General features: G+C 39.6%; 1 protein-coding gene and 1 long non-coding RNA gene across 3 annotated transcripts; one reads left to right on the top strand and one right to left on the bottom strand.

The window, feature by feature from the left end:
• Window positions 1-41,849: 41,849 nt before the first annotated feature.
• LOC122487913 lies at window positions 41,850-49,517 on the bottom strand. Its single transcript, XR_006298502.1, has 3 exons — window positions 49,379-49,517; window positions 48,812-48,904; window positions 41,850-41,960 (listed from the first exon to the last, which is right to left on the bottom strand). It is a non-coding gene; the product is annotated as an uncharacterized LOC122487913 (long non-coding RNA).
• Window positions 42,800-65,943, top strand: ASNS (asparagine synthetase (glutamine-hydrolyzing)). Of its 2 annotated transcripts, XM_043588943.1 has the most exons (15): window positions 42,800-42,999; window positions 44,155-44,261; window positions 47,680-47,755; window positions 49,316-49,413; window positions 52,368-52,639; window positions 56,488-56,725; window positions 57,638-57,823; window positions 58,086-58,187; window positions 58,844-58,971; window positions 60,028-60,154; window positions 62,612-62,718; window positions 63,171-63,271; window positions 64,555-64,636; window positions 64,724-64,879; window positions 65,598-65,943. In XM_043588943.1, the coding sequence occupies exons 5-15, from the start codon at window positions 52,391-52,393 to the stop codon at window positions 65,805-65,807; spliced, it is 1,686 nt and encodes a 561-aa protein (XP_043444878.1). In that variant the 5' UTR covers window positions 42,800-42,999; window positions 44,155-44,261; window positions 47,680-47,755; window positions 49,316-49,413; window positions 52,368-52,390; the 3' UTR covers window positions 65,808-65,943. The 2 variants fall into 2 exon arrangements, with proteins under 2 accessions (XP_043444878.1, XP_043444877.1); XM_043588942.1 differs by lacking the exon at window positions 42,800-42,999 and having other exon boundaries at window positions 43,568-44,261.
• The last annotated feature ends 6,146 nt before the right edge of the window (window positions 65,944-72,089 follow it).

The raw sequence follows: 72,089 nt of genomic DNA, 5'->3' as shown, positions 1-72,089 counted from the left end.
TTAATGCCCCTTACCCTTTTAGCCCATTCCCCTCTCCCATGCCCCCTCCAGTAACCCTCTGTTTGTTCTCCATATTTATGAGTCTCTTGAGCTTTGTCCCCCTCCTTGTTTTCATATTATTTTTGTTTCCCTTCCCTTATGTTCATCTGTTTTGTCTCTTAAAGTCCTCATATGACTGAAGTCATATGATCTTTGTCTTTCTCTGACTAATTTCACTTAGCATAATACCCTCGAGTTCCTTCCACATATTTGCAAATGGCAAGATTTCATTCTTTTTTATTTCTGAGTAATAATACTCCATTGTATGTATATACCACATCCATTCATCCATCGATGGACATTGAGGCTCTTTCCATACTTTGGCTATTGTTGATAGCGCTGCTATAAACATTGGGGTGCATGTGTCCTTTTGAAACAGCACACCTGTATCCCTTGGATAAATACCTAGTAGTGCAATTGCTGGGTCGGTTTTCAGTTTTTTGATTTGTATGAATAATGATGCTATGAACATTCACGTACCAGTTATTTTGTAGACACGTATTGTGTTTTTGAGCCTCTTGGATATTTATCTAGAAGTGAAATTGTTGGGGAATGATAATTTTATATATAACTTTGTGAGGAACTGCCAGATCAACAGAAGGTTTTAAATCCACTATGTCATGACTGCCATCTGGCTGACAGTGTCTGTAAAACAGTTAATTGTAAGAAGCATTCTGATTTTGGAGAGGTTAAATTTGGGGGGAAAGTGTCTTTTAGGATTGATGTAAAAGGATATAAAAATTTGACTTCTGCTGTCAATTGAGTGGAAAAAAGCAATAGTAAATCTTGTGGGCACAAGCATTCTGGTTCACAAAGCAGGTATGATTTCTTACTGTAAATTATGATACTGGAATTCCAGTTTACTTACCAGAGTTATTTTGACTACCACAAGCCTTCTTATGGATCATATCAACTCTGTTCTGGAAAAATGTGATTTTTGGATGCATAAGCAAAGATCCAAATTTCAGATTGTGATATCTTTAAGAAATAACACATTCCCTGAGGCCATGTTTGGGTGGCTGTCCAGTCAGCCTTGCCTAGACCTCACCTCTCTACTTAGCTGTACCCTTTGAACTAAGTACCACTTTCAGCAGTAAAAAAGGAATGATGAAGCAGAGACCTGTATAGATTGCTTTTTCTAAAATTTTAGAGGTGAAGGCAAGTAGAGACGTGAGAGGTTTTGTCTCTAAACTGGCTGAATGACAACAGGTCTAGGAGTAATGGGGACCTGAAGGATTCACAGAGGATGAATCGGGTAGTCACCAGCATTGGTGGAAGCAGGGAGGTCTACATTGGACACAGCAATGTTTTTCTCTGGAGAGTCCATGGAACCTGAGTAGATGAACCAGTGATATTTGATTTTGGAGGTATACCAGTAGAGAATCTGTCTGGACTATTATGTGATTTGATAAGAGCATATTTGAACTGCCCTCCAAAACTGGAATAGACATTGAGGTTGAACAGTGAAGATTGGGTGGTTGGTTAGAACTTAAGGATAGAAAATATCTTTCATGTACATGTTGTGGTAATGAGTTCTGAAATAGACAAAGTAGGAGAAATGCTGGAGTGAGTGTGGCTGGGTGATAGCTGCAATAAGGATCAGTGGGTCCCAAAGGCGATCAGGAGTCAAGATAAGAGTGGCAGAACTTTGGATGCCTGGGAATATCTTTGTAATGTAGGTGCCTCAGGCATTTAGACTCTAGAAAAAAAGTTTCTTAGATACAGTGCAGCAGGGTCTGTTCAGAGGCACAAGTATTGCTGTAATTAGCATGGCTGCATAACAAATCATCCTGAAATTTACTAGTTTAATATCTGTTTTGCTCATAAATATGCAATGTGTGCAGTGCGCATGCTTGCTCTATGTGATGTTGTCTGGGGCAGCTTGAAGGCTGAGGCTGAAATCCTCTGAAGGTTCATTTACTCACATATCTGGCAGTTGATGCTAGGAAGACTCAAATAGGTAGGGCAACCATATCTGGGGTTTCTTGGGCAGTTCTATCTTGATGTGTCCTCTACATGAAATCTGTCTAGCATTGATCGTTTCAGAGTAGCCAGACTTCTGTGTCAACTCCTAAGGCAAGCACCCCAAGAGAAAAAAACTTCTTTTGGTTTCAGAGCTTAGAGAACTTCCTCAGCTACCATTATTCCATGGCAGCAAATCCTGAGGCCAAAGACAGATCATTTTGCATAATAATTTGGATTTGTGTGTGAGTATGTGGAGGCATTAGGTGGGGAAGGAGGTAATGCCAGGTCAAGTGCCCTTCATTAGTAGGAACTGAGTTCATTCTCAATAGCAAAATTTAAAGAATTTTAAAATGTCTCTAGCACCTATAACTTCCAGTAAGTGAATGGAGCAGGACTCAGGAAAAAAATATTTAGTGATAATATTTTAGTGATAATTTAATACTGTTAATACCTGACAATTTGTTCTTCTATTATGTCCTGTAGTAAAAAAGGAATGACGAAACCAGTTTTTATCCTAGTGAAACCATCTATGTAAGTCAGTCTCACACTACATAGATGATACGTTGGGCTTGGAATCAAATAGATTTGGGTTCAAATGTTGGATAAACAGTGAGCAACCCTGTGATTTTGGATAGGTTGTATCTTTGAACCTCAAGTCCCTCACTAAAAATAATTTTTAAAAGGAATAAAATACTTAAAATGAGACAATATGGGGTTTCTATAAATTTGGTCTTTTTAAGATTAACAAGTAGTATTTTTCCACTTAAGAATGCCATATTTTACTAGCTCACACCTATTCAATGCTTAGAATTCTTGGGCTAGAAGGAATCTTAACAGTGTATTAATTAGGACTCAAAGTTTGGCAAATATGGAAATCTCAGGAGGGAATGCAAGTTTCTTATGGTCACATCCTAAGTCACCTATGTGACTGGGGCTTGAGCCCAGGGTCTTCCCTAATTTCCTAGCTGTAGTTTCTATTCAATGGGTAGAGAGGTTATCTAGCAATTAAATATAATGAAAAGTCAACATTGACGTTAACTGAATAAATTTGGGTCTTAGTGCTGGTGAATACAGTGGTACTTCAGTTAGTTTCTCTATTAGAAGATACTCCTAATGGGGTGGAGGCAAAGGTATTAACTAAATCAAATCTTGCTACAGTTGGGCTGGAATAGCAGCTGAAATAAAAGCTTGAGACTACAGAGGAAGGGAGGTATTAATTTTGCCTGGAGACAAAAGAGAAAGCTCCACTCAACCCATTGTGTGCATACTGGAAGTGCTCTACTGTTCTAGCTGTTCCTTTGGAGTTATTCATCACTTCGACAAATGTTCAAGGAACAAATCTTTTCCAGATACTGTGTTTAATTTGGTCAGAGGAAAAGAAGGCAAATAATGTGTCAAACAGTTAACAACCAAGAGGGGCTGGTGGTGAGATAAAGGGAATTACTACCAGAATAGGTGACAATTTCCTTATTAGCATGTTGGCTCCAGTGGGCAGAGCTTTTCATGTGTTCATTGTGTCCCCAAGGCTCAGAACAGTTCTGGACACATGGTGGGGTCTGAATAAGTAGTTGTTGAATGAATGAGTATCCTCAAAAGAGATAGAAACAAATACAAAAGATACTGACATTTGCAGAAGATTAAGCTAGGCAATTACTAAATGGTAGAAAAAGGCAGTCCCTCCTTCTTCTCTGGGGGAAGTGAGAAACTAGCAGCCAAAATTCCTCAGTGATTCAGAATTGCAGGTCTTTTCTGAGAGCCTGACTCACATAACTAGCTTAACATGCCCATTTCCATCACTACTTTTCCCCAGTATGTAGCTTATTTATTCTCATGAGTTTTTTTTTTAATTTTAATTCCAGTATAGTTAAATTTTTTTTTTTTCAACGTTTATTTATTTTTGGGACAGAGAGAGACAGAGCATGAACGGGGGAGGGGCAGAGAGAGAGGGAGTCACAGAATCGGAAACAGGCTCCAGGCTCTGAGCCATCAGCCCAGAGCCTGACGCGGGGCTCGAACTCACGGACGGCGAGATCGTGACCTGGCTGAAGCCGGACGCTTAACCGACTGCGCCACCCAGGCGCCCCAATTCCAGTATAGTTAACATACAATCTTAGTTTCAGGTTCACAGTATACTAAATCAACAATTCTATACATTATGCAATGCTCATCATGATAAGTGTACTTATCAAGTGTACATAAGAGTACTTAATCCCCTTCACCTCTTCCACCCATCCCCCCACCCACCTGCCCTCTGGTAACCACCAGTTTGTTCTCTAACAGGAAGAGTCTGTGTCTTGGTTTGTCTCTTTTTTTCCCATTTGTTCATTTGTTTTCTTTCTTAAATTCCACATATGAGTGAAATTATATGCCATTTGTCTTTCTCTGACTGACTTATTTTGCTTAGCATTACACTCTATAGCTCTATCCATGTCATTGTAAACGTCAAGATTTCATTCTTTTAATGGCTAATATATCAGTGTGTGTGTGTGTATGTGTGTGTGTGTGTGTGTGTGTGTGTGTGTACACACCACACTTTATTCATTCATCTATTGATGGATGCTTGGGCTGCTTCCATAATTTGGCTATTGTAAATAATGTTGTAATAAACCTAGGGGTGCATTATATCCTTTTGAATTGTTTTTTTTATTTTGGGGGTGAATACCAGTAGTGTAATTAATGGATTGTAGCATAGTTTTATTTTTAATTTTTTGAGTAACCTCCATACCGTCTTCCATAATGGCTGCACCAGTTTGCATTTCTACCAACAATGCACAAGGATTCTTTTTTCTCCATATACTTACCAACATTTGTTGTTTCTTGTGTTTCTGATTTTAGCCATTCTGACAGGTGTGAGGTGATATCGTATGATAGTTTTAATTTACATTTCCCTGATGATGAGTGATGTTTAGTATATTTTCATGTTTATGTTGGCCATCTGGATGTCTTCTTTGGAGAAATATCTGCTCATGTCTTCTGCCCACTTTTAAGCAGATTATTTGTGGTTTTTGTTTTTTTGTTTTTGTGTTGGGTTGTAGACTTGTTTTTATATATTTTGGATACTAGACCTTTTTAGATATGTCATTGGCAACTATCTTCTCCCATTAAGTAGGTTGCCTTTTTGTTTTGTTGATTGTTTCCTTCGCTGTGCAGAAGCTTTTTATTTTGATGCAGTCCCAAAGGTATGCTTCTGCTTTTGCTTCCCCTGCCTCAGGAGACATATATAAAAAAAGATGATGCTACAGCCTATGTCAGAAAAATTACTGCTTGTGCTCTCTTCTAGGATTTTTATGGTTTCAGGTTGCACATTTAAGTGTTTAATCATTTTGAGTTTATTTTTGTGTATGGTGTAAGAAAGTGGTCCAGTTTCTTTCTTTCACATGTTGCTGTCCAGTTTTCCCAACACCCTTTGTTGGAGAGATGTCTTTCCCATTAAATATCCTTGCCTCTTTTGTTGAAGACTAATTGACCATATAATTAGGGGTTTTGTTTCTGGGATTTCTATTCTATTTTACTGATATATGTGTCTATATTTGTGCCAGTAGCATACAGTTTTGATTACTACAATTTTGTAGTATAATTGAAAATCTGGAATTGGAATACCTCCAGTTTTATTCTTCTTCTTCCAGATTGTTTTGGCTACATGGAGTCTTTTGTGGTTCAAAACAAATTTTAGGATTATTTGTTCCAGTTCTGTGAAAACTGCTGTTGGTAGTTTGATAGGGATTGCCTTAAATGTATGGATTGCTTTCAGCAGAATGGGCATTTTAATGATATTTGTTCTTCCGGTCTGTGAGCATGGGATAACCATTTGTGTCATCTTCAATTTCTTTCGTCAGTGTTTTATAGTTTACAAACTATAGGTCTTTCATCTCCTTTGTTAAGCTTATTCCTAGGTGTTTTATAATTTTTAATGTAATTATAAATGGGATCATTTTCTTAATTTCTATTCCTGTTGCTTCATTTCTATTCTTGTTAGTGTCTGGAAAACATTGGTTTTGTATCCTATGACCTTACTGAATTCATTCATCAGTTCTAGCAGTTTCTTGGTGGAGTCTTTAGGGTTCTCTGTATAGAGTATCATGTCATCTGCAAGTAGTGGAAATCTTACTTCTTCTTTAGCAATTTGGATGCCTTTTATTTCTTTTTGTTGTCTGATTTCTGTGGCTAGAACTTCCAGTACTGTGTTGAATAAAAGTGGTAAGCAAGGACATCCTTGTTTCTGATATTAGGGGGAAAGCTCTCAGTTCTTCTCTATGGAATATGATATTAGCTGTGGGTTTTTCATATAAGCGCTTTATTATGTTAAGGTACATTCCCTCTACACCTACTTTGTTGAGGTTTTTATCATGAATGGATGTTGTACTTGGTCAAATGCTTTTTCTACATCTGTTTATATGATCACATGGTTTTAATCCTTTCTCTTATTGATATGATGTGTCATGTAATTGATTTGCGAATATTGAACTATCCTTGTATCCCAGGAATAAATTCCACTTTATTGTCACGAATAATTTTTTTAATGCATTGTTGGATTCAGTTTGATAGTATTTTGATATCTATGTTCATCAGAGATACTGGCCTGTAGTTCCCTTTTTGTGTAATGTCTTTATCTAGTTTTGGTGTCTGGGTAATGCAGGCTTCATGGAATGAATTTGGAAATTTGCCTTACTCTCTTATTTTTTGGAATATTTTGAGAAGAATAGGTATTAACTCTTCTTTAAATGTTTGGTAGAATTTACCTGTGAAGCCACCTGGTCCTGGAATTTTGTTTCTTGGGAATTTTTTGATTACTAATACATCATCATTGCTGATACTTGGTCTGTTCAAATTTTCTATTTCTTCCTGATTCAATTTTGGGAGGTTATAGGTTTCTAGGAATTCACGCATTCTTCTAGGTTGTTCAATTTGTTAGCATATAATTTTTCATAATATTCTCTTATAATTCTTTGTATTTCTGTCTTGCCAGTTGTTATTTCTTCTCTTTCATTTTTTTCCTGATTTTATTGGCATCCTCTTTCTTTAGGAGTCTAGCTAAAGCTTTATCAATTTTGTTGATCTGTTTCACGGAATCAGCTCCTGGTGTCATTGATTTGTGCTACTGTTCTTTTAGTTTTTATTTCATTTATATTTGTTCTAATTTTTAATATTTCCTTTTTTATACTGTTTGGGGTTTAGTTTGTTGTTCTTTTTCTAACTCCTTTAGGTGTAAGGTTAGATTGTATATTTGAGACTTTTCTTGCTTCTTGAGGTAGGCCTGTATTGCTATAAACTTCCGTTTTAGAACAGCTTTTGCTGCATCCCAAAGATTTTGGACTGTTGTGTTATCATTTTCACTGTCTGTAAGCAATTTTTGATTTTCTCCTTGATTTGTTGATTGACCCATTCCTTGTTTAGTAGCATGATACTGAACTTCCATGTAGTTGCGTTCTTTCCAGATTTTTTTTGTGATTGATTTCTGGTTTCATAGCACTGTAGTCAGAAAAAGATGCATGGTATGATCTTTTTCATCTTTTTTCATGTATTAAGACTTGATTTGTGGCCTAATATATGATCCATTCTGGAGAATGTTCCATGTGTACTTGAGAATAATGTGTATTTTGCTGTTTTAGGATGGAATGTTGTGAATATATCTGTTAGGTCCATCTGGTCCAATGAACATCTGGTCATTCAAAGCCACTGTTTCCATATCAATTTTCTGTTTGGATGAGATACTCATTGATGTAACTGGGGTGTTAAAGTCCCCTCGATTATTGTATTACTGTTGACTATTTCCTTTATGTTTATTATTAGCTGCTTTATGTTTTTGGTGCTTTCATGTTGGGTGCATTATGTACTGTCCTTGCCTCTTGTTACAGTCTTTGTTTTTAAGTCTATTTTGTCTGATATAGGTATTGCTACTCTGGCTTTCTTTTCACATCCATTTGCATGATAAATCCTTCTTCATCTCTTCACTTTCAATCTGCATGTGTCTCTAGGTCTGAAATGAGTCTCTTGTATGCAGCATATGGACAGGTCTTACTTTTTTTTTTTCTTTTTCTGAAAATAAGGGAGAGAAAGAATCTTAGGCAGGTTTGATGCTGGGAATGGACTTGGGGCTTGATCTCCAGACTATGAAATTATGACCTGAGCTGAAATCAAGAATTGGAAATTTGACTGAGTCACCCAGGCACCCCTTGCTTTTTAAATGTAATCAGTCACTGTGTGTCTTTTTTTTTAATAAGCTTATTTGTATTTATTTTGAGAGAGAGAGAGAGAGAGAGAGAGCATGCATAGGGTAGGGGCAGAGAGGGGGAGAGAGGGAGGGAGAGAGAGAGATTCTCTCTAATATGGGCTCAAACCCAGGAACTGTGAGATCATGACCTGAGCCAAAACCAAGAGTCGGACCCTCAATTGATTGAGTCACCCCGGTACCCCAGTTGATTGGAGCTTTTAGTCCATGTATATTCAAATTAATTATTGATCGGTATATACTTACTGCTATTTAGTTATTTGTTGTTATTGTTTGTGTAGTTCTTCTCTTTTTCTTTGTTGTTCTCTTCTCCCACAGTTTGCTGGCATTCTTTACTGATATATTAGGATTCCTTTCTCATTATTTTTTGCATATCTATTACTGACTTTTTATTTGTGACTATAATTAGGTGTATACATAAATTTTATGCATATAGGAGTCTATATTAAGTTGATGATCACTGAAGTTTGAACCCAATCTAAAAGCACTAAATTTTTACTCCTCTTGCACTTGTATTTTAGGTATATGATATCATACTTTAGATCCTTTTTTTTCATGAATCTCTTCACTGATTTTAGTAATTTCTTAAAGTTTATTTATTTTGAGAGAGACAGCATGCATGGGTGAGGGGCAGAGAGAGATGAAGACGGAGAATCCCAAGCAGGCTGCATGCTGTGAGAGCAGAACTGGATGCGGGGCTCAAACTTATGAAATTGTGATCATGACCTGAGCTGAAACCAAGAGCTGGATGCTTAACCGACTGAGCCATCTAGGCACCCCTTCACTGACTTTTTTTAATGTTTATTTTATTTTTGAGAGAGAGAGAGAGAGCAAGTGGGGAGGGTCAGAAAGAGAGGGAGACAGAGAATCCAAAATAGGGTCGAGGCTCCAAGCTGTCAGTGCAGAGCCCAACGCAGGGCTCAAATTTCCAAATTGTGAAATGATAATCTGAGCCAAAGTCAGATACTTAACCGACTGAGCCACCCAGGCACCCCTCTTCACTGAGTTTTATAGATGTACTTAGTTTTTCTGCTTTTGTGCTTCCTATTTTCTTATTCCTGCTTATGGTTTTTTCTTTCCATCCAAAGAGTACCCTTTAACATTTCTTGTATGTCTGGCTTCATGGTGATGAGTTTTTTTTTAACTTTTGTTTGTCTGGAGAGGCTTTATCTCTTTTTCTATTCTGAATGATAGCCTTACTGGTTAGAGTATTCTTGATTGCAGATTTTCCCTTTCATCACTCTGATTATATTATGCCACTCCCTCTGGTATGCAGAGTTTCTGCTGAAAAATCAGCTGATTGCCCTATGGGGTTTCCTTTGTATGTAACTGTTTTCTTTTCCCATATACCCCAGATGTTTTTCAAACTGCTACTTCTACTCTGTATCTCAGTGGGGCTGTTTGTTATGCTGTCTCTTTAAGGGCTGGGACTCAATTTTCTGTCACCTTCAGGCTCTCCCAGAACTGAGCCTGCTGATTTTTAAAGTTCCAGGTTTTAAACCGCACTTATTGTAAGAACTCAGGAAGTTAAGCCCCTTTGGTTTTCAAAGCCAAATTTATGGGGACTCCTCTTCCCCATGCAGATCCCCCATGCTTGGAATGCCTGGTGTGGGATCTATTCCTCTCCCTTCTCCACATCCATACTGTACCTTCCAAAGATACTCTTGTAGGTCAGTTTGTTTCCTGATAGTGTCTCTGCCTCTTCTCTACATTTAGCTGTGGGCAGTCTGTAGTGCCAGTCTTCGGGTCATTCTCTGGGTTATTTACAATGATATCAGTGTTGTCTAGGAATAACCAGGGAAAGAGGTGAACTTGAGTTCCTCCTACTGCCCCATCTTCTGGGAAGTTTGATTGACTCACTGATATGAGACCCTAGCATTGGCTCCATGGATCCCTTTAATGTTATAATCCATGCTTCCACCATCATCTTCCATTTTTATATACATTTATTGCCTTATCACGCCTAATATTGCTAGTTTTTAAATTTGTCTACTTTTTCTGCCCCTCCATATTCTCCTTCTCTGCAAATCTCTTTATGGTTAACATATTTCCCTTCTCAACCCCAAATCTACATTCCATCATATTAATGACTCTTTCGCCAAAAGTCTTATTTCCCTTAGCTTTTTATCCTTCTATCTTTGCTATACTTTGGACCAAACTAATCTGTATTAACCAGTTACCTGCTTTCTTCACTTCTGATCCAGGCTGGCAAGTATTTGCACCACTAAAAATGAATCATTTCCAGCCTTTCCAATATTTGTAAGCCCCTCCCTCAACCTTCTCACTCTTAGCATATTTCTTAGGGAAAAAAATGGAGTCTTTGAAGTACAAGTTCTTCCAACTTCTCTCTTACTCTTCTCTAGGCTTACTTATAACTGTACCCATTCTTACCTCTTCTTTCCTATTCTGAAAGAACAGGCCATCTTCTTAGAGATCAACCCCTTGTCCTGGATACTGCATTATAACTGCCACCTTATTTCTTCATCTCCCCTCCCTGAAGGTTCTTGTTGCATTGTCACCTCTGCCTTTAACGAGCAACTCTCACTTTTCACATGGTCCGTCCTCTAAGCCTGACTTTGACTATAACCTCACAGTAGGCTATCATCTGTGTTTTTCCAGTTCTTGCCCAGTGAACTTTGAGGAAGAAAAGCATTTGCATGCTGTGTTTACTTCCTCAGTCTGTATCACTGCTATAATATGTTTTAGTGTCTTTTCCTGTTTAAAGGGAATGACAAAATATAGGGGAGGTGACTAGGCAGGTGGACAGCCTCACCATCAGATAATCTCATGGGAATATTTTATTTTCCAGTCATGTCAGGCTGGGCTTTGAACCTCAGCTTTTCCACCCACAAGTGAAGTTTTCCAACATTCCCAGAAGTGGTAAGATCTAGATAGATAGACTCATGGTGATCAAACTCATAATGGCCTGAGTTAAAACAGAATCAAACATACACTTTTAAAAGTAAAAAATATTTCTACTCTTTCGGACAAGAATTCTTTCCCAGTTGTAAAAGTACACAAGAAGACAAATTATATAAAGTTGTGACATTGCATTTTAAGCAATCAGCTTGATGACTTAAGAACTTGTTATTTTAGGGGCGCCTGGGTGGCTCAGTCGGTTAAGCGTCCGACTTCAGCTCAGGTCATGATCTCGCAGTTCGTGAGTTCAAGCCCCGTGTCAGGCTTTGTGCTGACAGCTCAGAGCCTGGAGCCTGTTTCAGATTCTGTGTCTCCCTCTCTCTCTCTCTCTCTCTGACCCTCCCCAGTTCATGCTCTGTCTCTCTGTGTCTCAAAAATAAATAAACCTTAAAAAAAAAAGAACTTGGTATTTTAATCGTTAATGGTTTCAACTGATCACACATAGAGGTAACTATTTTTAGAGCATTGATATTCAGAGGGTTTGGACACCTGAGTTGGTAACTCAGAGTCCTCAGAAGCCTAGGATTATGCTGTACAAATAAATTTTGTTTCTTTGAGCAGATTCATAGTTTCCATGTTCACCATTTCATCTTCCTTTATATACTTAAAGACCATCAGTGAACTAGAGTGATATCTTTTCTTCTCACTTAGTTTTGACAATGTTGTGCTTGTTAGAATTACATTGTGATTTTACTAATCAGGCATTCTGAGCTCCAGGATTTCAGAGGTACTGCCTCTACTACAGCAGGTCAGGTCATCAGTGACTTCCTTATTGCCAAATTCACGGGTCAACTTTTACTCCCAATACTCCTTAAAGATGGTAACCAGCTCCCTGGTTGTTCTATCATGTTATTTCTTTGGCTTCTTGCTCTACCCTCTCCTGATTTTCTTCTTGCCTCTCTGACTTGTCCTCCTTTCATGTTGAAGAGGATGACAATATGCCACTTTGGCATAATGATTATTTTGAGCTGAAGATGATTGAGAAAGAGCAGAGATCAGAGAGCTTTTTACCTTTCTTCTACCTGCCTAAAAACAGAGCAGAAATATCCCTTAATGAAGATGTCTCCCTCTTTCATATCAAGGAGAGAAGAATAGACTTTACCACTGTAGGTAGAGTCTGAATAAACAAACCTTTACTAAGTAATCCTTATCTTCCATTAGTGTCCCCCACATAGTTAGGTCTATAGAATTTATCACCCTTTGTTGAAATGGAATATGAGAGCTCAGGTCTAAATGTTTCTTTGGGTCTTCACTCATTTTTTATGAAGGCCTCTGTGTAAGTGTAAAAATCAACATCAGACAGAATTTGTATGCCCTTTCTTCTGTTAATCCATCCTTTGTCAGTTTAATTCACAGATCTTATTAAAAGAAACTAAAAGGTACAGAATTTCTTTTTCCCTACAATGTCTTTGCTAATCTTCCTCCTACTTTTCAAATACAGGCTATGTTTTCTTGGTGGTGGGGGGAGGGGGGAGCTATACAGGACTTTATTATTTTTTTAATTAATTTTTATTTTTATTTTTTTATTTTACATCCAAGTTAGTTAGCATATAGTGCAACAATGATTTCAGGAGTAGATTCCTTAATGCCCCTTACCCATTTAGCCCCTCCCCCTCCCACAATCCCTCCAGTAACCCTCTGTATGTTCTCCATATTTAAGAGTCTCTTATGTTTTTGTCCCTTCCCTATTTTTATATTATTTTTGCTTCCCTTCCCTTATGTTCATCTATTTTGTCTCTTAAAGTCCTCATATGAATGAAGGCATAGGATATTTGTCTTTCTCTGACTAATTTTGCTTAGCATAATACCCTCTAGCTCAGTCCACATAGTTGCAAATGGCAAGATTTCATTCTTTTTGATTGCCGAATAATACTCCATTTTGTGTGTGTGTGTGTGTGTGTGTGTGTGTGTGTGTGTGTGTATGTAGTATATACACACATATACTACATCTTTATCCATTCATCCATTGATGGACATCTGGGCTCTTACCATACTTTGGCTATTGTTGATAATGCTGCTATAAACACTGGGGTGCATGTGCCCCTTCAAAACAGCATACCTGTATCCCTTGGATAAAAACCTAGTAGTGTAATTGCTGGGTCATAGGGTAGCTCTATTTTTAATTTTTTTGAGGAACCTCCGTACTGTTTTCCAGAGTAGCTGCACCAGCTTGCATTCCCACCAGCAGTGCAAGAGATCCTGTTTCTCCGCATCTTCGCCAACATCTGTTGTTGCTTGAGTCGTTAATGTTAGCCATTCTGACAGGTGTGAGGTGATATCTCATGGTGGTTTTGATTTGTATTTCCCTGATGATGAGTGATGTGGAGCATTTATTCATGTGTCAGTTGGCCATCTGGATGTCGTCTTCGGAGAAGTGTGTATTCATGTCTTTTGCCCATTTCTTCACTGGATTATTTGTTTTTTGGGTGTTGAGTTTGATAAGTTCTTTATAGATTTTGGATACTAACCCTTTATCTGATATGTCATTTGCAAATATCTTCTCCCATTCCAGTTGTTGCCTTTTTGTTTTGCTGATTGTTTCTTTCTCTGTGCAGAAGCTTTTTATTTTGATGAGGTCCGAATAGTTCATTTTTGCATTTGTTTCCCTTGCCTCCGAAGACATGTTGTGTAACAAGTTGCTGCAGCCAAGGTCAGAGAGGTTTTTGCTTGCTTTCTCCTCGAGGATTTTGATGGCTTCCTGTCTCACATTTAGGTGCTTCATCCATTCTGAGTTTATTTTTGTATATGGTGTAAGAAAGTGGTCCAGATACTCATTTTTCTGCATGTTGCTGTCCAGTTTTCCCAGCACCACTTGAAGAGACTGTATTCCATCATGTATTCTTTCTTGCTTTGTCAAAATTAGTTGGCCATACGTTTGTGGGTTCATTTATGGGTGTTCTATTCTGTTCCATTGATCTGAGTGTCTGTTCTTGTGCCAGTACCATACCGTCTTGATGATGACAGCTTTGTAATACAGCTTGAAGTCTGGGATTTTGATCCTCCTGTTTGGGTTTTCTTTTTCAAGATTGCTTTGGCTATTCGGAGTCTTTTCTGGTTCCATACAAATTTTAGGATTGTTTGTTATAGCTCTGGGAGGAATGCTAGTGTTATTTTGATAGGGATTGCATTAAATATGTAGATTGCTTTAGGTAGTGTTGACATTTTAGCAATATTTGTTCTTCCAATCCAGGAGCATGGAATATTTTTCCATTGTTTGTGTGTGTCTTCTTCAATTTCTTTCCTAAGCTTTCTATAGTTTTCAGTGTATAGATTTTTCACCTCTTTGGTTAGATTTATTCCTAGGTATTTTATGGTTTTTGGTATAATTGTAAATGGGATTGATTTTTGATTTCTCTTTCTGTTGCTTCATTGTTGGTATATAGGAATGCAACCAATTTCTGTGCATTGATTTATATCCTGCCACTTTGCTGAATTCATGGATCAATTCTAGCAGTTTTTGGTGGAATCTTTTGGGTTTTACATATAGAGTATCATGTCATCTATGAAGAGTGAAAGTTTGACCTCCTCCTGACTGATTTGGATGCCTTTTATTTCTTTCTGTTGTCTGATTATTGAGGCTAAGACTTCCAATACTATGTTGAGTAACAGTGACAAGAGTGGACATCCCTGTCTTGTTCCTGACCTTAGAGGGGAAAGGTCTCAGTTTTTCCCCATTGAGGAAGATATTAGCATTGGGTCTTTCATATATGGCTTTTATGATCTCAAGGTATGATCCTTCTGTCCCTACTTTTTTAAGGGTTTTTATCAAGAAAGGATGCTGTATTTCATCAAATGCTTTCTCTGCATCTATTGAGAGGATCATATGGTTCTTGTCCTTTCTTTTATTGATGTGATGAATCACATTGATTATTTTGTGGATATTGAACCAGCCCTGCATCCCAGGTATAAATCCTGCTTTGTCGTGGTGAATAATTTTTTTAATGTATTGTTAGATCCAGTTGGCTAATATCTTGAGGAATTTTGCATCCATTTCATCAGGGAAATTCGTCTATGGTTCTCCTTTTTAGTTGGGTCTTTGTCTGGTTTTGGAATCAAGGTAATGCTGGCTTCATAGAAAGAAGTTTTCCTTTCATTTCTATTTTTTGGAACAGCTTCAAGAGAATAGGTGTTAACTTTTCCTTAAATGTTTGGTAGAATTCCCCTAGAAAGCCATCTGGCCCTGGACTCTTGTTTTTTGGGAGATTTTTGATTACTAATTCAATTTCTTTACTGATTATGGGTCTGTTCAAATATTCTGTTTCTTCCTGTTTCAGTTTTAGTAGTTTATATGTTTCTTGGAATTTGTCCATTTCTTCCAGATTGCCCATTTTCTTGGCATATAATTGCTCATAATATTCTCTTATTATTTTTATTTCTGCTGTGTTGGTTGTGATCTCCCCTCTTTCTTGATTTTATTTATTGGGGTCTTTTCCTTTTTCTTTTTTATCTGGCTAGGGGTGTATGAATTTTGTTCATTCTTTCAAAGAACCAGCTTCTGGAAATACAGGCTATGTTTTAAATTCACTTCCCTCTTGCTCTTTCAGGGCAGCTGATTCTAGTCCCTGAATAAGATGTTCCTGATCAGGTTTACATCATTTATTGACACAGATAATATTTGTTGGGTACCTACATTGGTTTAGGAAGCAACTATGATTAGAACAAATTTCCCACCTTCTTGGAGTTTACTTTCCAGAGAGGTGAGTTGTAGAATAAGAACAAAAATGTATGGTATATTAGGTGTAGGTAAGTGGAATGTAGAAAAAAATAAAGCAAATTCATGGGGCGCCTGGCTGGCCCAGTCAATGGAGCATGCAACTCTAAATCTCAGGGTTGTGAGTTCAAGCCCCACATTGGGCGTGGAGCCTACTTTAAAAAAGTAAAGCAGATTCAGAATATCAGAAGAATAATCACTCCTGCCATTTACTAAAATATTATAATATGCTCAAAACCCTGCTAATTAAACGTCATCTAATTTAATCGTTACAATTTAAATAGCTAAATAGTACTAGCCACATTTTGCAGAAGGGGCTCATCATTGTTCAGTCACTGCTAATAAAAGGGAAGCTGAGATTTAAATCCAGATTAATCTAACTACAAAACTTTTTTCTTAATTAGCATTCTATACAGCCAAGTAGTGTAATTGCAAATAAGAATCATCTGTGGAAATTAAAAAAAAATACAGGTGTCTGTGCCCTAAGCTAGTACTCCATCTCAGACATCTCAGTGGGTGGTGTTAGGACTTATGTATTTTGGAAAAGCACCAAATAATGTAAAACGCTGTTCTTGACTATGTCCTGAATGTCTGTCAAAAGGCTTACTTAAATCTGTACAAAAGAGAGCAAATTATTTTCCTTCTAAACCTCTTCTTTTTCTTCTTTTCCCATTTATTAATAATATCACAATCCTTACGAATTTAAAAACCAAGTATATTAGTTTGGGCCCAATCAGGAAAGAGAAACAACACAGGGATGGGTAGGATTAATATAAAAACTATTATCTAGAAAAAGGAATAGAAGTATCAAAAGATAGTCTTGGAAGAAGAAAAAAGAATTGCTATAGCAGATATAAGAAGCAGCCACTGTCCCCAGGGCTGACACAGAGTGCACAAAGAAGTCCCCACCCCTTTTAGCATGAGACCCAGACTATGTGGGACTGGGCATGGCCAGTTCACTGGATGGCAGAGAAATCATTGTGGTGCAGTGCTGGTGGAACTTGCCAGAAATCAGCCCTCTAATGTGCCAAGGAGAGCTGTTGACAGGGAGGTGTCTCACCAGAGGCATTCTGCCAAACCTTCTGAAGGGGATAACTGGGGAAGCTGCTGGCTGCTGGCCACCAGCCATGGGGAAGCTGTGCATGACACAGGAGCAGGTGCTGGGAAAAGACACATATGAACACACACACACATTTCATCAGAACAGGGAAACAAAATCCTTTCCTCCTGTGCCCTCTACTGACAAAGCTTAACATTGTGCCAATCGGCAAAGGAAAAATACTTAAAGGGCCCAGGTCCATTTCACAGAGCAGGCTTGGGGTGAATTTGAAGCCGCATGGTTATAAATGGCTAACTGGTGCTCGGGCACCATCCCAGGCTGATTCCTCCCCCTCCCCACCACCACCTCACCTTCTGCTCGGTTTGTACCATGTCCTGCTGAGCTTGCCCTGGACATCTCCACAGCTGCATCATCCTCTTCTGCTCCTCATTGGTCTCCTGCTTCTTAGCGGTTCACATTCCAGCCCTCCTTCCCCTACTTCTAGAGACACTTTTCTTAAGTCAAAAATGCATATATGGATGCCCTATGTCAAGAATTCCTCTGTGGATTTATATAGGATACACATTAGACCAAAGGGTATAGCACTAGCTGGTCTCAAAGGACTGCAAATGAGCATGGCCATATAATACTCTATCTGAAAGTTGGAAATTCTCTTCTTGAATTTTTCATCCTGTTTTTTATCCTGTTGAATTATGGTTTGGAAGCAGTACACCTAAGGAATCGTGGGAGACATCTGACAGGATGGGAATGAATGAGAGAATTTTGCTGTCTCAAACTTGCATTTCAAATACTGCAAAGAAGTCCTTTTAGACCACAGATTGAAGATAGGAGAAAAATAGCACTATCATTTGAGTTATTGATGAACAAGCAACTGAATAATTAGTGAGTACTTGGTATAGACACCACCCTGAAGTGCTTACACCTGGGCATTGCTGGCTTCTCTATTAGGGAAAGTGCTGAGGACCCACAATGAACATGTTTTTATTTCTTTTAAAATAAGAAGGAAAAAATGAACATTTAGGTCAAAAAATATTTTAACATATAATACTAATATATTTTTCTGTATAACCTTTCAATTATAAAATATAAATTTTAACATTTTTTATAGAGAAAAGATTCACAAAGGCAAAATTGTGCATGGCCCGTGAAAGCCATAATGTGGCCCAGGGTCCAGAGGCTCAGACCTAAGTTGGGAATCTAGTTTAGTGTTTTCTAATCAGTAGGCCGTGGACTCTCAGAGTTAATGGTCTTGTAGTTTTGTTTGCAGACTGAATAATCTCCGATAACAGTTGTGTAACTTTGTGATCAATAAGATAGGAATTTACTTTGAAGTGTTTCTAAAGTCATTCTTTCATATATATTGTCAGCAATGATTACCAAGACAATAGTTACTATGATGTGTGCCTGGAAAGCATCCACATAATTTTGTAATGTTAGAAAAGTAATCCATAAACTGGAATGGCTAAGAAGCATTGATCTAGTAGACTTATTTGCAAACTATATCAACATCTTAAAACGTCTTAATTACTATAATATTTTCTGGGCTAAGCCAAGATGCGTTCATTTAGGCCAAGAGTATACATCTCCTATAGGGTAAATCTGAGAGATGACGACTGGCCCAAGCCTTATCTTGGAAGGGGAGGATTTTATTCTGGATCTTCTTTGGCTCAGGGCTGATGGGGGTGTGGGAGGGAGGGGAGGGTGGGTGATGGGTATTGAAGAGGGCATCTTTTGGGATGAGCACTGGGTGTTATATGGAAACCAATTTGACAATAAATTTCATATATTTAAAATAAATAAATATATACATACATACATACATAAATATTTAAAAAAAATAAAAAGTTTGATAAACTCTCCCAGCCTGTATAATGGATCTCTAAATTGTGAATGGAGTTCACTCTGGAAAAGATAGGCATATATGATTTCCTTTTGTTTTATATTTAATGTTTAAAAGAGAGGATATTTATTTTGTCATCCTAGTTAAATCCATTCTGTCTTTACTCAGTTCTTCTAGGTTAGTAGTGTTATAGGTAAAATACTAGTCTTCTACCATTTTAGAAAATTCTTGTGGTAGGAGAATGGATTCCAGATTTGGAAAAACCAAAGTTGAAATTTTTAGTGAACTTCTTCTGGTTATGGGTACTTCGAAAATCACATAACTTCTCTCGAATGGCAGTTGTTTTTATCCTTGTAAAATCCCTCTCCCCCGACATGTTTCCATCCTTACTGAACCATCTTCTGGGTTTGGTGTCCTCTTGTTTTGTCAAATACAGGATTCAGAGGTGAGAGAGTGAGTACAATTTTGTCCAGAAACCTGCAAAAACATTTTAAATTGCATGTTAACTCTACAGAAAAGTTAACAGTTTTGTTTGTAAACTAAATACTGATTCTTTACAAATTATCATTATATTTATAATAGCCAAATTAATCAATCAAATATCTTGCAATTCATACTTGCTATAAGGTTTTGTATTTTCATCCTGTTTCTTCCCCACAGCCATTACGGTGATGTGGACTTCCATTTGTTTTTTAAAATTAAAAGTTTTTTTCTTCACAGTATTTGCACTGCAACCACCATTCCTATCTGGTTCTAAAATACTTACATCATTCCAAAGTAAAACCCCTTACCCTTTATCTTTAATTGGTTTCTCCCCATTCTCTGCATTACCCATTCCCTGAAAATCATCAGTCTGCATGCATTCTGTCTCTATGGATTTACCTATTTAGAATATTTCATATAAATGGAATTATAAATATGTGACCTTTGTGTCTGGCTTTGTTCACTTAGCATGTTTTTGAAGTTTGTTTATGTTGTAACATGTATTAGTACTTCATTTCTTTTTATGCCTAAATTTGTATTTACATACATACATTCTATTGTATGTGTATACCCCAGTTTTGTTTGTTCATTCATCCACTGAAGGACTTTTGATCTGTTTCCACCTTCTGGCTGTTATCAAGTGTTGCTACCAACGTTCTTGTATACGTACTACTTTGAGTACATGTTTTCAAATTCTTTTGGGTGTATTCCTGGGTCACGTGGTAACTCCTTTTTAACTTTTTGAGGAACTGCCAAAATGTTTTCCATGGGGGCGAAACCATTTCACACTCCCACCAATGTCTGAGGGTTCTAATTTTTCCATATCCTCACCTTAATAAAAAACGTTGATTTTGCTTAGTAGGCAGCTTAAATGAGATGGGAGTTCCAGAAGGAGAAGCAGTGAGTAGTCATCCCTAAATTCCGCCTGATCTAGACTTCTCAGTGCCTGCACTTCTCAGTGTCAATGAGGAACACACTTGCCCTTGCAGAATCTACACCCCATGGCACTTCCTCAACAGGTACCAGGATGAATGCTTGGCTGTTGTCTCCAACTGGGAAGAGCTGCAGGCCATGGTAGCAGGATTGAAGGCTCCCTTGGGATGCCATTTCTTTGTCTGTATCCATCACCTCTCCCTCACCATTTCCGTCCAGGCACCATCTCTCTTGCTACCTGGTGTACATTCAGAAGGCTTTGTTTTTTCTGTAAACAACAATTAAAATATTCTCTAAATGTAGCTTATAAACAGTGTTGTAATGAAATGTATGGAAACAAAAAGGAGAGAGTGTGCAAAATCTATCCTCTTGAGCAACTGCTGTCATTTTTCAGGTGCTTTCCAAGCCCTTACTCCTAAATGTTCTGAGAGTAGATCTGTAGCGATTTATACTTTAAATACCCATATGTGTCATCAGGGAAAATGTGAAACATACCCATATCTGGGTTTCTCTCCAGAGCTATGAACTCACTGTCTGTGGACTAAGATTCCAGAATCTGCTGTTTTATGGTTTCCAAGTCCTATTCATCCTTAGCCAGAACTATGACCCCAAGAGAATAAAGAATTTTTTTCCTTCACTTCCAAGTTGTAGGTCCATTACCTAAAATTTACCAATTACCTTGGTAAGGGATGATAGAAATATTTTTACAAGTTTTGTTTTATAATCTTCTTAGTAACTGCCCTTCTTTTTATATCCCTCATCCTCATACAGTTCTATGAGGCAGAACAGTGGGTGACCTCTCTGGGGAGCAGGAAAGTGTCTGGTCTGAAGTTGTCTCAAGTCCGAAGTGGGGTGGAGGGAAGCTAGGGTGTCTCCAGGTCTTTGAGATCTAGATACAAAGACTGATCCGCCACTGAAATGTATACATTCAAAGAGTAAATAGTAAATCTTATTTGGTTATAGTAATGACCATTTATCAAACTTCTATCTGATTCTGGGGACTGCATTTTGTGTGTTATAAACATTATTTTCAAATTCTCAACAAAACCCATCAGTGTAGCTATTTTACAGAAGAGGGTTAATGTAGCTTATTTAACCCTGCATCCTCTCTACTATACAGTATGGCTTCTCTGCCCAGAGAGCTTACTCTGAGAATCAAGCTGGGGAGACATTTGGTCAACACCATAGTTCTAAACTTGGAGTGAGTGGCTGGTTAGCAAGAGTGCCAGAGACAGAAGGCTGTCATGACTAGGCCTTTACCTGTTTGGCTTGAATACCCATCCTGGACGTGGCACAAATGTGGCTTCCTCAGGTTTGCTGGGAGAAAAGCATATTAGTCTCCATTATAGACACTGGGAAGGAAGACAGCCAGGGTTTCCCACTCTGATTGCCTGGGCTCCTACTAGACATGGCTTTTATACCATTCTTTGGTGCATCAGAAGGTTATTTGGGGAGGGCTTAAGTGGGCTGGCTGCCAGAGTGTTACTGTGTCCGGGAGAAATGGAGAATCCGGGAATTGGTACCTACTGGTCTGGGAAGATAATTCACATAGCTGTAGACCTGCAAAGGCTAAGAGATGGAAATTGACTGTAGGAGGGAAGAAGAGTTACTTCGATTGACAAGGTCGTCAAAGGCCTCACCAAGGAGATGACATAGTAGCTGAGATGAGAATAACAGGAGGAATGGGAAGATCCTGAGAAAAAACACTCCAGAGAGAGGGAACAGCAAGGGCAAAGGGTTTAAGATGGGAATGAATTGCATTGCCAGAGGAAAGTAAGGTGGCCATTGTGCTAGATTTGGTACCCAAGGTGGGGGATATAAAGGAAGATGAAGTACAAGAGATTGTTGGGGGTCTATTCACTTGAGCCTCCTAGACCCAGGGTAAATAGCAGGGATTATATTTTAAATGCAGTGGGAAACAATGGATGGTTTGAAGCCCGGGAATATTATCTAATTCACACTTACAAGATTCCTTGGATAACTCTACAGAGAATTGTTTCTCAGAGGAGTGAAATGAAACCAGGACACTAATTAAGAGACTAGTAGTTCAGGAAGGTGATAATACCCAGCCTGGACATAAACCAGAGAAGGGGTATAGAGACTTGGGATTTATTTCGATAGTATTAACTAACATAATTTATTAATGGAGTAGATCTGAGAGGGGAAAGAAAAAAGGTATGTAGAATGATTCTCTGCCTTTTTGTTTTTGAACCAGATCATTCCTTACTTTGCATTAGGGTCTTCCTGTTTGGGATTTATCTTATAATTTCTTATCTTATAAATTGATAAAAAGTCACCTCCTGTATACTGCTGCTACCCTCATGTCTCTTTTCACAGTGATGTTTTTCAGGACACTGATACTGACCCACTGACAAATCCAAGGTAGATTTTTAGTGCCTGTCCCCAAGACTCAGTAAAATTGGAATGATATTCACCTCTTGCCTTGCTTGTTAAAACTCTTACTTTGTTGGCTTCAGGTCACCAGCCTTCCTGAGGTTCTCTCACTTTTCCCTCTCATTTGACTACTTCTCTAGTCTTGATATCCATAGAGTCCTGCTTTGATTTTTCTCTTAGGGTAGAAAATCGCTTCTCCAGTTGAACTTGCGTGGCTTCAACTCCCAGACATTTCTGATGGTTTGAAAATCTATATAATAATAATTGTACTTAAATTGATTGTAAGATTGTTATGCACCAGCACATTTCTAAGCCCTATGTATATGTTACATCACTTTATTTATACTGTGGTATCGTATCACTATCCCTATTTTTTAAATGAGGGAACAGATTCATGTTTAACGATTTTGCTCAAGCTCACATAGTTAGCAAATGGCAGACCTTGATTTTGAACACAGACCCATATGAATCCTAAAGTATCATAACAACTGAAGTCTACTGTCTTTCAAAATTCACGTTCATTCTAATTCTATCCTTCCCCCCAAACCCAACAAGACAAAACCCCTTCTTTTTGTTGTCTTTATTTTGCCTTATGATTTGATCTTTCATATGGTGTCCAAATCTGGAAATATCCTGGACTCTGCCCTCTCCACTATCCCCTATCAAATTGTTCTTTATTTCTAGCAGCACTTAGTTCACAGATGTCATGGCAAATCTATGTTGGTGACATCTCCTGCCTCCTAATTGATTTTCTGGGCTGGTCTTTACACAGTCCGGTAGTCCTGCGCAGTTAACAGATACTTTTCTTTCTTAACTTGTTTGAACTTTCATTTATCTTTGAGAGACAGAGAATAAACGAAGGAAGAGCAGAGAGAGAGGGAGACACAGAATTCAAAACAGGCTCCAGGCTCTGAGCTGTCAGCACAAAGCCCGATGCGGGACTTGAACCCACAAACTGTGAGATCATGTCCTGAGCTGAAGTTGGGTGCTTAACTGACTGAGTCACCCAGGTGCCCCAACTTTCCAATCAATGTGATTCTGTCACTTTGCTTAAAAATCTCTCTTGGCTTCTTGAGTCCTTGTTGCCTACTAATATCCATAGAATTCATCCAAGGTCCTTCACAATTGACCCCACCTGTATTTTCTGATCAGATTTATCTCACATGTATGTGAATGATTGCTTTCTTAAATGTATGCACATGAGGAAAAACATACAAAATAATTTCAAGGTATTGCTAAAGATATAGTGGATTTTTATCATTGTGAATATCTCAATCAATGAAATATTAAACATACAACTACTTTCATATAGGATACTTAAGAGTGTCTCAGAAGTGAAAAAGGCTGATATCTGCTGATTGGTTCTTCTTTTTGATTGATCATCATTTCATAAAACCTTTCTATGGGATTTGGAGCTTAAATTTTTTTTTTCAACGTTTATTTATTTTTTTTGGGACAGAGAGAGAGCATGAACGGGGGAGGGGCAGAGAGAGAGGGAGACACAGAATCAGAAACAGGCTCCAGGCTCTGAGCCATCAGCCCAGAGCCTGATGCGGGGCTCGAACTCACGGACCGCGAGATCGTGACCTGGTTGAAGTCGGACGCTCAACCGACTGCGCCACCCAGGCGCCTCAGGAGCTTAAAATTTTTAATGAACATGATTAGCTATTGTAGTTCCAAGGTTGTGGACCTTGTAGTGAAAGTCATTCCTGGGCTGAATAATGGAATAATTTTTTGGGGTGTGAACCTAGGTGTGCATGGGGTTATAAGCCCTAAGATCTTAACAAAGTAGGGAAGAATTTAATTTTCATTCTTAATAGCTTATTATAAAGAAAATTTTAAATGTATCCATCCCTAATGGTAGGCTTCAATATAGAAATGGGAATGAAATAAAAAGGGAAAAAATGATATTTAGTTATAATACTGTATCAATGTTGTTTGGTCTTCAGTTGTGTCCTATATTGAAAGCAGGGGATTGATGGACATTGTTTTCTATCCCAGTGTAGCCACCTGTTGATTTGACAGCATCTCCAGAGCAAAGAGCTTATTTAGGTCATTTCCCTGGTACAAAGGCCCTGTGTGGTCAGAGAGAAGATTAGGCTCTGGAGTTGGACATGTTTGGGTTAAAACTTAAATACAAAGTCACCAAATACTACACTTTAGTTTCCTTATCTTCAATATAGGAAAAAAGTCTACTTTGTTATTGGGAGTTTAAATAAGATAGAGTTGAACTTAAAAAGAGTAATAAATCTTGATTTCTCTTTCTATGGTACTATGTACCCAAATAGCTCACATCCATTTAGTACTTAAAACTCTAAGGCTGGAGGAAATTTAACCCCTAATTAGCCTAGACCCATATTTCATAAATGTGAAAATACCAAGAGGCCATGTGAGATCTCTTGATCACCTTATGAAATTGCTATATAATTGAGAATAGGCTGAGAAGTCTTCTTCTAGCCTAGGATTGTCCATGCCTAGTGATGGCAAACTGATCTTCAATCAAATGCTAATGAGATATTAACTGGATTGAATGAAACAAAGAAGTGAGGATCTTCTTAATCCTAGGCACTCAGCTGTTGCTGCTGGGTACAGTGATGGATACAAATATTTCCTCTATCTGAAATGGCTCCTACAAATTCATAACACTGCCTGCATGCTAGAATCACCTGGGAGAAGTCTTTTTTTTTTTTTAATATAATTTATTGCCAAATTGGCTTATATACAACACCCAGTGCTCATCCTAACAAGTGCCCTCCTCAATGCCCATCACCCATTTTCCCTCTCCCTCTCCCTCCCATCCACCCTCAGCTTGTTCTCTGTATTTAAGAGTCTCTTGTGGTTTGCCTCCCTCCCTCTCTGTAACTATTTTTTCCCCTTTCCTTCCCGCATGGACTTCTGATAAGTTTCATAAGATCCACATATGAGTGAAAACATATATCTGTCCTTCTCTGACTTATTTCACTCAGCATAATACCTTCCAGTTCCATCCACACTGCTGCAGATGGCAGGATTTCATTATTTCTCATTGACAAGTAGTATTCCATTGTATTTAAAAACCACATCTTCTTTATTCATTTATCAGTTGATGGACATTTGGGATCTTTCCATAATTTGGCTACTGTTGAAAGCGCTGCTATAAACATTGGGGTACATGTGCCCGTATGCATTAGCACTCCTGTATCCCTTGGGTAAATTCCTAGTAGTGCTATTGCTGGGTCGTAGGGTAGTTCTATTTTTAATTTTTTGAGGAACCTCCACACTGTTTTCCAGATCAGCTGCACCAGTTTTCATTCCCACCAACAGTGCAAGAGGGTTCCCGTTTCTCCACATTCTTGCCAACATCTGTTTCTTGAGTTGTTCATTTTAGCCACTCTGACCAGTGGTATCTCAGTGTGTCTTTGATTTGTATTTCACCTGGGAGAAGTCTTAAAACTTATTCATGACTGGACCTCACCCAGAGCTTTAAATTCAGAATTTCAGAATTCTTTCAGTCTAGGGTGCAATCTAGGTATTAGACATCAACACAACTGAATACTTAATACTATTTATTATTGAATGACAGCTATGATGGAAGTGAGAAGAGCTTGGGAACACAACTATGATGGAAGTGAGAAGAGCTTGGGAACACAGAGGAAGGGACTTGCCTGGGGATTAAAAAGACAGCTTTGGGAAACCTGCGGAAGAGTAATTCCAACTGATCTCACCCATCATCAATTCAGCAAATATGTCTGGAACAAAGTGTCTCTTTTCAGGTATTGTGTTTGACATCATCTGTGGAAAAAGAAATGAGTCAAACAATTTACAGTTAAGGGGTGTGGGGAATAAGACTGCAAGTCGAATAAAAATAAGAATTTATAATTACTTTCCAAAGAGATGTAAACAATAGCAGAAGTTCCCTGTTTCATAGAGCAACACACCAGGCAACTTCCAAGTAGCGGCTGAGGCAGATATTTGGAAAAAAGATCCAGATCAGCCCTGGATTTTTATTATTCTGATTTTCATTTGCATTCTGACAGTTTGGCCCAAAGACACAGCTGCAGGCTTTTCTCCCCTCCCCTCATCCTTCCTGCCAACTGTTGCTTCCTTCCTCAGACCCTTTTTCTTCTCAGTAGTTAGCCTGACAGCTGCAACGGAGGCCCTACCTCATTTGGAGACCTGGTCTGTCCTTTGAAGAGATGAGGTAATGTCCCCAACAGCAGTGAAATATCGGGACAAGCAGGCAGGAGCAGAAGGAAGGCTGAGAGCAACTTAGGGTAGATGGAGGCCCTGCCAGTCCCTACCCTTCCGTCTCCCTTTCCTTAATACCTAGCAACAACTTAGTAAATTTGCCATATGCCATAAAGTCGTTAAAATTTTACATATATGTATCTACACAAATCATGTAAATCTCCACAAACACATGATTTAGGTGATTAGCACCCTCTGACGTACTACCTCAAATCATCCAGCTATTTGAGACTATATTAGCTTCTACCTTTCCACATTCTTCCCCTCCACTAACATACATATGGTTTATTTTCTTTCCTTTCTACCTTAAGTCTTTTGCATATCACAACATGTACAACTTTAAGCAGAAATCCAGGTCATTGTGATACAACCGGACTGTGTGATATGGGGGGATGGGGTAGAGGGAGGATTGATAGAGGGCAGAGCTTGTAGTCCCAAGTTGACAAACTTGAAGAAGACTTTTTAAAGGGGACTCGCTATAAATGAAGGAAGTTATGCTATTTATCTAATAAAATATTTAAGATTTAAAAATAATTTACAGTATTTGTCTAGGAAAGGAAAACGTACTCACTCTATAAAAGAATCACAATGTTTATCCCCAGAGCAGTAGCCTAAGGAAACCTTGAGATTTTATCTGTCAGGATATATGTCAAGAAGTTCTGTTTATTATGCATGTTTTTTTTTCTTCATAATCAACTTCCCCACTTTGTAGCTTGTCATCCAGACATGTATATCTATATGTTTATGAATCTATCTAGGGAGTATAGATATTGACTATCACTTCCAGAGACACTTGAGGGAGAGGGATGTGATTAGAAGCAGAGTGGGAGGGGCCTTCCACAGGGGTATTGGCTTGGTGGTGTACCAAGTACATGCCCAAGTCCTGATATTACTTGTCCTAAGTCTCCCTGAGGAGCATAGATGTTTCCTTGAGGTCTTCACTCAGTTTCATGGAGATGCCACAGGATATATTCTTTCTGCCCTCTAGGATAAAGAAGCTATTTGTTTTTGCAACTTCAGGGGAGAAGAGTAGGGAAGGAATATCACCGTTGCAGGAGCAATGACAAGGAAGCTGTATTTTCACATAATCTCCAGTACTATAACTCCATGGTTTTTGTTTTTTGGTAAAAGCATTATTTATTGAAAAATAATTTATGTACCATAAAGTTTAACCATTTAAACTATATAATTTTTTGACTTTTTTGAATTTTTTCCATTGGATATTCTTTCCTGCTTTGTCAAAGATTAGTTTACCTTTGTGGGTCCATTTTTGGGTTCTCTATTCTGTTTCATTGATCTATGTGTCTGTTTTTGTGCCAGTACCATACTGTCTTGATAATTATAGCTTTGTGTTATAGCTTGAAGTCCAGAATTGTGATGTCTACAGCTTTGGTTTTCTTTTTCAGGATTGCTTTGGCTATTTGAGGTCTTTTCTGATTCCATACAAATTTTAGGATTGTTTGTTCTAGCTCTGTGAGGAATGCTTGTGTTATTTTGATAGGGGTTGTATTGAGTATATAGATTGCTTTGGGTAGTATCGACATTTTAATGATATTTGTTCTTCCTATGCAGGAGCATGGAATCTTTTCCATTTTTTGGTGTCTTCTTTAATTTCTTTCCTAAGTTTTCTATAGTTTTCAATGTATAGATTTTTCACCTCTTGGGTTAGGCTTATTCCTAGATATTTTATGGTTTTTGGTGCAGTTATAAATGGGATTGATTGCTTGATTTCTCTTTCTGCTGCTTCATTATTGGTGTATGTAAATGCAACCAATTTCTGTACATTGATTTTATATCCTGCAACTCTGCTGAATTCATGGATCAGTTCTAGCAGTTTTTTGGTGGAGTCTTTTGGGTTTTCCACATAGAGTATCATGTCATCTGTGAAGAGTGAAAGTTTGACTTCCTCCTTGCTGATTTGGATGCCTTTTATTTATATGTGTTGTCTGATTGCTGACACACAACATTGTGTGTGGACTTCCAACATTGTGTTGAATAACAGTGGTGACAGTGGACATCCTTGTCATGTTCCTGACCTTAGGGGGAAAGCTCTCAGTTTTTCTTTGTTTGTCTATACTTTTATAGTGTATTTGCTTAAATAATTCTCTTGTTATTCCTAAAATGTTGGCATTTGCAAGGCCTGGCCTTTAATTCCTACCTCTTCTGCTTTTTCAGGATGATCGATTCCATTCTCCAAATATTCCTATGATTTTCCAAATATACCATTGGGGGGGGACATTATTATATGCTGGTAACTGTGTTTATCTCACTATATTTGACCTCATTTAATTCTTATAACAATCTTAAAATCAGTATTCCTGTTTGGCATGAGGATGAAAAAGTTGCATACCTTGTTCAAATCACATCTGGGACAAGATCCCAGATCTCACTGCAATACCATTGTTTTAAACTTAACATATGCTGCTCAGTTCATTGTGAATCTCAATGTCTGACTTGAACCTGAAACCAGGGTTTCATACCTTTGGGGCACTAGAGAGACATGAATGAAAATTATTTTAAATATAGATGCCTTGGGGAGCCTGGGTGGCTGAGTCGGTTAAGCGTCTGACTTCCGCTCAGGTCCTGATCTTGCCATTCAGAGTTCGAGCCCTGCGTAGGATTCTGTGCTGACAGCTCAGAGCCTGGAGCCTGTTTGAGATTCTGTATCTCTCCCCCTCTCTTTGCCCCTCTCCTGCTCGTGCAGTCTGTCTCTCTTTCTCTCTCAAAAATAAATGAACATTAATAGATATAGATATAGATATAGATATAGATATAGATACAGATAGATATAGACATAGATATAGATATAGATATAGATATAGATATAGATATAGATATAGATACAGATAGATGCTTCTGTCCCTCCTTTTTCTTCCTGAAAAAAAAAATCTTGGCAAATGCTTTTGATGCATGCTATGGATGCATACCAGGTAGTGAGAGCTCAATCCTTATGTTCAAATTGCCACTTAATGGATTATTACCTAGATGCCTCCCAGAAACTTTAACTTGAACAAACCTGAACCTACATTCTTTCAAATTTCCCCTTACTTTATTTCTCATATTGTTAATCTATCACCAATGACACACAAATGGATATTTGGAAGTTGTTCTAGAATCCTGCTTACTCTTTCTCCTTATCTGTTTGTCTCCAAGTCCTACAGAATTTACCTCAGAGATGTCTGTATATCTCTACCATTAATTCTATCCTCTTTCACCTCCTAACTAGTCTCGTTGCTTTTAGACTTTAAAAAAAAATACTTCTTGCTTTTAGTTTCTTATACTTCAGTTGCATCCTATGTTGCACTGCCATATTATTTTTTCTAAGAAGTGTCTTTTGGGAACCATGTTAATAGTTCTTTTTTTTTTTTTTTGCACAAAGAGAAATGAGGTTTAATAGCTGGTCAAAATATCACAAAGCAAAACATCATGACAATTTTACAGTGTATTGAGTATCCTCAAATTTTACTTTCTGCAGTTCAACCTTTTGAACTTGTTTAGGATGTGAAGAGGTGCATGCAGTCCCTTTAGGAAACATGAGGGAAGACTGATAACTGGAGGGCTTAACATGAGGGTTCATGTCTTTGCCATTCTGAATTTTTGCTTGGGAAGTAATATATTGAACAGAAATGAGGAGTCTGAGTGTTAACCTATGCAAAAGTTAAATCGTCGGCCCTGCCTTGAAGGCATAATCATTTTTGTATGCAAATAAATTCATTAGGAAGCCAGTTGTGTTTTTTTTTAATTTTTAAATTCTTATTTATTTTTTGAGAGAGAGAGTGCACAAGCTGTGGAGGGGCAGAGAGAGAGGAGAAAAAGAGGATGCAAAGCAGACTCCAGGCTCTGAGCTGTTATGACAGTACAGAACCCTATGTGGGGCTTGAACCTGCAGACTGTGAGATAATTACCTGAGCTGAAGTGGGACACCTAACCAACTGAGCCACCCAGGCACTCCTCCAGTTGTGTTTTTCAATTTGTGGAGCATAGAGCCTGGATAGTTTGGGGGATTTTATAGCAAGGAATTGGTGAACCTGGATGTTGCTGCCTCATTGTCTGTACATTGAAAATAATGTAACTGATAAATCTATAAAAATAATTTTCAAGTAAATGTTATGATAAAATATAAATTTAAAGTGGGACCAAGTGAACAGTAGGTGGTTGCATTATAAATTTTGTTATCAGTGGTACCCAATTACAACTACTCTCATGTGAATGGTTTAATTTTTTGATGTTAGCAAAGAGCTCCACAGAGTTGAAAATTTTAATAAGCATTCATTTAGTTGATGGGAATTTCAAAAATTTATAGTTTTTAAAATAACTTCAAGTAGATATGTTGAAATGAAGATTGATATAGTATTCTGGAATTGCTGGAGCAATCCAAGGTTAAGATTTAAAGTTGTGGATCATGTCAATTTTTTTAGGTCATGATACTAGATTAGATTGAGTGGTGAGTGTAAATTTAAAATAATAATAATAATAATAATAATAATAGTCCAGGACTGAGCTGTAGGGCTTTCCAATATTAACATTATAGTAAGGAGCCAGCAAAGCAGATAGAATGGCTAGCAGAAAAAGAGGAAAATCAAGAGAATTTGTGTCCTAAAGGCCAAGTGTTTAAAGCGGAGACTGATTAACCGTATCAAGTGTTGCTGATAGGTCAACTGAGATGAGAGCTGAGAAACAACCTTTGGATTTTGCCATGTGGGGGTTACTGGTAATTTTGGTAGAAGGTGGGAGAGAAAATCCTCTAGGGGCGAGTTCAGGAGAGTACAGAAAAAAAATTCGAAATGGGGAATTTAGATTGACTACTAGAAGAGTTTCACTATCGAAGGTAAAGAAATGGAGCAAGAGGTAGAGAAAGAGGTACAGTCATAGAGTCAAGAATGTGTTGTTGGTGGTGGTGGTGGTGGTTTTTGCTAAGATGAGAGAAACAACAAAGATCACAAGCTGAGGGGAAAGATCCTGAAGAGATCCATTTCAGCTGTGTTAATACTATTAATTAACCCCTTCATGTTTTTAAACTAGATTATATTCTCTATCTTAGAATTATATATTTCTAATAATTAAGCTTTCAAACTTGTAGGAAAGCTGAATGCTATCTCTATGTACTGCTTCTACTTGTTCTCTCATCAAAGTACCCTTTGTTCAGGTCAGAACAAAGATATCCTCATTAACAGATGTAATGGTTAATTTTCTGATCCGTAAGTGCTTAATACAATGATTCTGATTCATTCTCCTGTTGCCCACTCCCACTGGCTTCCAGGCCACAGCACTCTCCTGATTATCCTTTCTGCTTCTACGTCTTCTCAGTCTGTTTTTGCCTGCCCCTGCTATGCCTGACCCTCAAGAGTTGGCATCCCCAAGGCCCTGCCTTTAATGATCTTCCCTCCTATACTTCCAGGGTTATCAGCTCCAAACCTCTGACTTCAATTCCTACCTTTATTCATGGTTCAATAACATTTATGGAACAATTACTACTATATGTCAGGCTCTTTGCTCATTGATGTATCTGCCTTGTCTCATTAAGTCCACATGAAGTAACATTTGAGTATTTTCCAAATCATTTGAAAATGAGTAATCATTTTCAAATGAGGAAGTTAATGCTCAGAAAGTCTCCAAATCTTGTCCAATCCCACAGAATTAGTCATGGCAGAGCTTTTAATGAATCCATTGTCTATTTGACTCTAAAGCTGATTTTTTTTATTTTTTTTATTTTTGAGAGGTGGGGAGGGGCAGAGAGAGAGGGAGACACAAAATCCAAAGCAGGCTCCAGGCTCCGAGCTGTCAGCACAGAGTCCGACGCAGGGCCTGAACTCATGAACCATGAGATCATGACCTGGGCCGAAGTCATATGCTTAACCAACTGAGCCATCCAGGCACCCCTCTAAAGCTGATGTTATAACTACAGTGTTTTATTGTCTTTTAAAACTCTGAGATCTCCTTAGTTTGAGATTGGTACATCTGTCCAAATACCTAATGTATGTAGCTCAGGCATGTCTATCTTAATAGATGTTAAACTAAACTCAGTATTCTGTGCCCCTCATTTCAACCCCTACCCTACTTCCCAAATGTCTCTATTTTAATATCCTCTGATATTCCTTATTTCTTATCATGGTTTCTCCTTCAGCCCATCCCCCCAGTCTGCAATGTTCTGGAGTTGCCCTTCTCTCACCCTCCTGTCCATGTCCCTTGTTCTCATCTCCAGGTAACTGTAGGGGTGTCTCTGTACCCCAGTGCTGTTGACCTCTCCTTCCTGCTGCTGGACTCCCACTGTAGTTGGTTCTCATTACAGCTGGCAAGGTTAGCTTTTGAAAAAGTCCATCTGATCATTCTGTTCCACTTAAAAAACTTGTAGCCCTCATCACCTCCACTGTCCTTTCCATTCTCCTTATCACTCTGGCCTTGCCTGCCTTGCCTATCAGAGACAACATGAACATATGGGAAGAATTGTATTTTAAGATATGTGTAGATGCTGTTATGCTGAAGAAAACAAAATGGGTTTCAGAACTTTTATTACATTTAAGTGGCTAATCACTTACTCTTCTCAATCGGTGGGGAAATTAAATGTACAGCTATTGTCACATGAGTCTGCTCAGTTTTTCGACATGAAAAAAAGACATTCATAACTACATGCCAACTAGGTTATTTTCATGTAAAAGCTCTGGTTTTAACTAATATTCTCTGGTTATTCTCTGGCTGTAGACCCTGCACCAGGGGACATTAATTTTATATAATAAACTTGAGTAACATGAGTGACAGAGTGGAGGTGCATACATAAGGATGGGGAGGGGAAGAGGATACTAACACCAGGATCATTTTGAAACAGGAATGGGATGAATTCTATGTTCTTAATAGCTCATTTAAAATAATAATAAAATGTATCTGCTCCTTTGTAAGCTTCCAATTTAAAAAATTCCATTGAAGACTGGAAAAAATTATACTTAATTATATACTGTATTTTCTTTCTTTTTTAAAAAAAAATATTTTTTGAGAGAGAAAGTGGGGGAGGAGCAGAGAGAGAGGAGGAGACAGAGAATCCCAAGCAGGCTCTGCCCTGTCAGCACAGAGCTCCATTCTGGGCTTGAACTCCCAAACCATGAGGTCACGATCTGAGCTGAAATCAAGAGCTCGATGCTTAACTGCCTGAGCCACCCAGGTGCCTAATATACTCTGTTTTAATGTAGCATGACGTGGACTTTTTGTGTCCTGAAATAAAAATGATTATACTCATACAGTTCAGTCTCCCAGGTAAGAAGTCATGTGGAGTGGCAGGGAATAGAATCTGGGTTCGGATCCACTTGGGTTCAAACCCTGGATATATTCCTGGATAACTGTGTGATCATGAGCAAGGCCTATCTTATCTCTGATTCTCAATTATCTTTAAATGGAGGAAAATCCTATCTGCAATGTCAATGCGAGGATGCTTGGGGCCAAAGATCATTAAGTGTTAATTTCTCTTCTGACATTATGTCACATCCATTTACTAGAAGGGACCAGGAAATTTATGTATTTCAGCCCCATTTTTTACAAATGTGGAAACCCAAGAAGATTATATGAATTAGCAAGAGACACATCATAAACTATTTGTATATCTGCGAACAGACATCACAACTTGGTTGGTACCAGACTCCTGCCCCAACTCAATTATCATTATCATAAGGCTGGGACATCAGCTCTGAGAAAAGTGGGAAACATTTCTCTTACATGAAATGTAAGAACATAATGTATGAGGATTCATTTTCCTATGCACCACAAGGAACGCTTCAAACCTGTTACAGTGAAAAGAGAACATTCTAGTCTTCTCATTTATTCCACTCCAACTCACCGTTTCATAATTCAATAAGTATTCATGCAATAACAAGTCTGCCAGGTACTATTTGAGTTGATCTGAAAAGTCAGAAAGTTTACAATTAAAGGATGAGGGAGAAATGAAATGGTGGAAGAGGATAGTAATACCAAGTAGTAATCATGTCCCTAAAAGAAATGCAAACAAATACAGAAGCACCTTCTTTTACATAACAGCAAATTGGGCAGCCTCTTAATAGCAGGGATGAGGTTCCTTCCCCCAATCTGAGAAATAAAGAAGCCAGTCACTTTTTTGTTTTTGTTTGTTTTTTAAATCTAGAGTTATTTTTTTCTGTCCGTCTCACAGATGTAGCTTTAATAGTTTCCTCCCTTTACCGTCCCTTCCTGCCATCCACTCCCCTTTGTCTCAGCCTCTTGTGGAATCTTCCTGGTAGCAGCAACCACTTTCAGAAATGTCCAGTCTGCATTCATTTGCCAGACACACAGACATGGAGGTGGGCAGGGAATGACTCGGGGGAAGATGAAAGGAAGGTTGAGGAAGCTGAGTGCTGCCTGCAGTACCCTTGCTGCCTCTGTACCCCTCTCTTCTCCAGATCTCGCAGCACTCTGATGAACTGAAGAAACACATGTCCCCACTGCCCACCTCCCATCAAGACACAACGGGACATTGGACTGTGCTTTGGGACCCTTTTGAATGGAACTGGATAAAGAGAATCCAAGAGGTGCCACAGGGATTATTTTTCCTCCCCTCATGGCTCCTATGTTTGCTCCTACCTTTTGTTTGCTCCAAGCAGATGTTTCTTCCTAAAATTGAAATGAATGAAAATCCACAGGAAAGTGTGATTTACGTGGGTAAATGCGTTGTTCAAACTTTATTGGAACCCCAGTAATGCAAATTATAGAAAGAATGTCCCCAGAACCATACCATGTTATCCAGATAATTGTCTTTTTGTAAAAAGTGCAATTTCTACTGTATTCATCTCCTTTGTCTACTCTGAGATATTTTAATAGGGCTAAAATGCTTCTCAATTCTGGATCATCTGAATCACTATCGGGGTTTTTAAAAGGTGTTGATGCCCACCTTGACCTACAAAATTGGAATCTGTGTTGGTTAAAGTAATCTCCAGGTCAACATTCTGATGTTGAAGACAACAGCAGTTTCTGCCTCTATTTATTATTTATTTTTTTAATTAGTTTATTTTTGAGAGGCAGAGAGAGACAGAGCATGGGTGGGGGAGGGGTAGAGAGAGGGAGACACAGAATCGGAAGCAGGCTCCAGGCTCCGAGCTGTCAGCACAGAGCCTGATGCGGGGCCGGAACTCACAAACATGAGATCATGACCTGAGCTGAAGTCGGAAGCTCGATCGACTGAGCCACCCACTTTTTAAAAAAAATTAATTTTTTGGTTAAATTCACATAAAATTCACCGTTTTAAAGTGTACAGTTCAGTGCTGCTTAGCACTTTCACAATGTTGTGCAACTGATGTATTTTTACAAAGCATTTTGAATAACATCTGATAAGTAAAACTAGAAAGTTACATTTCTAACAGATACAATTAAAGGCTGAGAAAGTTATTTTTTTAAACTATGTTTCAAACTAGTTTTTTTCAAACTTGTCTCATGATTTCAGTTATTTCCACTCCCAGTCTAGTGAGGTAGAATTATAGAAATATCTGGGGATAGTTGAAGTGTCCTGTTCATCTCTTCACGGCTGGAAGAGTGGGCAAGGCTGCCCAGGGCTCTGCCACTCTTCTTTTCTGTGATCTACAATGTGAGTATCAAGGTAGATCCAATAGTAACAATGGCTGACATATTTTGAACTTTTATTGTGTTCCAGCTACTTTGCCGGTTCCCTAATCCTCTTAATATTTCTAAACCTCCTAACGAACCTGCAAAGTTCATACTTTTTTCCCATTTGGCAGGTGAAAGAAAGAACTCGCTCAAGGTCACACAGCTTGAAGGTGTTGTAGCTGGAATTCTATATTGTTTCTGTAGGATTGCATTATCCAGATGCTCTCTTCCACGGCACAGCATGAGAGCTTGTGAAAGCAACATTAGGTGGAGAAGCTGGTTCAAACATTAAATAAAAACAGTTCTGAGTTTCTGAACCTAAGATATGTAAGCAGGGAGGCCAAAATGGAGGAAGAAGAAATGGGGCAGAAGACTAAGTATAAGGTAGGGGCTGTGCTTGAATCTTTGCTTGTTCACCTCATGGACTCCTCTCTCTTTGGCAGAAAGGATTCACTAGAAGCAAGTTACAACATGTACCTGTGTGACCAATGGGAAGAGGCCATAACAGGCTTTCACCATCACTAGGTGACAGCCTTTAAGGATAAGGTCAAGCTGGGGCGCCTGGGTGGCGCAGTCGGTTAAGCGTCCGACTTCAGCCAGGTCACGATCTTGCGGTCCGTGAGTTCGAGCCCCGCGTCGGGCTCTGGGCTGATGGCTTAGAGCCTGGAGCCTGTTTCCGATTCTGTGTCTCCCTCTCTCTGCCCTTCCCCCGTTCATGCTCTGTCTCTCTCTGTCCCAAAAATAAATAAACGTTGAAAAAAAAATTTAAAAAAAAAAAAAGGATAAGGTCAAGCTAAAGAGAGTTGTCAAGTGTATTAAGGAGGCCAATGACAGCAATGCCAGTGGGAAAGTCTTTAAAACATTCTTTCATGCAGTGGTTAGTCTCTAGAATATCTTCCTGGATGTTCCAAAGCCATCTTAATCATTCAATCAGCAAGTATTTATTGAGTGCTGTCTATGTGCCAGGCATTGTGCTTAGCTCCGGACTGGACTGTGTCAAAAGGAGTGGAGCTTTGAGAAGGTAGAGGGAGAAATGATAATTTTTAGGGAAATGGCTATTCTGTAGGAGGAAGAGAGCAATTTGCTGTATGACATATCTCTGGAGGCTGAGCAAGTGGAAGAACCATGGTGTCTGGAGGGGGTGCATCAGAAGGGCAACTGCTGAATCACCTGCATGTGTCTGGGCACAGGTGGGAGGGAAAGTGGGAGAACAGTTGCATGAATAGTTTTGAATGGTGTCTTGCCAAGTTGGAGCATGTGTTAGAATGGAAGATTGGAGATTAATTGGTTAAATAGTCCATGAAGATGGAGACCCTCTTTCATGATCAGGTACTTTGCTCCAAATTTGGGTAGTTGTAGGGTGAGTGGGGGTGGGTGCAGGGAGACAGACAACTTACTTTGAATGTGGTAGGGAGCACACCTGAAGTAGAGACAATGTTAATTACAGAGGAATTTAGGATTGGGAATGGTCCTGCTGCCTGGCTTCTCCTTACCTTGGAGGCAGACATCAAGAGTAGGGTCAAGTTAAAGTTACCGAGTGTATTAATTTCCTAAGGGCTGATAAAATGTATTACCATATACTGGATGCCTTAAAATAACAGAAATTTATTCTCTCGTGGTTCTGGAGACCAGAAATCTGATGTCAGCATGTTGGCAGGACCGAACTGCCTCCAAGTCTCTAGGGGAGAATCCTTTCTTGCCTCTTCCATCTTCTAGTGGCTCCGGGTGTTCCTTGGTTTGTAGCTGTATAACTGCCATCTCAGTCTCCATCTTCACATGGCCTTGTCCTCTGTTTTTCCCCTCTGTGTCTTTTATAAGAAGGCTTGTCATTTGATATAAGGCCCACATGGATAATCTAGGATGATCATGTGTCAAGATCCTTAACTTATGTACATCTGCAAAGGCCCTTTTCCCAGATAAGGTCACATTCACAGGTTCTGGGATTTAAGGAGATACTTAGGGTGCCACCATTCAACCCACTACACCAAGTCTTTTGCATACTATGTTCAGAGACACAAATGGACAGAGGTGACCTCATAGGTAAGCCTATATTTTAGGGTGTTATTTTCTTGCCCCAATTATCCCCTTTCCACATAAGTGGAAACCTATGTGTTCCCACCAGATGTCTTGGATCGTGGCCAGATGCCACGGGAAGGTGCATTTTTCTGCCTGTGCTGGGGCCTGATGGCTGAGATAGGCTCAGTCTGGAGCATTTCCTGAGAGTGGGGCTTCCCTGGTAGTCCAGCATCCAAGCCACAGTGTCTGCCTGGATACTTAGCAGTAGGTAAAAATAAGTTACTTGGAAAAGGTGGCCTAAAAGGTCCTCATGAACAGCAACTACTATTGTCATTTGATCTGCCACAATTGGTCTGGATAGTCTCAGTGTAGTTGTTATTAGGTGTTAGTTTCTTAATGGTCCTGCTTCCCAGCCACAATAGCAACTTCAATTGCTAATAATTTTTGTTGTCACCTTTCTGGGATGTAGATGTAGTAGCGAATACCATTTGTACCTGCATCATTGTGGGAAACACTGGTCTCCACTAGGGTGTTAAAGATCTTGCTTTGAAGCATTGGGTTGGGTCCTTTCACGGTGGCCACAATTGGAGTAGGAGTGTAATGGGTCTTCAGCTGCCGCAATGCTGTGTTCATGGCTGGAATCCAGCAAACTCTTCCCTATTGGGTGGGCATGGTTTAGAGTAGTAAGGGCTGAATGTGGTGGAAGAATTGAGCATATCTGACAAGCCTCAGGGACTATCGGATGACTCTTTACTGGGTACCTTTCATTAAGAGATGTGAATTCTGGCTCAGCTTCATCCTGGAGAGATGCTTGTAATATTTTACTAAATGTGCAAACCAAACATAAGACGAATGTCGTAGAGTGATACTATATAATGCAACAACAGGGGCGCAGTATGGTGTGCTTCCTTTTCTGCTCTAGTTTTCTCCATAGCAGTTATTTACCCTTCTCTGTGTATCGCACTTAGGTATCTTGTTGATTTTCCCTGTGACTGTAAGCTCCATGTCCCGATATCGTAGATTCTCCATATATATTGTTAGTTTAATGAAGAAATGAAACCATGCTTTTCTGCCCTGACAACCTCAGTATGCATAACTTCCACAGGAAGGAAAAGGGATAAATCTGGTTTCTAGTCCCAAGCCCAACTTTCAGCAGCTGAAAACCCTATTCACCTCTGCCTGTTGTGTTTAAGAAAAAGGAGACCAGTGGTCTGGGGTGCAATGCAGTAGGAGATGTGTTTGGAGAAGAATGGATGTTTTTGTCAAGCTTCAGGACTTGCTATATGACTGTTTTGGGGGGGTCTTTTATTGCAGGGCTGCTAATTCCTAGCCTCATAAACCTCTTGACTGGATAGGGCTTAGCCTGGTAAGGCACAGGAGATTTCTGTTTGGGGAGGACCTTTGCTTACTTAATGCTTATTGTGTTAAGGGACCTGGGGTAGGTCATCTTACATTCACTATTTTATTTAGCACTTTAAAATTATACATTCCTGGGGCGCCTGGGTGGCTCAGTCGGTTAAGCGTCCGACTTCGGTCATGATCTCACAGTCTGTGAGTTTGAGCCCTGTGTCGGGCTCTATGCTGACAGCTCAGAGCCTGGAGCCCATTTCAGATTCTGTGTCTCCCTCTCTCTCTGCCCCTCCCCTGTTCATGCTCTGTCTCTCTCTGTCTCAAAAATAAATAAACGTTAAAAAAAATTACATATTCCTTTCCCATAAACATACCCTGTTCATCTATTTCTTCTATTCCTATATTTCCTTAGCCTACAACCAAGCCTCTAATCCATTAGCCCCTTTTAGTCTTTTAATAAATTAAGTAACTTCTAACTTGACTTCTTTCCATTCTAATTTAAAGCGTTCAAACTCTACTCTTGAAGTTAGACTAGGTTATACTGCAGTTACAAATGACCACCTAATCTCAGACCCTTGTAACCAGAAAACTACAGACTGATCATGGGTGGGCTGTAGTCCCTCTCATGTTTCATTCTGGGTTGGTGGAGCCGCCTGCCTCCGGAGCACTGCCAGACTCATGGCAGAGGGCAAGGAGGACATGGTGAACCATAACCATGGCTCCTAAAGTTTCTGTTCACAAGAGACACCTGTCACTTCTGCTCATATATCACTGGCGATAGCAAGTCACATGGCTAAACCGGATGTCGGCAGGCTAGAGATGGTATAATTCTCCCCCTGGCGAGGAGCGCTGAATATTTTTGAACAATAACAGAGTTTACTGAAAGTGCTGTCTCTGCTGAGGCACACTTGGTGCACGTTCCCATGCCAGCTTACCTGTGTTCTACACATGCTCTGCCAAACCCAGAGCCTGGATCCATTCCCCTCCATGTCTGGACCCTAAATCTTGGATTGTCCCATGTGGTTGGAGAATACGCGCTCCCTCATTGCCCCAGTCACGTTCATGTCCTCCTGTACTGGACCTCCACGTTGCCCAACCATCTCTTGTTTTTTCCCCTTATCAACTTTTGTTGACATCTGTCTGGTATTTCAAAGTTCACCCTCACAGCTTCCCAAGGGTTTCAGTACCACAGTCAATATACCTTCTATTTCTTAGAGAAAAAGGAGGCCTGTAAGCACAAATTCTTCTAAAAATTGTAATCCCCCCATTCCTTTTCTTCTCTCTCTGTTTTCCTCTAAAGCACTTACTTATCATCATTGATATACTTAATGTGTCTTGTTTGTTTTCTCTCTGTTTCTCTTTCCTTTTCCTCTAGGCTTACCTATATCCCACTACCATTCTTTCCCCCTCTCCTGTCCTAAATTAAAAGTAATCTTTCTTCTCCAAATGCATGCATTCTGCCCATTTCCTGTGGCTGTCCTTCTCCATTTACTCCTCTTGCTCTCTTCAAATGGAATCTCTTCCTCTTCATTGGCTTTTCCCACTTGTTCTATGTACTGTCGACTCTTGAATAATGTGGGCCTTAGGGGCTCCATCGACTGCCCCGTGTAGTTGAAAATCCGGTGTAAGTTTTAACTCCACGAAAACTTACCTACTAGTAGCCAGCTGTTGACCTCACCAATAGCATAAGTATTTGATTAGCACATAGTTTATATGTTATATGTGTTTTATACTGTATTCTTACAATAAAGTAAGCTTGATAAAAGAAAATGTTAATACTCTGGTTTCTCCTCAGATCGTATAAATCTTTTTGCCTTTTACTGAAGAAAATGTTAAGGAAATCATAAGGAAGAGAAAATAAATTTATGTACTGTATTGTAAAAAATTCATTTATAGTTGGATCCACACATTATAAACCAGTGCTGTTCAAGGATCAACTGTACTTTCTCTAGCTGTCTTTAGGGACACGCTGGGACCTTTCATGTCTCACTGCCATTTCTTCGAGGGGCTCTCTCTACCTGGTCTGCTTGCTGAGCAACTTCTGGAACAGACATGGAAGCTCTCATGTCGTCATGCTACGTTTGAGGTCCGTGGCTCAGCCAGTTGATAACTGTTTGGTGTTGGGTATGTTACTTTATATTCTTGAGACTCTTCTTTGACAGTCAAAAGATAAGAATAATTGTTCTTTCCCATGGTTAGCCTACAGAATAGAAAAAAAATTAAAATACATTGCATCTAGGAGGTACTCAATAAATAACTGTTAATATTATGATCTTAAATATCAGTCTCTGCTCCCATGTCATCTGCTGTGCAAGGTCAACTTTGAATAGTGTTATTTATGCTCATTTCACTCTATTCTTCTTTAAAGCAATTATTATTCTGATTCTAAATTAGTGGAACTTCCCAGTAAGTTTTTCATCTTTCAGAGGAGAGACTCCCATTTTTCTTTCAGCTTTTCCAGTCTTTTCTTATTCCTTTTTATACCAGTCTTCTTGTATTTAGGACTACACAAATGGTTTGTTGAAATATAGTTCATTCCCAGTTTTATGAAGTCTGGTTCCACAAAACACATATGCACATAACCCATGTTAATATTCCCTCTTTTGTTGCACTAAGGCTAAGTAACAGATCCTAGGTAACAAATGCAAAAGTATCTAATTTTTCTGGAATCTGGAATTTTCAGAATTTTCCATATTACTGTTGGTTTTTTTTAATGTTTATTTATTTTTGAGATAGAGAGACACAGAGCATAAGTGAGGGAGGGACAGAGAGAGAGGGAGACACAGAATCCGAAGCAGGCTCCAAGCTCTAAGCTGTCAGCACAAAGCCTGATGTGGGGCTTGAACCCACAAACCATGAGATCATGACCTGAGCTGAAGTCGGATGCTTAACCGACTGAGCCACCCAGGTGCCCCTCCATATTACTGTTTAACCTGCTGAGTTAAATGTAGGTACCAGGGAAATTTCAATGACATGAGAAGAAAAGTAGAGGATATAGAAGTAAAGATCAGAAGTCCTATCTCAAATTGCATTTCAACACCTGATTTTAAAAAATCATAAGAAATAGGTAGAACAGCAGAGAAATGGAATCATAAGCTGCTGAGAAGACCTGTGGCTAACATTTATGGGACAGAACAAGAGATCAAATGGAGGCTCCAGCTATTTTTTGTTTCACTCCAACTCTGTCCTGTGCCTTGAGAGCTCCCCCATGGTGGCATCCTAAACTCCTCCCTGAGTGGGTAAGTTCATGTCCAGTGAAAAGCTCAATGGTTCTGGTTACTGGGATCTAAAGGTGACACTATTGCTGATAATTCATCTGGTGTTTAGGTTAAGGGCTAACCATGTGGCCTGCTTTGGAAACATTTTCTGTTTTGGGGGGTGAGAGGATGGGCTTATAAATTCGTTGGAATCCTAAGTCACTGTTACCTAACATGTGAGTCATGGTCTCCTGGGTAGCTTTGGAGTTATGACAGGGGTTGGCAAATCTGAATGGTTTGATAGCATTTTCCATAGACCATAAATATGTCAAACTCATCAACAAACTTTTACAAAGGTACATGGGTTGAATAAAATGCAACTTCATTTTATAGTGTTTTAATATCAATGAAGCTTTTTTATTATTATGTACATTTTAAAATCAATGAATCCCAAAGGGTAGCTATCATTATGTGGCTGGTTATTTTATTACTATATATTTTTTTTTTAATTCTAGAAAATGGATCAATCTACAAAAAAAGAAAAACATTGAGAAAAATGAATTTAGTTTTTAAAAGAATTTTAAAGACTTTAACTAATGCTCTCAGGGCTGAACAAATGCAATCTTGTGTTGTCAATTATACTTTTGGGATGGGGAACCAGCCTAAAGGTTTTACTTGACAGAGGAAGATTTTACTTGATTCCTCAGTGACTCAGGTCACAGAATGTTAAATGCTTCTGGGCTGCTTTTAGAGTGAGGTTTCAATAGAGGGGTGGGTAAGATGTGGGAAAATAGGCCACATAATTTAGTTTTCATTTGTGTCTAATAATTAAGAGAACATATGAATCATTTTCTACTCTAGTTAAATCCGTTGCGTCCTCTGTTATATCCTAGATCAATGTATTGGGCAGGGTTCTGATGGGAAGCAGATGTCACACTCGAATTGACACTAATTACAGAAGTGTGGACAGGATTCAAGAAAAGCAAGATGGTTTGGTGCCTCGGGCTAAGCCTAAAGGGGAAGAGGAAGGATCAGTTCCTGGAATCTGAGGAGACTGTGCTGTAGAGAAGGCCATGTGGCAGGAGCTGTGGGCTTTAGGAGAGGAGTTCTGTGGGGGTGCAGGAGCCTGGGGAAGAAACACCCTGAGACCTCTCCCTTCTAACCTCTGCGTCTCCCTTTGGACACTTCCATGACAAGAGGAGGGCAAGGGAGCCAGGACACAAAGTGAAGGGAGGAAGGATGGAGTGACTCTGGAGGGACAAGTGGAAGATACTCAGTACAACCAACACTACGTAACATATCAGGTATCTGTCTTTTACTACATAAATCGTGGGGGTGGGGGGTAAGGGAAATCATCTCTGGGTTTTATATGATTATGATTATGATTCAGTTTATGATTATGTGCAGTTGTGATGACTTAATTCAGACTGGCTAAATCCTTCAACTTATCTGAGTCTTTGTTTTACATCTGTACAATGTGGATAGAAGATCTCCTTTCCTAGGTTGTTCTCAGGTTTCAGACATTTTATGTAGATTAGGATGCAGCAAAGTCAGTTTGCTAAAGACTTTAGGGCACTAAGGAACCTTTGAACTGAGTCAGCTGTCATCTTTGCTTTTGCCTGTCAATTACTAAGTGTTCACTACATGTTCTGTGTGGAATTTATATTCTTGGCAGTTTGTAAACTAGTTGGGAATGTAACTTAGGGGGATATTGAACCTGTGTAGTCTACGAGCATTGACTGTAGTCTGTTCTTAGTATGTCTTACACATTTTACTATTTATTTATCTTGGTGCTGATGTGACCAGTAAAATAGAAATTTATTTAAGAGTGGTATGAAGCCTTGATAACTTCTTGGGTGTTTTGTTTTATTTTTATCATGGTGCTATGTTTTCTCTATCAAAGGAATACTAAAAACACACTATTTGGTGGGGTGAGGTCAAGAGAGACTTTTTTTTTGTGATTCTAAAAGGAATCTTGTACTTAAAATAGTAAGAAGGGCGCCTGGGTGGCTTAGTCGGTTAAGCGTCCACTTCAGCTCAGGTCACGATCTCATGGTCCGTGAGTTCGAGCCCCGTGTCAGGCTCTGGGCTGATGGTTCAGAGACTGGAGCCTGCTTCCAATTCTGTGTCTCTCTCTCTCTCTGACCCTCCCCCGTTCATGCTCTGTCTCCCTCTGTCTCAAAAATAAATAAACGTTAAAAAAAAATGAAACAAAATAGTAAGATACATAGGAATAAACCTAACCAAAGATGTAAAAGACCTGTGTTCTGAACACTATAAAACACTGATAAAATTGAAGACAACACAAAGAAATGGAAAGACATTCCATTCTCCTGGATAGGAAGAACAAATATTGTTAAAATGTCTATACTACCCAAAGCAATCTACACATTTAATACAATCTTATCAAAATACCAGCAGCATTTTTCACAGAGCTAGAACAAAAAATCGTACAATTTGTATGGAACCACAAAAGACCCCAAATAGCCAAAGCAGTCTTGAAAAAGAAAAGCAAAGCTAGAGGGATCACAATTCTGGACTTCAAGTTATATTTCAAAGCTGTAGTGATCAAGGCAGTATGGTATTGGCACAAAAATGGACATATAGATCAATGGAAAACAATATAAAACCCAGAAACGGACCCACAACTATATAATAAACTAATCTTAAACATAGCAGGAAAGAATATTCAGTGGGAAAAGGACAGTCTCTTAACAAATGGTGATGGGAAAACTGGATAACAACATGCAGAGGAATGAACCTGGACCAGTTTCTTACACCATATACAAAAATAAATTTAAAATGGACTAAAGACCTAAATGTGAGACATGAAACCATAAAAATCCTAGACAAGAACACAAGCAGTAACTTCTTTGATATCAGCCATAGCAACTTCTTTCAAGATAGATCTCCTGAGGCAAGGGAAACAAAAGCAAAATGAACTATTGGGACTACATCAAAATAAAAAACTTCTGCACAACAAAGGAAACAATCAACAAAATTAAAAGCCATCCTACAGAATGGGAGAAGATATTTGCAAATGACATATTTAGTAAAGGGTTAGTATGCAAAATATGTAAAGAAATTATATAATGCCAAAAAACAAATAATCTGATAAAAATGGGCAGAAGACATGAACAGACAGTTCTCCAAAGAAGACATCCATATGGCCACAGACACATGAAAAGATGCTCACTATTACTTACCATCAGGGAAATGCAAATCAAAACTAGAGTGAGATAGTACCTCACACCTGTCAGAATGGCTAAAATCAACAACACAAGAAATAAAGGTGTTGGTGAGGATGTGGAAAAAATGGAACACTCATGCACTGTTGGTTGGAATGCAAACTGGTGCAGCCACTGTGTAGAACAGTATGGAGGGTCCTCAAAATGTTAAAAACGGAACTACCTTATGATCCAGCAATACATTACTGAGTAGTTACTCAAAAATATAAGAGCATTAACTCAAAGAAACACATGCACTCCTATGTTTATAGCAGCATTGTTTACAATAGCCAAGATATGGAAGCAGCCCATGTGTCCATCAACTGATGAATGGATAAGGAAGATGTTGATATATAATGGATTACTATTCAGCCATAAAAAAGTGAAATGTTGCCATCTGCACCAACACAGATGGAGTTAGAATAATGCTAAGCAAAATAAGTCAGAGAAAGACAAATACCATATGATTTAAATCATATGTGGAATTTTAAGAACACAAATGAGCAAAGAGAAGAAAATAAGACAAAACAAGAAACAGATTCTTTAAAAAATTCTTTTTACGTTTATTTATTTATTTTGAGAGAGACAGAGCATTGGTAGGGGAGGGGCAGAGAGAGAGAGAGATGGAGAGAAAGTATCCCAAGCAGGCTCCACATTGTCAGTGCGGAGCCCGACATGGGGCTCGATCCTACAGACTGCAAGATCATGACCTGAGCCAAAATCAAGAGTCAGATGCTTAACTGACTGAACCATCCAGGTGCCCCCAAACAGATTCCTAATTATAGAGGACAATTTGGTGGTTACCAGAGGGAAGGTGGATGGGAAGATAGTTGAAGTAGGTGAGGGAGATGAAGGAGTGCACTTGTCATGATGAGCACAGAGTGATATATGGTAGTGTTGAATCACTATATTATATACCTGAAACAAATATAACACTGTAGGTTAACTAACTGGAATTAAAATGAAAAAAAAAAAGGAAAAAATTGGTTTCTGAGGACAAGTCTTTCCCTGTAACAAACTGAAGAACCTAGTGGTACCAGTTCAACAATGCCTTTAAAGTGGAGAGTCTCAGGGGCACCTGAGTGGCACCTGAGTTGGTTAAGCATCTGACTTCAGCTCAGGTCACGATTTCACCATTCATGAGTTAAGCCCCGCATCAGGCTCTGAGCCTGGGGCCTGCTTTGGATTCTGTGTCTCCCTCTCTCTCCTCCCTTCTCCTGCTCATAGTGTTCTGTCTCTCTCTTAAAAATAAATAAACATTAAAAAAATTCAAATGGAGAGTCTCCCCTTTCAAACTCTTAGTGCAGATAATACAAATTTTAGGGTAATGCTCCAATATAGGAATGGGGATGAAATCTGGAGAATAAAATTTATTTAATCCTGAATGCAAATCTTTCATGTTTAGCAAAAATAAGAGAGGCTATGCCAGCTCCTTGCTGTCTGTCAGTATCTCTGGTATGACCCAGCCGGCTCTTCTTGTCTATCTATTCTACAGGCAGAATTTGATCAAAAGAGGATGCCCCGTGGACCCAGACAAACCTGATTTCACATCCTGGATCTATAAGTATCAGGTGAGTGAATTGGGCAATTTACTTCTAACTGGGCCTAATGTAAAAATATACACATTGAAAAATTATTCTGAGCTTCAGCAAGACAGATTGATATTATGGGGATGGAAAAAAAATTTTCCTCCTTGGGTGCTATGGCTCTAAGAACTCTCATCACTTTAGTGCTTACAATTTCAAGGCTGGAAGGACCCCTGGTAATCTCCACTTTCTTTTCAAAGAGGGAAACCTAAAGAGATTATAAAACATGCCCATGGTCATAGAAGTGGTTAGTGGTAAAATTCAGACTGGAACTCCATCCTTTCCTGCCTGAAAGTGAAATTGGTCAACAACAAAATGTGATGAGGAATCGAATTGAATTGAATGCAGGTTTTGAGAATCTAGCTAGTGGTATCCACTGAGCTGATAATGAGGCTCAAAAGGTGAAGTCAACACAACCAGGAAGATGCCAATCTAGTCGAAGGAGAATATAACCACATCACAAAGTTTGATGATGATCCAACACAGAACACAAATACACGGAGCTATAGATCCAGAGATGGGAGAAATTTAGTTATGTCTGAGGTAGAAGACATAATGAAATCTACCTTGTAGTTAATAAAAAGATCGTATCCTTCCAGCTCTTCCTACCTGCCCCATTATTTATTAATAGAGCAAATATTTCTGTATCCATCTTATGTACTAGATGCTCTCTTTGTAGTTACGGAGAAACTAAAGTACAGGTTTCCCTGTTATTTCAAAGTAGAGTGTTCCTAGGAAACATTTCATAAGCTGAAATGACATAAAATGAAGAAGCAGTTACCATTAATTTACATGAAAAATCTGAGTTTTCTCAGACGCAAAAAATAACCTCTGCTAGGCCTTTCTGATACCTAGGGCACATCCTGCTAATGCATGCACAAAATACAGACAAAGCGCAGATGCTCAGAGACAGTGTTCAAAGCCATGGTGCCTCGACACAGAGTGTAGTCCTGGGGAAGGAACTTGGCAGTGCCACTCACTTGCTGCCTCCTTTAATGGCCAGCTACGAAATCAATACGGAACGCTATTTTCATTTCTCACCTTTTCCCCTAAAAGCAAACATCCTCTTCGGATTTCTTTCAGTTAGCAAAAACTAACTGAATTAGTACCACATGAGGGTCTAATGTGGGTCTCCTGTAAAAGCAAAGTGGCATAACATGAACTTTCAAAAAGTGGGGGATACCTGTACTCCTAAAAATTTTGCAGTTAAGGATCTGCAGGGAGATGTGCTGTAGGGGGGACACGGCCATCAATTTGGTGTTGATTTCCCCAAGAACAAACCAAGTGCAGAAGGCCCCCTAATTGTCAGAACAGCGGGTAAGATAACCCTCAGTGTCAGTGGGGCACCTGGCTAGACCTCTGAGGCAATCCTTCAGCAGGTGCACTAACACTTTAAGGAGCTGGAACGCAGCAATTCCTTCTCTAGTTCTCTGCTCCTCCTCCGCTCTCCCCCCTCCTTGCCTCCAAGGTCTCGCATTGTGGGCCACGCCCCTACGCGCTGGTTGGTCCTCACAAACATGATGAAACTTCCCGCACGCATTACAGGAGCTAGGCCAGTATAAAGAGAGAAGACGCCCGGCCGCCCCGCCCGCCAGCTGCAGCCCCTACCTGGCACCTTGGTCACTCCACCCGCTGGATCCCAGGTAAGCCAGGCCCTGCTGCGGGGTGCAGAGTCCTTCCAGGGTACCCTGGGCCTCTCCGGAAGGGGGAGGGGAAGGAGAAGGAGGAGGATGCGCGGCAGTCTGGCTAGCACACTGGTGGGCAGAGGCTGATCAGGGCACCGGAGGGCTCTGCGGCTCCCACCGGTAAAGGGGGCGGGGCCGATTGTTGCGCACCTGGGAGCCAGCTGCGGGGTAAAGACCCCAGTCTGGCCCTGCAGAGGTTGGGATCAAGTGGAAGGCAGAGGGGAGGCCGGGTTGCAGCCCACGTTGGCCCTTGTAAATCTTACTGTTTTTAAAAATTACATTGCATCGAAGCCTGTGGAAAATTTTGCAGTCCGGGGGCCCTGCTGCGGACTGGCCAGAGGGTGCACGTGGCTGGGGTGCAGTCGGAGTTTCGGGACACACAATCGCTTGGTCCTGGTCTCAAGGCTGTAGGTCCAAGCCTAAGGGTCTGTACTTAGCCCCTCACCACTGGTCCCATCATCTCCCTCTCCCTGCCCCACCCCCCAGCCAGACTGCAAGTCTCAACAAGTGACTTAATGAGCAAATCCTGCCTAGAAGACAACTGTTCAGGGCGACAGGCGGCACGGTATGCGAAAAAGCAAATGAATGAACATGCCTTTCTCAGTGGATATCTGTCTGTTCTGTAGGGCTGGTTTCAGATTAATGTTACTATTTTGAATAAAAGGACAGTTTTCTTCTGGGCCCTTGGCCTACATTATTTCTTCTTCCTGGGTACTTGAGTAACAATTTAACAGGACTCCTAACTCTTTTTTTTCCCCCATTGATTGGCCACGTTCCTATAAGATTACTTAGAAGTAATTTAGGTCTTGAACCTGTCCAGGAGTTGGTTGCTGATATCTTAAGGTAAAAATAAAACGAGATGGTGAAATTGAAGTGGTTGGTAAATAGCATAGGAATTAAATGCATTGGATCAGCACAAATTCAGTACACATGTAACTGTTTTGAGAACTTCGAAGGCAGACTAGTCCGAATCAAGGTCTGGGTAAGTATAAAATATGCCAGATGTTAACTTCAGTAGAGAAAAGCAATATAAAATATCTTGTCGATAACTTTTATGCCTGATTACCTGTCAAAATACTATCTTTTAGTACATTGTGTTAAAATAGATTTAAAAACTTCCCATTTTCTCATGACTTTTTTAATGGAGCCATCAGCATATTGAAAATTACATATGTAGCTCACATTTCTACTGGACAGCACTGCCCTAGAAGTTTATGAGGAAATAGGGAAAATTACTGGGAGCGGTAACAGCAGTTGGAAAAAGCATTGCAAATAGGACCTTTGCAAGTGAGACTGATTCCAACAAAAATAGATAACAGTTTTAACTTGCTATTTCCTGCTGGAGAAGTGTGTTGCCCATCTTTCCCTAATATGTGTTGCCCGTCTTTCCCCTCTGATTTAGTGCTTAGTGTGTGTTTCCTATAACAGGCTTAATAATGGGATTCACTAAGCAGCATTAGGAAGACTTAGGAAAATGATTCACTAATGACGACCTCTTGTGATTTTCAAAGTACTGTCTCAGCCCATTTTTCATTGGTATGGAGTCAAAGATAGATGGCTTATCAGTAGTCCTCTCACCTCAATCTAAGTGAATTTCCCCCTAAATCTCAAATATCTCACTAGAGGCTATTTGCCAGGTTCATGGAAGGGACTGCATAGGACATGTGCTACTTCATTTCCAAGTTGTTGGAGTCACTATCATTTTTTATTAATTTGATATGGTCTCATTAGAAGGCCAAACAAAGGTTTGGTTCATTTAGCTGTGCATGTCCTCAGAGGATTTCTCAAAGTGATTGATGTAACTTGAAACAACATATGTATTCTATGTATATTTTATATAGTATATTTATGTTATATATATATATATATATTTATTTATTTATATATGATTTTTGTTTCAAATTAGGCATCCACTGCAAATTTGCATTTAAAAAAACCCAAATAGTTCCAAGTTATTTTGGTAAAATAGCTGCTTTGAGTTGGCAGCATCTAAATAAAAAGCCTTTATTTCACAATTGAGAATATAAAATTGCAAAGTAACATTCACAGGAATTATTTGTTTGCTTCTTGGCCTGTAGGGATGGCCAGGTTGTTTTTCAGAGATGTTCTTGCTGTTTATATCCCACCTATTTTGCTTTCTTATGGACCAAAGCAGCTTTGAGACAAAAGTATTTGAGGACATTTTTGTCATTAAGGACATTTTGATGGTGAACATTATGTATGTCTGTCAACTTAAAAATTTTTTTTTGTAATCGATCCAGGGTATCTAATGTCAGATAACATGCCTTTTGTCTCTTTAGAATTTCTTTTATCACATTTGAATAAATCATTTAGAGGTAAACTAGAAGTTGTGAAATGCTTGTAATAGCTATGTATCTTAACATTACACGAGCAGTATGTGTGATCTTTCTTACCTGCTATACTCTATGTGCAGTTAGTACAGGTAAAGAGAGGACATTTAATTGTCAGGAGTCCCGAGAGGGGACTGTAGTAGTAATCTGGGGAGTCTATTGGATTTTTGAGGGCTTCTGACATTCTGGGATGGAGAGAATGGGACAGGGATCTCTCACTAGGTTGGAGCCAGCCTGCATGTGTATCTGTATCTTGGAAGTAAACCTAGAATGTGGCCTGACTACCCCGGCTCAGGTGAGCCAAGGTCCAAGGTGAGAGAGATGCAGGCATTGACGGGGTGCTAACTGCTTTAGCTGGCTGGATGTGAAGGTCATGCATCTTTTCTGAATACTTGTAAATCAATTAAATCAGTCTCAACTCCTGTGTGCCTGCCAGCCTAATGCTATAGATCAGATGGTTTAAATATCAGTCTTTGAAGTAGTTTATGCCAGTTTTTGGAATCAAGATTTAATACAGACTTGGATATTGAATATTCAACTGGTCTGCTTTTCTCTCCATAGAGAGCCCCTAGCTCCATTGCACCATGTGTGGGATTTGGGCCCTCTTTGGCAGTGATGACTGCCTTTCTGTTCAGTGCCTGAGTGCTATGAAGATTGCACACAGGGGTCCAGATGCATTTCGCTTTGAGAATGTCAATGGATACACCAACTGCTGCTTTGGATTTCATCGGTTGGCAGTGGTTGACCAGCTGTTTGGAATGCAGCCAATCCGAGTGAAGAAATATCCTTATTTGTGGCTTTGTTACAACGGTGAAATCTACAACCACAAGAAGGTAAATAAACCAGAAGATATCTGGATGTGATTAAACCTCAGGGCTAGTTGGTTGTAATAATTTTATATATTTTGTATAAAGCTTTTTACTTTTCACACAGTTTCCATGTTCATTACCTCATTTGCTCCAATTCTAAAGAACAAGGAGTTCAAATGGCCTGGTCCCAAAAAAAAGACAAAATGAAGATTATAATTCTTTAACTCTTAGAATTTTTTTTCCTGTCATGAATTTGAATATTAGTTAGAGCCTGTGTTTGGTACTGGGGATACAGTAGTAAGTATGAGACATAGGTCTGCACTCTGATGGAGTTTATTCCATTAAAAATAAAAAAAGACAAAAAATCCTTGTACATAGGATAGATATTCTGGACACACACACAAAAAAAATAATATGGGAGATCCAATGTCAGCAAGGGTGGTCAGAGAAGGTCTCTTGAGGAACTGACACTTGAACTGAGACCTAATGGATAATGATCAACTAGTGGGGCTGGTAACAGCATTTCATACTGGGGGAATAGCATGTGTAGAAGCCCCGAGGTAGGAAGCAGCCCTGGGATTGTCAGACGTGATCAAGGGGTAGGTAGGTGGGCAGGGCACGACCAGATCAAGCAGGACTTGGCAAGGAGTTGGAATATCATTCTAGAGTGGGGAGACCGGAGGACTTTAGGGCAGGTATGGAATTTAATAGTTTGGAGGTAATCATACTGGTAGCTTTTATATAATGCTGCCCTTATGACATTTATTGCTACTGTGTACTGACTGCACTTAAACAGAGCCACAGGACAGAAGAGTGAAAGGAGTGATTTTTTTAGCAGCATTAAAATTGGAACAGCTTTCTAATCTGGTGAAAGCTTACTCAGGATGAGAGTGGTGAGGGGGTGGAAATTCTGACCCCAGGGAGCCAAACTGGCTAAGAACCTTCCAATCTGGAATTATTTGGCTAGTGTTTCATAAATTTTTTAATGCAAAATTTCCAAGTTATTTTTTGTTTGCCACCCTCCTCCCCAACTTGTAATTTTGAAAATTTAAAACATATAAAAAAGAACAAAAAAGAAGAACAAACCAAAAAAAAAAATAGAATAGAACCTAGGTTATTTAATTGTTAATGTTTTGCCGTATTTGCTCTATTGCTCTCTTTCTGTATATACACCTAGGCATTTAATTTTGGGCTGAATCATTTTAGAGTATACTGCAGATATCGTGACACTTTACTCCTAAATATGCAAGCACTTATCTCTTAAAAATTAGGGCCATCCTCTACCTAATACCAATACTATTAAACCCAAGAATCAATAAGATCATCTAATATTGAGTTCAAATTAAATTTCTGCAAGTGTCACAAAAATGTCTTTATAGCTGCTTTGTTTTGTTGAAGCCTGATAGCATTCATACTTCATACATTTAGTTGTTAGGTTCCTTGGTATTTTTTGAGTCTTGATATACATCTGTCATTCATGGGGAGGTATTTATATTCTAGCCACCATTAGGATATTTTTATCTCTGGACAATAGCTTTTACCATTGTGTGTCATCTCCTCATAAGATTACTTTTAATAATAGGCTTCTCATTTGAAAAGCTTTTATGGTTATTCAGCAGATTCCTTTCAGACATTTATTAAGAGTATATAGGCATGATTTTTCTAGGTGCTTGGAGATGAAATGGTGAACACGAAAAGTAAGAATGGAATTTCAAGCTAGTGAGAGTACAGGAGGTACTTACAGGAGGTAAGACTTCTTTCTTACCAAGCCAAGTTAGTGCCATACACACGAGAATGCTAGGTTGTATTATGGCAATATTAACCTTTCACCTTAAATCAGATAGGACATACCTTGTGTAACTTGAACAACATTGCTGCTTTTATATATTTTGTTGAAAAGTTACAAAATAGCAAATATTTCACAAGTATTTTTATTCTAAATTACCAAATATATTGTATTTTCAAAAGCATAGAAATTCCATTGCATCTACCAATCATCTAAGCTTCTGTTGCGTGAGCGGCCAGAAATCTGTTGATGAGGAGGATGGCCATTTTACATCTGTATAAAGGACACTACAACATAAGCTCCGAAGCCCCTCCTTTTTTTTTTTTTTTTTTGGGTGAAAAAAAATTTACCTCTAATAAAATCCAGCTAGAGATGTGCTGGGTGTGGAGGAAGAATAAATGAAGGAGAGGAGGAATCTGAGTAAAGGCTGGGGCAGAGAGGAGGCTCTCTCTCTACAGGGATCATCAGGGGCTTGCAACCAGCAGGTCAAGTGGCAGTGTGATTTCTGGATGGTGGCAGGATACAGGGACTTTTATCTAAGTACAGCTTTTTTTTTAAGTTTATTTATTTTGAGAGGGGAGGGAGGGGTAGAGAGAGAGAGAGAATTCCAAGCAGGCTCTGCAGTGTCAGTGCAGAGACCAATGTGGGGCTCGAACTCACAAACTCTGAGATCATGACTTGAGCTGAAGTCAAAAGTTGGACACTTAACTGACTGAACCACCCAGATGCCCTCTAAGTGCAGCTTTTACCTAAGTGTGGTTTCAGGAGAGTGCAAAGTGGAACTTGGGAATCATTAACCAGTAAGTTACCTGCAAGGTTTAGCCAAAGAGCAGTGATGACAGTAGTGGAGGATAGATTTGGGAAGCTGTTGCTTACTGAAATCACTGAAATCACTGAATGCTTTGGAGGGTATATTTATTCTTCCAATACATAAGTGCAAAAGGCAAGCAAAAGACTGCTTCCAAACCCCACCTGCTAGTGACAGGATCTCCCCTGATCTCTCTCAGAGGAGGGAGAGGTCAACAGGAAGTGGCTTTATAGTCACTCAAGGCAGCCAGAGCCCATGGTTTGGGTCATTCTGTGAGTGCTTATAGACAGAAGTTTCACAAGTGATAGAGCGAGTGTGATTGTGAAGCATGTTTATAGGTCATCCATATACAGACATATAGATTTACTTTGTGAATTTTAAAAACATGTTCTGAATGTTTAAACTTAACCAGGATTTCCCCGTGATTTTGTTTATAGGAACCTTTTCTCTCTCCATGGTCAGCCAAAAATAGGAGTAAGCACAAAGAAAGAGCAACTCCAAGGATTTCTCCCCCTCACAGTTGGCCAGTGGTGATGGAGAGCCAGAGCCCAGTGTAATGTAATCAGGCCCTCACCCTCTGTGCTGAGTGGTCATAATGGTCACTTTGCTGAGCCCTTGGGGCATGTGGACTACTAAAGCTCCCCTGTCATTTTCTCTATCAGTGAGAAGTAGTTTAATGCCACTGCAATGGTGGGAAGACTGAATATTCTAGGCTTCCCCCGGGGGCCATCAGCTTTATCTGGACCGTGTATCTTCATCATTTTGATGGAGCCATTCGTCAGGGAATAGTACCAACTGTGTGTGTCCTTTTACTTTCCATTTTCATAGGCAGGTCTTTGAGACTGAAATGGAAAAACCTCAGCTGATCCTATATTCCCAAACCAAAATATTACAGTTGGGGAAGACACATTTTTAGTGTCATTGCAACCTCTTTGCTTAACTGACATACAGCTGTAAACATACATGTATTATAGACATAGGACATGTATAATGGGCATTCCTATCCTTCCTGATATGTATGACTGTTTTTGCTACATTGCCTCTGCTTTTCATTTATCAGAAGGCAACTAAAATGTGCACGTTTAGCTTTATGCTGTAAAGAATGAGCAGAATTGTGAGTTCAAACGAGTTGTATTTTGATAATGCCATGATTCTTCTAAATAACTAAGGTGCGTGATTATAGAACGTAGAAATGAAGCAACTTTGCAACAAAAAATTATTAATGGATGCACAAGGACTGTAACATTAACATTTTTATTTTGCTATTGCTTTTACAAGATGCAACACCATTTTGAATTTGAATACCAGACCAAAGTGGATGGTGAGATAATCCTTCATCTTTACGACAAAGGAGGAATTGAGCAAACAGTTTGCATGTTGGATGGGGTGTTTGCATTTATTTTGCTGGATACTGCCAATAAGAAAGTGTTCCTGGGCAGAGATACTTATGGCGTCAGGCCTTTGTTTAAAGCCATGACGGAAGATGGATTTTTGGCTGTGTGTTCAGAAGCTAAAGGTAATGATAGAATTTGTCTGTAGGTATTCGTTATTACTCTGGTTTTGTGTTTTCCTCTTGATCATATTTGCAAATCCTATGCTGGGCAGTCCAGAAGTTTTCGAGTGACTGTTTCTCAATGCTTTTAGAATAGCGTATCAAAAACTAATCTGTTGATGGTCCTCCCTGCTTGAAACTTTTTAATTAATCCTCATCCCCCATAGGGGTTGTGTGGCTCTCTTGAGGTCTGCTTGCTAGGCAGGAATCTGGGTCCGATCTGATCTTTGAATTCAGTCTGACACAGAAGATGACTGGGCTGACAAACTCAAATTGTGAGTTGTAATGAACATTTAGATAGGCTGTTCCCATTTACAATAAGACACTGGTTTTTAATCAGAGATCATGGTGATGCCAGGTTGTTTACTCCCTGTGAAAACTTTTGAAGAAATTTAGATTATACTGTTTAACACACAGTTAATAACTAGTTCTGCCATTACCTCATAGTGGATCATTTTGCTTGTTCAAGGACCAGGAATCATGGCTGTTTTCTTAACATACCTCAGGGATGACAAAGAAATGACTGCCAGGGTATCATAACAGTAGCAATTTCAAGTCCATCTTCTTGCTTAATGTGTCTTTTCTTATAGAAAATAGATTTTCTTGATCTGAAATTCCAGCCAGGGAGAAGAAATTGAATGTTGGGGATCTTCTTATTACTTTGAACTACTAGAAATCAGTGTAACCTTAGGGTACATCTCTGTACCACTGTTCTCTCTCTAGTAAGTAGGTGGTAGCATTTGGGTTCATTCTTCCCTATTTTGCTTATATAATGGACATGTGTTTATATCAAAAAGGGGGTATAAACAGGAATTGAGAGGATAGTAAGTAATGGTGAATTGTATCTTGAGTAAAATTATCGTTTTGAATTTGTAGGTCTTGTTAACTTGAAGCACTCCACAACTCCTTTTTTAAAAGTGGAGCCTTTTCTCCCAGGACACTATGAAGTTTTGGATTTAAAGCCGAATGGCAAAGTTGCATCAGTGGAAATGGTCAAATATCATCACTGTAGAGATGAGCCCCTGCATGCGCTCTATGACAATGTGGAGAAACTCTTCCCAGGTAACAAAGCAAACGCCCACCCGCCTATCCTCCGCCTGTCTCTCCCAAAGGGAAAAAAAAGTGCTAGCTACTTTCTTGTCATTGGAATGGTTCAAATCAGAAGAGCTCTTTCCTATTTAATTTGGAGGTGGCACATGGGGATTTGGCAATTCCACCCTGGAGCAGGTGTCATCATGATTGATAGATGATTGTTTGCCTTGTTTCAGTAAATAATTCAGCCCAAGATTTTCTGGAACTGTTGACTTGCTTTACGTGTTTATAGGTTTTGAGCTAGAAACTGTGAAGAACAACCTCCGGATCCTTTTTGACAACGCCATAAAGAAACGCTTAATGACAGACAGAAGGATTGGCTGCCTTTTATCGGGTGAAGTCTATTAAAAAGCCCAATTATATTTAGCACATATTTAAGTGAATGATTTGTAGCTATCCCTGAGATTTTGACTATAAAATATTTATGATTTAATTTTCCCTCCATTATAGGACAAAAATGTTTTCTGTAAGCTGAATTTAATATTCATGGCAATAGAGCAGCTTCAGGTTACATTCTAATTATTGGTATGAGTGAGCTAATAAACATTTTTAAGAATTGTGTATGGTGACTTTTGACCAATTCAAGTACTGTAATCATTATGTCAGGTTATATGTTAGATTTTTCATAATGTTGATTTTCGGTTTATAAAACTTGGGGATTTAAAAATTTTTTTTTTTTAATTTTATTTTGAGAGATAGCGTGTGCAAGTGGGGGAGGGGCAGAGAGAGGGGTAGAGAGAGAATCCCAAGCAGCCTCCATGCTGTCAAGCACAGAGCCCAAAGCACGGGCTCAATCTCACAACTCGCGAGATCATGACCTGAGCTGAAATCAGGAGTTGGACGCGTAACTGCCTAAGCCACCCAGGCGCCCCTAAAAGTTGGGGATTTTAAATAGCAATACTCTAATCTTGGTGCTTCATGGGATTGTAAATCATATCTGTTTCTCGTAAGCATGGTGTATAGCCAGTGTACTTCCCGTCTTGCTCATAGGGGGCTTAGATTCCAGTTTGGTTGCTGCCACCCTGTTGAAGCAGCTAAAAGAGGCTCAAGTACAGTACCCTCTCCAGACATTTGCGATTGGCATGGAAGACAGTACTGATTTACTCGCTGCTAGAAAGGTAAGACACCTTCCTGCCCATTATGTAATTGGTACAGATATAAGGATAAAAATCTAGCCACTAATTAATGATTCTATACTTATGCTGTATTGACTCAGGTAATTGTTTTAAGTTAAATGTATTAAAATAAAATGAAATGCGTTGTTGAGTATCAAGTGTGTCATACACTGTCCTCTGGGTACTTCTACTAAGGCTCATGCAATCCTCATAAAAACCCTGTGATAATAATTCTGTCGTTTTGAAAGTAATGGTACAGTGGTTGTGACTGCATGCTTTGGAGCAGACTGCTGGTCTCAAATCCTGCCTCCAACATACGATTCCTCACTTATGTAATGGGAATGACAGTATCTACTATGGGATAATGTCAAGGTGAAAATGATAGAATTCATGAAGTGCATAGGATAGAGCATAGCCTGTAGTAAGTACTTTGTAAATGTTAGCTGTTTTCATTTCTTATAAAGCACCATGTTTAGGATTATGGGCAGAGAGGACCTTGTACATACATATTCCGTGTTTGGGAGACTTTGTTCCTACTCTGGCAGAATTTACAGGGAATGGATGAGTGCAGTGTCAAAGCAAGTTGATCAAGGCTAAAAGAATCCAAAACAGCCACAGAAAAAAGAATGAGGGGAAGGCATTTCCCTTAGGAATAACATCCTGAATGTAACATAAACCATCGATGGAGGGCCAATAGGGGGCCGAGGTTAGAGTGGGGCCATGTTGGACTAGAGAGGGAGGAAGTGGGTGAGGTAACTTAAGTGGGGGGTGGGGGGGGACACAACTCACTGGAAGCCTGTGGACAGTTAGGTTGAAGTCTTAGAGTGGGAAGAGCTGATGGGCTGTCTACCTCTTGGTCAAGTCAGGGCAGAGACTGGGGGAGGCCAGGAAACCTAACTGGGCTGTGTATGTGGTGACTAGAGAATCATTTCCTCATATTTTGCCTGATTTGTTTTTCACTATTATTAACTTATAACGTGTTGTGACATGACAGTATTCATGTTTCATTTTCAAGGGCAGTGCTTATAACAAGTATATGGATATTTCTTAAATAATCAGGTGGCAAATTACATTGGAAGTGAACACCATGAAGTCCTCTTTAATTCTGAGGAAGGCATTCAGGTCCTGGATGAAGTCATATTTTCCTTGGAAACTTATGATATTACAACAGTACGTGCTTCCGTAGGTAAGGTATTTTACAGTATCTAAAAGATTTTTTTAATTTTTTTTAATGTTTATTTATTTTAAGAGAGATAGAGAGAGACTGAGTGCAAGCGAGGGATGGGCAGAGAGAGAGGGAGACACAGAATCCAAAGCAGGCTCCAGGCTCCAAGCTGTCAGCACAGAGCCCGACGCGGGGCTCGAACTCATGAGCCGTAAGATCGTGACCTGAGCCAAAGTCGGATGCTCAACCGACCGAGCCACCCAGGCGCCCCTCTAAAAGATTTTTAATCCTGAAAAGAGTATAAGGTATAAAAGATTATTTCGAACAACAGTTTAAAAAACAATACTTAAGAATGAATGCAAATAAAATTCTTAGGTCAGCACTATTTTAAGACCAGACCATTTAAGAATTCCCCCAATCTTTTTTTTTTAATTTATTTTTTAGTGTTTATTCATTTTTTGAGAGACAAACACAGAGTGTGAGCAGGGGAGGGGCAGAGAGAGGAGGAGATACAGAATCCGAAGCAGGCTCCAGGCCCTGAGCTGTCAGCACAGAGCCCAATGTGGGGCTTGAACTCACAAACTGTGAGGTCATGACCAGAGCCGATGTTGGACATTTAACTGACTGAGCCACCCAGGCACCCCTCCCCCAATCTCTTTTGGAGTGAGAGGAAATAAACACATAAACTCCCCCATTTGTGGTGTCCCTACAGACAGTCCTTTACTTACCATGGTTTGACCTGAACAATTTTCGACTTTATGAGGGTGTGAAAGCAATACACATTCAGCAGAACCCTTACTTTGACTTTTGAATTTGGATCTTTTCCTGGGCTAACGCCATGCAAAGGATTCTCTCTCTCTGTCCGTCTCTCTCTTTCTCTCGATACTGGGCATTTGAGCTGCAGTTCCCAGTCAGCCAAGTGATCACAAGGTTGAACAACTGAAACACTTATAACCATTCTGTACCCACACCCATTCTGGTTTTCACTCTTAGTACAGGGTCAGTAAATTACATAAGATGCTCAGTGCACCATTCATTACCAAGTAGGCTTTGTGGTCTGTGATCCTGCCCAACAGTAGGCTAATGTCAGTGTTCTGAGTACATTTGGGGTAGGCTAGGCTAAGCTATGATGTTCAGTAGGTTAGGTGGATTTAATGATGTTTTCAACTTAAGTGGGTTTATCAGGGTGTAAGTCGAGGAAGATCTGTATTTATATTTCTCCAAAGAATAGATGCACATTTCTGCACTCCTCACTCCCCAATTTCTCTGCATATAGTTTCTTGGGCTGTATAAGGAAATAGGTCTGTGTTGTAACTAATTTATGTAAGGAATACTCATATATACTTTGGTAACTATTCTATCATATGACTTATCAATCAATAACTATTACTGCCCAGCAAGCAATGCTAGTTTTGTCCTGTGGATATATGGCAAGATCAGAAGTATACTCCAGTGTCGTTGAGCCTCTAATGTGCTACTGGCTGAGATATGTCTCTCTTTTAAGAGACTCAGAATCTATCTGAGAAGACTCCATTGCAAAGTTTAGGGCATGAGAATATTACCACACGGGTGATATTGCCCACAAGAGAACTAAATTGGTTCTTGGAGTGTAAAAAAGAATTTTCTATATACAGTGGCCTGTGGGCTTCCAAAGGGCCACACTATATAAATAGATTTATAGTATATCCAGTACTCATATTTCATTGAGAAGGCAATTAGGAAAAAATGTCTAAAAAGTCTTCCTAGATCGGTGATCATGAAAAAAATGATAAAGAACAAATACTGGTTTACATAGATTTGCAGCCAGAACCAATGGCTCTCTTTTAGTAATTTACATAGTATTCTTAACCACCTGTGAAATTTGGTGTTAGGAAAGAAAAGCCTAAACTACCAAAACTCCCAACTTTTATTATTTTTGTATGATAATATTGGTATGAAAGTTATGAATTTGTTTTAGATATTTGTCATTGTTCAGTTTGTCAGAGTTCTAAGGTGGATATTCTTGGTCTAAAAGCATTACAATTTTAAAACCCATATATAAAATTGTGGAATAAGGGGCACAGTGGCTGTGGCTCAGTCGGTTGAGCGTCTGACTTTGGCTTAGGTCATGATCTTTTGATTCTTGGGTGTGAGCCCTGCATTGGGCTCTGTGCTGACAGCTTGGAACCTGGAGCCTGTTTCAGATTCTGTGTCTCCCTTTCTCTCTCTCTGCCCATCTCAAAAATAAACAAACATTAAAATTTTTTTAATAAATAGGTAAAATTGTGGAATGATTTTGGGCTGTTTCATTGCAACAGTACAACTTCTGGGTAAAGTATATAAGAATTAGCTTATAGATAAAAGGTCATTATTTTGGAAACTACATTATTAATACAGAGTTCAAGTCTAAGTAAAACATCATTGTTTCCAAAAGCTAAATACGAGACATTTTTGGTGGCCAGTTATGTTGACATCAACAATTTCTGTCTGTCTACTAAGGTATGTACTTAGTCTCCAAGTATATTCGGAAGAACACAGATAGTGTGGTGATCTTCTCTGGAGAAGGTTCAGATGAGCTTACGCAGGGTTACATATATTTTCACAAGGTAAGTTTTCTGACATGGAGGGATATTGGTGCTGGGTGAAGAAAAGTGGTTTGTTTGCTCTCGTCTGTCTTAACGCTCGAGTATCTTGTGACGTATGTGACGAAAACTGATAGTGTCTGCTTTGTATTTCTTTGCGGGGGGGGAAGAAGTCTTAATGTGAGATAATCTCCATTTTTCAGAACTGGTGAAGGAGAATCGGGAGTCTGACTTTTCTGAATCCCCTGTGGCAGCCTGGTTACTGCCCCGGGCGTCCATTTTATCGCCTGACAGCTACCTGTTTGGTGTGCAGGAAGGCCTGTTTTAGCAAGTAGGGACCCCCCTTCCCCAAACTTTGTTTAGCTTTCTGTCTTACTCCCACTAGAGCTGGAATACGGGAAAGAGAAATGAACACTGTTCTGTGTGCACAAGCAAAGCTGTTGGTGTATTTGTAACTCCACCTGTTTATAAAACAGGCTCCTTCTCCTGAAAAAGCCGAGGAGGAGAGCGAGAGGCTTCTGAAGGAACTCTACTTGTTCGACGTTCTCCGGGCAGATCGCACTACTGCTGCCCACGGGTAACTCGGTAGTTTGAGAAGCAATCGTTAAGACAGCCTCAAAAATCAAAAAGCTCAATGGCCAATTACTTTTTTCAGTTGATTATACGTTTGTGCAAAGTATGACTTTTTGTTTTTTGAAAGAGAGCATGAGTTTACATGCACACGTGAGCAGGGGGAGAAAGAGAATCTTAAGCAGGCTCCACGGCCAGCACAGAGCCCAACTTGGGGCTCGATCTCACAGCCGTGAGATCATGACCTGAGCCGAAATCAAGAGTCAGACACTTAACCCCCTGGGCCACCCAGGTGCCCCACAAAGTACGACTTCGATAGAGAAAACGAAGCTTGTCTCAAAGCACTGTTCTGGCATTGGTGAGGAGACTGTAGGTTGTTTTAGATGGACTTCGTCTTTAAAGCACAGCCACACTCTGCTACCATCAGAACAACCAAAAGGGAAGGCAGGTGCTGCTCTTTTTAAGACTTTTTAAGAGAAGTTAAAACTGACACAGCCCCTGTAACAAGTGTTGAGTGCCTACCACACCTGTTTGATACTGTGGTGACCCTGCACGGGCACAGGGCAATGAAGAGCCGGGAGGTTTGATTAGATTATAAACAGGTTTCTCTATTTCTGGTTGCCTGAAGTTTTCACTTTTTAGCTAGTCACGTTGGAGAATTCAGAACTCTTACTGTAGGTGATAAACTACATTAAATATTTTAGTTGCGTCTACGAAATCACACTTAGATTAGAAAATAGATACGGTGTGGGGAAGGAACTGAATCCATGGTTATTATCCATTTGCCTTAACCAGAGTTACCAGGATTCAGGAAACACGACGTGGCCTTTGATGAAACACTGTGGAACAGGGGTATATACTGCATGTTGTATGTAAATCATTTAGTAAACAATTCTGAATTCTTTAGTTTTCCATAGGACAAGAGATGGCCTCACCAAGAAAAAACTTTGAGTCAGAAAGGTATAGGACAAGTACGTTCTTAATGATCAGATCACTCATGTTTCTTACCATTTTCTGCTCTTTGAGATGTGCATTTAATTGTTTACAGAAGGGAAAGTAAAATTATTGTCCGTTTGTTTCACTCTCTAGATGAGGTAATACATCTTGTTGGGAATGAAGATTTTTGCTACTCATGCAGTAGTAAAGGACAGTCAGGAGGACCCTAAAAATGACTTTTAGCCTTAACATTACGTAGAGGCTAGTTGAATTGCTAAGAAACTCTCAAGGAGAATCTAAAAGGACAGGCACTAAATATCCATTTTGATTTGGATTTTTCTTTTCCCCTTTAAGCCTTGAATTGCGCGTCCCTTTCCTGGATCATCGATTTTCTTCCTATTACTTGTCTCTGCCCCCAGATATGAGAACTCCCAAGGTAGGTGAATCGATGCACGATGAAAACTGTCTATTGCTATTAAATGTATTTGGAATTTTTACTGCCATTCCTTTGTTTTCATGTCAGAATGGGATAGAAAAACATCTCCTGAGAGAGACATTTGAGGACTCCAATCTAATACCTAAAGACATTCTCTGGCGGCCAAAAGAAGCATTCAGTGATGGAATAACCTCGGTTAAGAATTCCTGGTTTAGGATTTTACAGGAATATGTTGAACATCAGGTATAAGGTCTTTAAAAATATTTTCTGGCATAGGACAATTTGGATGATGAACAATCACTGTTCATTTTGTATTTCATTTAAATGTTTTGTGGCTGTAGGAGAAATTCCCTGTAAACAAGAGTTTTATAAGAATTTCATAAGATTTGGGGCACCTGGGTGGCTCAGTCAGTTAAGGATCTGACTCTTGGTTTCAGTGCAGGTCATGATCTCATGGTTTGTGAGTTCAAGCCCCGCATCAGGCTTTGTCCCGACAGTGCAGAACCTGCTTGGGATTCTGTCTTCTCTCTCTCTGCCTCTCCCCTGCTCATGTGCTCTGTCTCTCAAAATAAGCAAACAAACAAAAAAAGAATTTCATAAGATTTAAGTAGCATGAAGGATTATATAGTAGCATCTAAAATTCAAAGAGCAAGAGAAGAGACTTACCAATCATCACTGACCTTCATTTAACATTTAACACCTGCCAGGTGCCAGACATTATTAGTCATAAAACACTCAGAGCCACCATGTATTAAAATTATTTGCAGAAATGTTCCTTGAAAGTTACTGCAGCTGTGTCTATTATTGTATTTTAGCATTTTCTAAGTGATGGGTGATTCAAAGGGTCTCTTGCACAATTTACAGTCATGCCTTTTTATATCTTTTGTTGTTGGGAAGCCACATTAAATACAAGTGTTTCTATGCCATTTAACAAAGCCATTTTGAATTTATATTCTTACAGGTTGATGATACAATGATGGCGACTGCAGCCCAAAAATTTCCCTTCAATACTCCTAAAACTAAGGAAGGCTATTACTACCGTCAAATCTTTGAACGCCACTACCCAGGCCGGGCAGACTGGCTGACCCATTACTGGATGCCCAAGTGGATCAATGCCACGGACCCTTCTGCCCGCACTCTGGCCCATTACAAGTCAGCCGCCAAAGCCTAGGCACCATCTGAGCTATCCAGTGAAAGGAAACATTCCTCCTGTGATGAGTAGGGGGCTTGGGGGCAGGAGGGGGAGCAGTGAGCATCAACCATTCCGGCTTGTTGGGCATGGAAAAAAATAAAAGTCTTGAATCTGACACAGTGCTATAGTCATTTATATTCATACAGCCCCTTCCTTAGAGGGAGCTAGCAACTGAGCAGCTTTTACTGTATCCCAGGAAGGTAGAGAGTGAGCTTAGGAAAGGAGGAAGTAGCCTGTCATTTGCAGGAGTCCTTGCCTCCTCTTAGCGTGGCCTTTTCATAGCTTCCCTCTCTGTTCTTTCTGTATTCACAGCAGCTGGCGAGGCAGGCTCTGTGGTGCTGAGTCCGTCGTGGACATCCCTGACAGCTCTCTCTTGTAAGACAGTAATTCATATTTTCATTTTTCTGGTGGAGCCAACCCCTCTTCTGGAACTACTGTTCTAGATCCGAGATCAGCAGATTGTTAGGGGCAGTCAGTAAGTATCATAGGCCTTGCAGACCTCTGTTGGAACTGTGTAAAAGCAGCCATAGACAGTATGCGATCAAGTGGCCAGGGCTGTGCTCTGCTCAGAGTTTATAGAAACGGGCTGGATTTGGCCAGTGGGCCATAGTTTATAGAGCCCTGTTCTACAGAAACAACTCAAGCCAAGCATTTCTGATAAAAGGAAGAAGCATTCTAAACCCAAGAGGGAAAAGAGAAAGTAGAACAAGGAAGCAGTCAATGAACAAGATTCTTGTTTGAATGCATTGGTTGTGTAGGGACCACATTTTGAAATACCCTATAAAGATGAATGTAGTAGGAAGTTTTGAAGAGGAAACTCTTCCTGTGCAGTCAACATATGAATGTTTGATGGGAAGAATGAGTGGGCTGGATTTCAGCTAGGAAGTTAGAAGATAGGGACCGTCTGAGGCTAGAGGCCCTCACTGAAAAATGTAAAATGTCTCTAGACAGCCGAGGCAATGCTGTGAGTTAATATTGGAAGATTCAATGATAATCCTGTATTTGTAGGTGCTTGAAGGGCCTCAACTTGGCATGACTTGGTTCCAGGCAAACCTAGTCATGGTATAGCCTCATCCAGCCAACCTAGGTGACACCGAGAAGGCACAAGAAACTAGGTGGTGGTGGTTGGGCAGTGTGCATGGTAGGATTATAAATCACAACTGTTAGTTTTTGAGGGTATGAGCTGTTTAACTTGAGTGACTATCAGAGCTGGCATACTCAGGTACCACTCAAGAGTTCAACAGTAGATGTACTCAGCTCAGCCAAGTTCATAGCAGTGAATTCAGTCCTGCAGGTCAACCCTAACTACAGCAACTTGGTAAATGGCAAGCAGCACATGAGATCTATCAGAGGTTCTTGGCACATGGTATAAAATTAACCTCTTCTTTTGCAACTGAAATTCTAGAAGTTTAAAGAAATGGTAGCCACTGAAGCATATACACACGTGACTCCACAGCTCTGTACTGGCCAAGCCTGTTTTCCTGGCCTACTCTGATCTTGGTGACTCAGTGCTAAAGAGGCCTGTGGTTTCCAATCCACACAGCACTGCTAACAGATCATTCGGCCCCCCACCATAAACTAAAAGATTTTTAGCTGATGTTGTCCTGGCTTTTCATCCTCTTCCAAGTACCCTATGCGATGATACACCCCTTCAGAGGTTTATTTTACCTTGCCTTCAGACATAACTAAAAAAGGAACCTTATAGTTTGGGACAGGACATGTTCCACAGTAAAAGAAAAATTAACCACCTAAATACTACCACTGCTTCAAATAGTTTTAACATTTTCTTGCAAGTATCTTGCTTTAAAGGCACAATTACACATATGCAACTGTTGATCTCGGTTAAATAGGCTGCAAAGTTTCTGGAACCCTTTACGAGGAAACGGTCAGAGAACCGTGAGCCTTCTGATGTCAGACTGTTGTGTGAATATCTTGTTGAGTGAGGCCATGGGGTCAACGCATGCCCCTCAATTCCTCCTGTCTTGGGGTTGCTGTAGTGTGGTCTGTAGTCTGAGATAACAGATCCTTGGGCTGGGTCCCCATGAGAGGGGAAAGCTGGCCACAGGAAGGCAGTTCCACATGGTTTTAAACCTGTACAGTGGATCAGACACTAACACCCAGCATTATGTACCGAATGTTCTAAGTACTTTGTTGCATTAACTCATTCAGTGGGGTTACCCTCACTCTGAGGAAGTATAGCAGATACTGTTTTCTAAAAATGGTCCCACGGACTCGTCCAGACCCTAGCTGCTACTCTGAAGAGGCAGTCTATTTCCCCTCTTCTTGTGTCTGGGCAGGATTTCAAGATTGCCTTGACAAGCTGAATCCAGTAGAAGTGACACTGTGACTTGCAGACGCTAGGTTGCAAAAGGTGATTCAGCTTGTGCTTCCTTTTCTCTCAATGCATGTGGTAAGGAAGCCCAGGTCACAAGGAGAGGCCATGTGTAAGAATTAGGGCTGACTTCTCTAGCAAAGGTCTCAGTCAACAGTCAGCATCCATCACCGGATGTGTGAATAAACTTCCAGACAGTTCCAGTGCCTACTTGGAGTCTTCAGCTGGGGCCCCAGTCACAGCCAGCATAGATAAACTGTCCCTGCTGTGCTGTGTCTAAACTCCTGATTCAAAATTCCTTGAGTATAGTAAATGGACACCATTACCTTTTACATGGTTTCTTACACAGGTACAGTAACTGGAACAGCTAAGCCCTATGACCCCTATCTTATACAGGTTAAATCAGTTGTTCAAGGTCATTCAGCTGAATTACTAAGTAGAATTCCAAGTGACCTGACAGATTGGCTCCAGAGCCTTTGTGTTGTTCTTTCCTGACTATCCCTTCCCCTGTCAGCATGAAACTACAGGCCTGGTCTCTGCTGTAACTTGGACTAAGAGAAGGACCCCCTGTCACCTTGAGTTAAGTTAGCTCCCAGGAGATGACAGCGATCCTAAGCATTTTCTAGAATGGGATCGGTGAGAGGACCAGGAGAAAATTCCAAATTTTTAGTGTATTACCACAACTGAAGCCATTTCTTGATCACACTGTATGTTCCTCTGGGTCTACAGAGCTCAGCTCATCATTGAAAAGGTTGTAATCACTCTGGGACCGAGGCTGATGAAAGCCTGATCCTGACACATGCTTCCATGACCAGCAAGGCAGGGGATGGAGAAAATGGTCAACCATGTGCCAAAACTTAGAGCTCCCACCCTGAAGTGACATATTACTTTTTCTTCTATTTTATGGGCCAAAGCAAGTCATGTGACCACTCTTAATGTGAAAGCTGCATGTACCAGAAAGGAAGATGAAATATGTAGAGAACAGTACCAATGACCCCTCAAATCCACCCTCCAGTCACCAAATATTCACCTCTCTCCCCTACGTACAAAATATACTCCTCCCCTTTTCAAGAGTGACAACCCCCCAATTCCACTTTGCCATGGCCATAAGCCCAGAGTTGAAGATTTCTGGGTGATGTACTGATACGGGAGTCTGTTTCAGGTGACCCCTTTTGTGAACTGACAAGAAAAGTTATCTCCTCCCCACCTGTGCAATATATAATAGGGCAGGAGCAGAATGACAACAAAACACGCACTGCTTTTCGAAAAGGATAGAATGAGAGGCATACAGCAAACTTTAATTGGTAGCAATTCTGACACCCTGCTCACCGGTTATTTTGAGGACCCTCATCTTGGGTGTGCAGCAGAAAATTGCCCCTCAGCAATCAGGCAAGAGTGAAAGAGCTGAGGAAATCAGTGCCTGAGCATGAAGTTAGAGATGGGGAATACTTTGAAGGGGGAAGGCTGATGTCGAGCAATAAAACTAATTTGACTCATGCCATCGTAATCATGGTCACCCAGAATATTGATCCCTCTTCCTGAGTCTGACCAATACTGCTCTAAAAGCTACAATCAATCTTGACAACATTCCTGTGAGGGCTGCACTATCGAGCTGATCCACATTTTATGGGTGAGTAAAGTGATACACAGGTATTCTGTCATATACCCAAGTTCATATAACTAACAAGTAATCAAAGTGGGATTCTAGATCCCAGGTTCCAGGGTTGTACTTAATCCCTACTCTGTATTACCTTTCACAAGATTATAGAATTATTTGAATGGAAAAAATAATTCCAATGTTTTTCCGGTAATTCTGTATTTTTCGTGAGATTATATATTCATTTTGTAGCTAGTTCTTACGTTATTTAGCACATCTAATTTAAGCATGAGACAATTTTGTTAATTTTAAAAATGTTTAGGGGTGCCTCCATGGCTCAGTGGGTTAAGCGTCTGACTCTTGATTTTGGCTCAGGTCATGATCTCATGCTCAACATGGAGCCTGCTTGGGATTCTCTCTCTCCTCTCTCTCTCTCTGCCCCTTGTGTGTTCGTTCTCTCTCTCTCTCTCTCTCTCTCCAAATATTTAAAAAATTTTAAGTGTTTAATGAACACATATAAGCACATATCATTTACATAATTTAGATTTTATGTGATTGAGAGCCTATAGGACTTAGATCTCATGTGAATTCTTACCTGATTTCAACCCTAGCTAGCCAGTACAAGGAGGCCCAGAAATTAGTTCATAGTCCCTTCTGCAACTTGGAGAATTTTTAATCTAGAAGAAAACTGTACTTACACTGTTGGTATACTTTAGAAATTGGTTGTTGCAGTGTAAAATGTTTGTTTGATTTCTGAGGACGAATATAATCCATAAAACCACAAGGTGGCAGCCACAAGACACTAATTTTTCTCTCCAGGCAATTTGAACACATTTCTCCAGCTTAGTGGTGGGAACAGATTATTTTATGCCAAATTAGATAATATGTTGCTTTCATAGAATAAATCCTAGCGGGGAAGCGCCTCAGTTCTAATTAGTGAGCAGTTTTAATTGGCTAATAGCATATGACTGTTGTACAGGCCAGTATGAGTACCTGTATTTTCTTCTGAATCTTTCATATCCCTCCTTTGATCGATCATCCCTAAACACACTTGTAAAAAGTATGTCCTTAAAAGAAAAGATCTTTTATGCTCTGAAAGATAAGAGGGAATGTGGACAACGCCAAATCTGTTTTTATTTGCCTTTTGAATGCAATCAAATCCACATGTAAACCGTCTTTTTCATAACTGCCCACTGTCGCTACCCCTGACTCATTTCAGTTTATTCTAAGTCAACCAAAAAACAAACCTGTACTGAACACTAACATGTACTGATAACTTACTGTCAGCCAGACACTTATTTTATTTTATTTATTTTTTTTTTTTTTCAGACACTTATTTTAGAGACCTGGTGTGGTCTCTAAAATAATCCTATTTAATGAACCCTATGAATCCTATTTAATGAATCCTATTTAATGAACCTGTCATCCCTATTTAATGAACCAAAAAAAAAAATAAAATGGAATGTACAGGCGGCCTAGACATTGAAAGAGATGGTGAACTCATGGCCAATGGGATTATCTGTCAGTTATAATGAATACGACAAAAAAGAGTTCTAGATTAACAAACGATTTGTATTTGTGGGTAGATAACTTCTAGAAACTTGGTGAGCCCTCATACAGTGACTACTATGGAGATTCTTTCTTTAGTTCTTACTAACAAAATAGTAACTTCTGTTCACTAACTTTATACTTAATACTTTTACACCAGTAGAGGTTTTAGTGAGAATGTTAGAAATTCTGGAGCAAGGATTTTCAAAGTGGAAAGTTAGGGAAGAACCCTGGATTTGTGTTTATCTGTTTCAGGGAGTGAAACAAAAACACAGTTGAAAAGAAGGATTCATGACTGGGTAAAGTGGCAGGGTTTCTGGGGGTACGCATCAACTGATCAGATCAAAGTTTACAAACTCTTGGTTTGGGATCTTTGCTAAAACTCACAAACACGATAGTATCTCAATCCTATTACATTACCCCTAGATGAGGCCCCATTCTGTTTAACTGGGCTCAGGGCTGGGTCTAGGTTGTGTGTCTCTCAAATGACCACAAGGTGGAGCAAGATAATACTCTGCCAAATAATGTTCCACAAGATTGGGGTGGGGGGGGGTTGTTTTTTGTTCAGTTTTAACTCTGAACTATATATATTGGTGTGCGTGCACATTTGTGATTAGCACTATCGTGGTCATAGAATAAAACCACACACCCCAGGTAATAACCTTGTAAACATCTTTGTCATATTGTACCACGTGATATGTCTGTCATACCCCATCACCAAAATTATGCATTCAGCAGCTGAGAGGGCAAGTTGCTAAGAAAGTAGAACCTCAAAGCTGTCATC

Source organism: Prionailurus bengalensis, chromosome A2 (assembly GCF_016509475.1).
Source record: "Prionailurus bengalensis isolate Pbe53 chromosome A2, Fcat_Pben_1.1_paternal_pri, whole genome shotgun sequence".
Lineage (NCBI taxonomy): Eukaryota > Metazoa > Chordata > Mammalia > Carnivora > Felidae > Prionailurus > Prionailurus bengalensis.
Note: the sequence above shows the minus strand (reverse complement) of the source record. Positions and strands in the feature narration are given on the sequence as shown.

Excerpts from the sequence above, each read along its gene's own strand:
- ASNS (XM_043588943.1), top strand. The coding sequence starts at position 52,391 with ATGTGTGGGATTTGGGCCCTCTTTGGCAGTGATGACTGCCTTTCTGTT. Across the intron at positions 56,726-57,637 it reads TGTGTGTTCAGAAGCTAAAG|GTCTTGTTAACTTGAAGCAC; the intron begins GTAATGATAGAA and ends TTGAATTTGTAG. Across the intron at positions 58,188-58,843 it reads GATTGGCTGCCTTTTATCGG|GGGGCTTAGATTCCAGTTTG; the intron begins GTGAAGTCTATT and ends TCTTGCTCATAG.